Genomic DNA, 61,748 nt, shown 5'->3' on the forward strand with positions numbered 1-61,748 from the left:
TAAACTCTTTGTCTTACCTTAAGCATAAGACGTGTGTCAAATCTATCATACCAAGTCTATTTCACCATAATAGTGGTCCTGTACTAACAGTGTGTATATGTTAAGGTAAGGCCTAAATTAAAGCTGCTATATGATTTGGGGTTAGGGTTTATGTTAGACGCTGTATTAGATTTAAAGAGATGTGAAAGATGAAGCATGTTATTGTTGAGTTATGGTTAGCATTTGCTAAGATTTTAAGAAAAATGGATATTGATCTGGTTCTCCTTTTTGCCAAAGGTAATGACAAAAACATATAAACATGCACACAGATTACACAGGACTTCCAACCCTGGTGTAAAAAGTTGAATATATAAAAATGATATTCTAGGTGCCTTTTAAATTGTTCAACAGATCCACCGGATTTGATGACGGGTTCAAAGTGTTCGGGCCAAAACGCCATCAGTTACCTTTTGTTTTAGTCTGGTACGAAGGATTTCTAGGAGGCAAGCATCCCTTCAGTGCTGTAAGATCTTTAGTGATCAAGAGAATCGTAAAGTCAGATCTATACTTCATGTGAAGCAAGTGGGAGGACTCATGAATATGGACCTTCAGCTAAACGTAAGACCGTGGACAATGCATTCTGAACAGGTCGTTGCCAAAACGTAAAAGCATGAATAATGCGCTCCAAATGTTTGGCTGACCTTCCGTTCAGTACAGAGATGCTCCTGAAAATATGTGGATGAGAGAAAGTGGGCAAATTGCGAAAGTGCGAGAGCCACAAGGAAAGACAACAAGACAAACAGAGACATAAACAGAGAAAAGAGCCTTTGTGCTGGTCTACATCTGTTGACTCATTACTCAGACCTGAGCCAGTGATGAGCACACGCTCTGGCTGCCAGTCGGACAGCGATAAACCCCTGAAGGACCCCTCTCTATAGACCTGAGGAAGAGAGGTGGCTTTCATAGTGCCTGTTTGAATTGACCGTGTGCCCTGAACGCAAACACTTCCCAGACATTATCATTATCTCTCTGCTGCTGCTGGAAGACCTGATAGCCTACAGGGATACTGACAGACACACAGACAGATTAGGGACTGTGTGTGTGTTTACCCTCACCCGTCTATTAGCAGGAATAGCTGTGCACCTTATCCAGGTGTTTGCAGCCGAGTGTTTTATGATGGGGCAGGACTGGAATGTCCCTCTGCAACACACGCCCTTCATCGACATTATCGTCACTTTACAGTCACACACACACAGGGCAGGAATTCACGGGAGTTTCTACGCTCTCTAATCGCTCATCACATGATTGGACGTCACATGTAATAATATGTACTCCTTGCCTTGTACTGGCTTTTTTCCCCCATGCATGATAACACACTGACTTTGGACAGCCTCATTGGTAATACCCTAAATGAATCAAGTGACATAAGGTTGATTCTGCGCCCCATTTCTTTCTTTCGCCCTCAGACTCCCAACGAGTCCTCCAAATTAAACGACAAAATACGTTGTTTGCCCTCCAGAACGACACATAAGCCTTTTCTGATCTGACACCACTATGGTTAAGGTTTGGTTAGGTTTAGGCACAAAAAAGACTTGGTAGGGGTTCAGAAAAAAAATCATGGTTTGGGTTAAAATATCTACTTGGTTGTGGTTAGGGAAAAGGTGTGGTCGTGGTTAAAAGAAACCATCAATGACTGTCGGCAGGAAACAGGAAGCGGAACGTGATGATTCTGTGTCTTCCTAAAGGACATTCAGCAGGAGTTAGCATAAACTCAGGTCCTCTCATGTTGCCGATCATGTTACCACAAATAACCCCTTTTGCATTTCTCTCTGCTTCCCTTCTATCTCAACCGCCACCTCTCCCCCCTCACAGTTTGATCCAGTTCCAGCCGAGTCCAGCTGCGAGTCACCCGTCTGCTAGATCAGTATCATCAGGATGAGACAGCTCAGAGCACTGTGTGGCTTCATTCTGCTGAGCCTGGCCGTCCTCGCCTCCGCCAGGCCAAAAGCAGGTCAGTCTGCAGATACTGGGAGAACAAAGAGACAAAAGATAAAGACAGAAGAAAGACGCTGTTTGTATTACCTTCTTCCCAAATGGGGGACATGTGCTTCCTTTAAATGGACGTCATGAAGTTGACCACACAATATATCTGGCATTCAGGTGGTTTAACTTGTGAGAACACTGTTTCACACAGAGATGGACTTTGCCTCTTTTCCTTCTTTACAAAATGGTGCACAATTTTGTATTTTGTGCATGGCATCATCATTTTTAGGAATAAGAACAAAAAAACAGACACGTAAAAAAAAAGAAAAGAAACTTATTTTGGTGCCGACATTGTTAAAAACTTCAGTATAAAACATCAAATTGTGAACCTTCCACTTACAAGTTCTGAATCACACAGGTGAATCATGAGTTTAGTTAAAGCCACTAATGTTTTGGGACATATCAGACTTATGCATTTGGATGTGGTTTACATTATATCTGCATCTGAAGACTGACTTGAGTTAAATTGCAAGACAGTGCGGTGGACATATTTACAAGATGTTAAAAACCAGCCATTGCTCATGTCTGTTTGAAACTAAAGATGGATTCCACAACAATCCCACATGCCTGCTTTTACTGACACTGAGCCTACTGTGACCTTCAGTTTAAGTCCAGCCTTTGTGAAGAAATCCTGGATGTGCATTAATCAAACAATTCCTTTCCAACTCATAAAGCCACACCGCAAACACAGGCGCTCATACCTCATTCATGACTGCTGTGTTTTTGAACTGAGATGATGTTACAACATGGGAGTGCGTTCACAGTGAAAAATTAAAGACAAAAGCAGGTGCCTTGTGGCAGCTGAAGTCATGGAGAAGTGAGTTCAGGTGGTAAATAATGTGAAAGTTATACCAGAGTACAAAGGCCTCTGCTGCTGCTTTATTCCAGAAAAAAACACCCAGACATGTCTAAATTCACAAAATAAATTACTCTCCCATGTGTAGTATTGTTATGTGTAAGACACTTTGTTCACAAAATGAAGATGTCACATTATTCATACACATCTTCACAGAAATGTGACACACTATACTACTACAACTACTACTTCTTAAAGGCTGCAGCTGCTGTTATTCTGTATTAACATTCTGTATTAACTTATTGTCAATATACTGTATCCCATATATCCACTGTCAATATGAAAAGACCAAATCAGTCCGTCTCTCAATACTTCCCTAGTCTGTCTGTCTCACAGCTCCAGACCAATAGTTGCAACTGAAGATGTAAATCTTCAGTTCACAAATATAAAGTTTAATTTTTTAAAAAGGTTCAGTAATTTCCTAAAACAGCTGATCACTGTACTTTTTAGGAAACGTTACTCAAACAGGAGGAAATAGTGTATTTGTTGGGGACTATCCTTATCCTTTAATATAACAAAACTTTTTAGAAAGAGAATACTGTAATTGATGATATCATATAAAAGCAGATTGGGTCACCACATGTTCAAAGTAGCTTCCCATAGAAAATAACTCATTTGTGTATTTTAGAGACATTTAACTGAGAAAAGGCTGTTAATGTACAAAAACATGAACTTCACAGGGGATCAACTGGCTAAACATCTGTACTGTTTTCTTTGACTTTTATTTTTTTCCACCTTAGTCCTCTCTTCTATCACAAACTCTAATGAAAATACATTTTTTTAGCTCAAGTTTTCTTATTTTATACCTTCCAGGTGAATGTTTTTATTCCTTCTCCCAGGTCCTGACCAGAAATGTAAGTCTGGTCCGGTGGATCTGGTCTTCCTCATCGACAGCTCCCGCAGCGTTAGGCCACATGAGTTTGAGACCATGAGGAAGTTCATGATTGACATCCTTGACACCCTGGACATTGGACTCAATGCCACCAGAGTGGGAGTGGTTCAGTACTCCAGCCAGGTACTGCAGGAGCACAGCATCCAGATCTTCAACCATGTTGTATTCTTTATTTATTCTTCAACAATGTTGTTTGTAGCCTTGTTAGCAGTCAGTCGGTCCACCACTTTCTTCCAGACTGAAATATCTCAACAGCTATTGGATGGATTGGCATGAAATTTGGTTCAGACACTCATGTTTCCCTCCAGTTGAATTGTAATAAGTTTGGTGATCCTCTGACTTTTCATCTAGCGCCATCATCAGGTCAAAATTTTAATTTCTCTAATACTTTGGTTTCTGATTAAATACCTGCAGAACTAATCACATTCCCATCAGCCTCCGCTGTACTTTGTGTTGAGCGTTAATTAGCAAATCTTAGCATGCTAACACGCTAACTAAGATTATACCTGCTTAACATCACCATGTTAGCACTGACATTGTGAGCATGCCATTGTTAGCATTTAGCACAAAGCACCTCTGTGCTTTGAGTACATCCTCAGAGCTGCTAACACTAGCTGTAGACTCTTAGTCTTGTTTAAACGATCTTTAGCATTTGTCATCTTCATCATTCTGTCCCTCCTCTTCTTTCCATCTACTTAAACTCTACTGACTGCTCTCTTTTAGTAGTTTGTTTGGAGTATAGATATAAAATGGTAACATTTAGACAACTGAAACCCATCTTTTCAAACTAGCGTTTACCTTGAAACATTTACTATATTTTAACTTCACAGTATTAATTGTCATGCATTTACTGTTAACTGTTATTGGTCTCTTTTTAAAAATCCTTTCTGCCATGTTTTTAATGTTTTTATTTCTTGCATGTGTCTTTTTATGTGTATTTTTCATCTTTTGTGCAGCACATAGTGTTCTTTATGTATGAAATATGCTATAACAGTAAATCAAGTTGTTTATTATTATTATTATTATTATTATTAAGATTAACCTTTTACATCAAAATGTTCAGCTACCCCTGCTTTTACTCAAAGTATAAATATCTTCCAGATCAGAGAGAGTATTTCACATCGTTTCATTTTTACACAGCTTCTTTGTGGTTTAAGTAATTCGCTATTCTCACTGCTTTCTCTTCCTGCTGCTAATACAGTGACGTTTAATGATGAAGGTGAGGATGTGGACTTGGATACTATCTGCTGTCTCTCAGTGTTGCCTCTCTCTCCTCTTTTGTCTTCAGGTCCGCACTGAGTTCTCTCTGAAGACCCACGCCAAGCTGGACACCATGGTGAAAGGCATCAATCAGATCATTCCCCTCGCTCAGGGTACCATGACCGGACTCGCCATCAAATATGTGATGAATGTAGCCTTTACCGCTGAGGCGGGAGACAGGCCAAAGGTAATGCAAGACAAGTTACCTGTTTTGGTCCAAAGTTTTAGTACATTTTCTCTGACTCATTTGTGGTTAACACTAATAAGGTTAATACGAGTTTAAAATGTATTTAGTTCCTACTTTGCATTTGACTGCATACTCACTGCCAGCAATTCAATTCATCAAATTAGTTTAATTCATTAAACAGATTTGATTGAATGACTTCCCAGCAAACTTTGACATAGAATGGATGCTGATCTGACATCCTTCAGCGACACCTGAATACATATAGATCACAAAATACAGCTTTGTTTTATTTGTCTCAGTTTTATAGTATTAGTCTTAGTTTTGTGAGCTGGGACCTAAACATCTTAGAAATATCATATCGTACATTATGATATCATGTAGAAACAGTTCATATCATTTAAGACATTTTTTTTCTTTATGCACACATGATTGACAACTATGGCAGTTGAGCCTGTGATGTTACGACCACCGTCCTCCCTGCCTTACCTTAGCCGTGACCCTGAGTTTTTCTCTCCCTCAGGTCCCCAACGTGGCTGTGATCGTGACAGATGGACGTCCTCAGGACCGCGTGGCGGAGGTGGCAGCTGAGGCCAGAGAGAAAGGCATCGAGATCTACGCTGTGGGGGTGGCCAGAGCCGACATGACATCACTGAGGGCCATGGCGTCCCCACCCTTCGAAGACCACGTCTTCCTGGTGGAGTCCTTCGATCTCATTCACCAGTTTGGACTGCAGTTCCAGGACAAGCTCTGTGGTAAGACTGCTGGACAGGAAATAACCTCACTGTCTGTAAGATTTCCAAAGTATACATTTGGTATTTACATTGTTATTTGCCAAAACCATTTTTCAATCATAACAGGATCTTTAAAAGATGGTCGGTTTCCTAGAAAAGTGGCTGTTAAGACAAACATGTCATCCACAACCAAGATCAAATAACATTTGGCTTGTGGTTTATTTTGACTTGGTTTGGATGAGTTGTATAATTTCATGTTTTATTACATTATTTCTTGTCAGAACATGTCAGAGTTTCATGCGAGTACAAAGAATTGTACAAAATTAAATCATTTTACTGGAATGTGAAAACTTAAATCCTCACTCTCCCAAGACTTTCATATTAAATACAGATAAAGTACCTGACCTATGAGAGGATTCATTCTTTATGGATTTGACATCATATTTTTGTAAAATCTCCATCTGAAACTAGTAAAGAACGTCACATTTTATGCCACTGAGGGCTACTTTTATTTGAACCTTAACATAAGACAAGTAAAAACCTGCAGCCAAGTCTCTGGAATTGAAGTTTCATGCTGTTGGCTTCATCTGGGGCAACACCAGATTCTTTGTGTAATTAAAAACACTATGAATGTCTAGCCTGAATAGAAAAAAATCCCCATGCCCATCTAACCCCACAGAACCTAATACTTTTTCATAACAGCCTCCTCAAATCCCATAAGTGCAAGATATTTCCCTGTGCTGCTATTATTCTAGACTGGACTTCTCTGGCTTCCCTTAGCGGGAGATGGAAAAGGAGAGTAAAGGCAGACAAATAAATTTCAAGACAGTGAATGAATACGAAAGTAAAAAATAAATAAATTAAGAAATAAAATTTAAAAATATAACACTTGATGTTTGTAGCTAAGAGGTTCACCAGGTTCGACCCCCCCGACGGTGCTCCAACGAACACAGCTTGGAGCTGGTGAGATTGCGTCCTTGTCTGTGCACCAGGGACTTCCACTGGTTGGTCGATGTGCCGACACAGAGGGCAGCGTGATCCGGTGCTGATAGAGTTATCCCAGCACTGCACCTTCAGAGAAAATGAATTTTTTTAAAGTTAGCATAAAAGCAACTTCAGATATATCATCTTGACACTGCTGTTTTGCTGCTAAGTGGCCTTTCAAGTGGACTTGAAAATGATGATTATCACAATGACTAAGTTGATGTTGCTGAAGCCCCTCAAAACTTCAAATCAAATCAAAGTGTTTCTTCATAACTTCACAGGGGAACTCTGTTTAAAGGTGTTGGATAGCACAACTGCATATGTGAAAAAGTTCTCCAGAGGGAGACGTGTGAAGTCTGATAAATGTCCTCAAGTGATGTCACCTGAGTCAGCATCAATGGGGGTGAAGACTACAAGTTTGAAAATGAAAACGATCTGTTGGTGTGGAGTTAGAAAGAAGTGAGCTCACCAGACCTCTCTGCTGCAGGCTAGACTTGGCAACACGAACAAACAACCCGACAACTGTCATCAGACTTTGATTCAAATCTCGCTAAATGCTGATTGGTGCACAGAAGTACAACACATCGCCATTTTCCAACCGAGACCCGCCTACTTCAAACCAGTGAAAAGAACACAGAAAAAAACACAAATACAGAAATCTCTAATGTGAAATAACCAAAACGGTTCTAACTCTGGCAGAAAATTGTGTGTTCGTGTAGGACGCCATCACTCATAGTAAGAAGCTGATAGCGACCCCGCAGCTACGTATACAGGAGCTGATACGTATTATGGACGCTGAAGTCGATATCATCTGTGCTGTAGGTGTGGATCTGTGTCTGGAGTCGGACCACGGCTGTGAGCACATCTGTGAGAGCTCCCCGGGCTCCTACCAGTGCCTCTGCCTGCCTGGATACACTCTGAATGCCGATGGGAAAACATGTGCAGGTAACAAAAGATGACAAAGGTCACACACAGGAAATAAAGAACATTACAGACAACTGGGTTCACACATTCATGGGCAACAGTATGTTTTTTCTACTTTAGTAGCGTAATTTGCTCTAAACAAGGGGTTTTCGAAGTCTGACACTGTGGAGCCCCACACACACAAACTGTCACAACTTGAGCCCCGTTTTCTTTAGCCTATATTTGTTTACATTTTGGTAAATTGACACCATTAAAAGTATGCCGAATTAGCTATTAGCAGTTCCTGTTTGCAGTGTACCCATGGATGTACATACAGCTATCACAGGATTATACTGAAGAAAACCTCAAAATGTTATGATTCTCAGGCAGGTTCTGGAGTTATAAGGAGAATCTAAAAACATGTGTATCATGACTGTGTGTTCATATTTGACTGAGGTATGACTCCGAGAAGAAGTAGGATGTTTGATGCAAATTGTGGCAATTGGGTGGTAAGGGTTAATCACCTTAACTGCCTCCATGAGCTGTGCCTCACGTCTCTTTTACCTCTCACAGTTTGAGAACCTCTGATCTAAACAACAAAATGGCAGAACACAATATTAATTTGGTTAAGGATGTAAATCAAGCAGCACCAGGAAACATTAAACCCAGTTGTCTTGATGACAGACAGCACTGACACATAAATGTCACTTGACACAGGGACGATGAAAGAAGAAACAAGGGCTTATAAACTGTCTCAGGACGTGAGATGCTTGCATGCATAAGGTGAAAGGATTTATTAATCCACAATTAATGATAATGAACACAGTTACTCAATAAATTGCGTGTGTGTGTGTGTGTGTGTGTGTGTGTGTGTGTGTGTGTTTCAGCCATAGATCTGTGTGCTGAGGGGAAGCACGACTGCGAACAAATCTGCGTCAGCTCTCCCGGTTCCTTCACCTGCGACTGCAACAAAGGATACAAACTGAATGACAACAAAAAGACCTGCTCGAGTTAGTCTCACACACACACACACACACACACACACACACACACACACACACGCACACACACACGCGCGCTGAACACATAAATGCACACAAACACATGTAGAAATTGTAATATAACACATACATTATATGATTTTGCACAACACAAAGGCACACATCCAATAATAACTACTGATAGCTCCTGGCTTTATATTAATGAGTGCGTTCGGCTTTAATTGAAGCTGAACTGGATCCCGACCTTCACAAGCTGCTGATTCTTGATTTCTCTGCTGCTTCATGAAGCTGAGTGCGGGTTTGCACTATGTTCCTCCTGCTGCACTTTACTGTACGTCCTTTATATTTCTGTACATCCTGGCTTGAGATCCCTCGACTGGACACAATCAGGACAAGAAGATTTTACGAGAAGAGCGTTATTTAAAAACACTAAAATATATGTCCAATAAGAAAACATAGCCGCCTTCTAATTCTTTAACCTTCAAGACTTGAATTACATACAACCATAACTTTAGTGGCAATTTTGGGCTGTCAATCACTTTAAAAGAGAACGTGTCATGCTGCTTTAATATGATATATCAATTTAAGGAACAAAACCCTTTAAGTATTGTTTCAGTGGGGATCTTGGCTTGTTTCAAGGAAAGATTTAGTGTGAGACAGCGGGAACATACATGCAATACCACACATTTTGCTGCTGTTTGCTCTGCTGCTTATGGCCTTGCTGCTTTCCTCCCCTCAGTGATCGACTACTGTTCGTTTGGGAACCACAGTTGCGATCATGAGTGTGTGAGTGTGCTCAATGGCTATCACTGCCGCTGTAACGAGGGATACAGGCTGCTGGACGACGGCAAGACCTGCCAGGGTAAGTAGCACATATATAAAACAAAACTCACTGTCATTGCTAAAAACACAACCACGTTGTCCGCTGCTGAAGGTGAGGATCAGATTTTATTACAATGTTTAATTACAGTGAAGCCTGCCTAACGTTGCCTGGCAGGGTCATTTAACCTTCCCCAAACTGGAATATATGTAGAGGCACTGGAGGGAGAATCAACCTGCTAAATGACAAACGTTTGTGGTCACTTCTAGTCTATACTATCTCCTGCCACAAGATGGTTGCGGCACTTTACTGAACCTTTTCACAAATGTGTCATAAGACTTTTAAAACTCTATGATTCAACTGTTATATTCCCCAAACAACCTCACAAAGGGATAGCGAACATTCCCTATCTCCGTATCCAAACACCAGCTAGCAGGTAATTGATTCTGAATTGGGAATAAATTGTAAGTATTTCCATCTCTGGCTGGAACTTTCTTTATGCAAAGCTTTGTCGCGATTAGCGACTCCCCAAAATGAAGCCACAACTACAAAGAATGCTGCGCAGTCGCATTCTTTGTCGAGACCAACTCATGTGCGCTTTCCTTTTCCCTTTCCAATCTGAGGAGTCGTCACAGGATGGCAATTAACATGACACTGTTGCTATTCTCAAATGCGCCATAACTTTTTACTATATTACCACTCAACCCAAGAAATAAGAAGGGGTCTTAGTATGAAAAAATAAGCACAGGTAGGGAGCAGGCAAAGGCTGAGAATAACAAATCACTTAATGGCATGTCATTATTTTGTTTGGAGTGCTTACACTGTGGCCTCTCTCCAGATATAACAAGAACAACTGAAAACTGTTTTACTTCTTTTACTAACACGGCAGTCTTCAGTTCGTACGTTTAACCAATGATGTAGTGAAGCATCAGTATTTTTACTGTAGCTTGCCACGAGCAGTGACATCTGTTGACAGAAAACACAGCTTATGTTTTTAAATACTGATATTAATGCCTTTTAACACACATCTGCCCGCCACGCAGAAGCAAGTATGATGTGTGGGTGTAATAATGATTGTTAGAGTCTCGCAATCATTATCAGCTAAGTACTAAACCTTCAGCCCTCCTCCAGCACAAATCCGTATCAGCTGGGACATCGTTTAAATGCAGCAACAAGAGAACGTGACTACAGTCGCACTCACACACACACACACACTTATACCCAATCCATACTGTATCACAAGCATGTGGTATGCATGCATGCAAGTGTCCAACATGTTTGTACATATTCATGCATGCAGCCAGGTGCGTACGCTCTGAGGCAGTTACACAGCAACACCTGCAGTACGAGATGTTGTTGACAGAAAACTGTGAAATGAAGAATGTCCAACCTTCGGATAAGCACAGACTTCCTATTCCCTTAAAGCCACACAAACCTTCAAAGCACGGCAACACATCGTGTAGTTGTGTCGTCCATTTAACTCAAATGCCACAGCAGCGATATGTAAAGAGACGTGAAATAATACGTTGTCACATGCCTGCTGGCTCAGCTGTTCTTGGCTTTTTGAAAACAGCTGGTTTATAACTAACGCAAGGTCATTTAGAGGTTAAAAACATGATGATGTATGTGTGAGTCACTGAATTATAATTTTGACCTTGTTCCTCTGAGATTTATACTTATTATTGTAAAGGAATCCAACTGAATGAAAGGGAATATCACTGATTTTTCAATAATCCCCATCCTCAGAGTTTTGTCAGAGGATATTGCCTTTCATTTGTAGAAATTAATATTTGGCATTTACTCTATTTTATCCTCTCTTGAGCACTTATTGGGGAAGTCTTCCCAAAATCCAACACAGATCTAACAAATAAAAAATGGCTCAGATATTGATATATGTTGTCATTTAAATATTTTTACTGGAGCCATGTCTTCAACACACACACACACACACACACACACACACACACACACACACTTTAACTCAATGTGTGTGTGTGTGTGTGTGTGTGTGTTATTTAGCCATTGACCTGTGCGCTGAGGGGAAACATGACTGTGAACAAATCTGCATCAGCGCGCCCGGCGTCTTCACCTGCGACTGCTACAAAGGATACACACTCAACGAAGACAGGAAGACCTGCACACGTTAGTCAGGCCCTCGCACAAATACACACACACACAGGTGCACACACACCAACAAACACACGTTTACAGTGAAAGGATATCGCTCCTGGTGCATCCATCCTGCTGCCTGTTCTTCCTCCGTCCACATGAAGTGGCAATCAATCAATTAATTTCAGCAAAAAATGCTGAAATGAATTGATTAAATGATTCGATGATCATTTTGATAATCAATTAGTAATGTTACTCTCTTTAGTAAAAATACGAAATAGCTGCAGCTTCTGTTTCATGTCATTGTAAATTAAATGCTTTTGGGTCTTTGGACTGTTGCTCAGAGTAAATAAGCAGTTTGAAGACATTACTTTGGAACTGCTTCATTTAATCTAAAAAATAATGAACAGATTAATTTGAAAAATATATAGTTACTGTAGCTGAAGCCACTGTCTCTCAAATAGGTGGTCAGAAGCATATTTGTTCTTCTTTTGCTTTCTGATGAATTCAAGTGGAAAATATGAATTTTACACGATCCTCTGGCTTCACTTGCACTTATGCTTGAAGACACGTAGAACCACATACACACAGACAAAACATCAAACAATCACACACAATGTTCCACTGTACCATTAATTAACTTTTTGTGTGTGTGTGTGTGTGTGTGTTATTTAGCCATTGACCTGTGTGCCGAGGGAAAGCATGACTGTGAACAGATCTGCATCAGTGCTCCTGGCGTCTTCACGTGCGACTGCAACAAAGGATTCAAACTCAACAAAGACAAGAAGACCTGCACAAGTCAGTGAACTTCACGCAAAAAAACATTTTCCTCATCGCGTGCTCCTCCTCAGCTCATCTTCTGTGTGTTCTCACTGTTTTAACTCTGATTTTAAATGTACTTCAGGTTCATTTTGTTGTCAAAGAATGTTTTCAGATCTAGGAAATACATGCAAGAGCCAGGTGTTTGACTCACCATGTGTGCCTGTAGCTGCATCTGTAGCTCTGTAGGTTGAAAAGTCTCTCAAACGGTTTTGACAGTTTGACAAAAAAAAGTCATTCAGCTGTCAGACAAGATTGTTTTATACACCAGCCGTATTTTCTGAGCTTATCATGTTTAAAGTAAAGACTTAATAAACAACAGTAATGGTCAAGCACCAAACCCTCAGAAGTAGTGCAGTGCTTGCATAAATGCACGTAGTTTGTTTTCACCGCTGGTTTGCATTAATATGCAGGTGTGATTTATATGTAATATGTGTTTATTGACTGTGTATTTGCAGACATGGACCTGTGTAACACAGTGGAGCATGGCTGTGAGCACCAGTGTGTGAGCACTCCAGGATCTTACTACTGTATCTGTCCTGAGGGAGAACTGCTGCAGGAGGACGGCAAGACCTGCGGCAGTAAGTCGACTCTGATGATTTTTATCATATAAAATCATCTGAACAGTCACTGAGGTACACACTCAAGACAATTTACCGGTGTGGGCATTACAGGACAGGTTCACGGCTCTTCAACACAGACCTTATTATAATACTGTCTCATCACTCAGGGTTTTACAAACAACTCTGTTATGAGAACTCACCACTCTGCTGCAGTCAGAGGGCTGCAGGGGGATTCAGATCCAGTGGGTCCTGCAGGACCCAACAGAAATGCTGCAGGTGCAGGATACAGGTGCAAGGGCTGGAGCAGGGCAGCGTCGTAATCACCTTTGTTTTAGATAAATCTAAGCCAGAAAGAAACGAGAGATACAGAAAACAATCTGACAGTTAAAACTAAAATTAGATATGAATCCAGACCTGTGGTGTCACTCTGAATAACCTGTAAACGTAACAAATGTGTAATGAATCGGGAATCAGGCCATGTCATGATCAGATTAGCTTTACAGAAGGGAAAAAACATCAAGAGCTGAGATTAGGATTAGAGTAAGAAGAGAGGAGGGTTCTTTCTCAGGAGAGGAAATAAAGATGTGTGTGAAAAGAAACCAAATCTCATGCTGATGTTAAAAGCAGCTCAGTTATGTCTGGGAGAAACTTCTTTTGAATTTTCCTTTCCTCCGGGGAGGCTGAGAGAAACCCAAAGTACCTGCCGGTAACCTTCATACAGCACCTCCATATGGACATTTGTGGCAGTACAGACAGTCTAGTTTATCATCTATTCGAGACTTACAGACTACGGCTCCGAGACATCCTTTGTTACTATGACAACACACAGTAACCAGAGAACCCTGTGAAAAAAATATCTAGCTTTCTTTCAAATTTCACTATGTCTGAATACTTGAGGAAAACCGATATATATCAGCCTGCTGATACTTTATAATGAGGCCATTTCGGGCATTTTTCATATACATGGATAATAGCAGTTACAGAAATGCCTCCATAAATACAACAACAAAGTTTTTTTTTGTCAAATTTTCTCAAATTTATGTACGTTACCAACACAGTTTTAGGCCGAAGGATTGATTTGCTCAAATGTACAAATTAAAGCCTGAGTCCAATCCTGACATCAGTATTTGACAGTTTAATATGTGCACCACTATACATTTTTTAACATAAACACATACAGAAACAGAAACATTTTTAAAGAGAATCTCATACATTTCGTTGTTAAAGTACTGTGACAAAGATATGTACACAGAAGGACATTTTACAGAAAAATAAAACATGTAATGGCGTCACTGTTTCTAAATGACTGTACCTCAAATGTATCTTCATTATATCGTCATTTCTGTGCTCACATTTCTTGTTACTTATTTGCCAACATATACTCCAACACCATGTATGTGATAAGCTAACGTGTCGATTTAACGGTCCGGCTCTATACAAAAAAACATGGAGCTGCACAACAGAAATAATACCTGTGATTCTAAAGAGCAAACATTAGGACTCTCTTTCGTGTCTCTCTCTCCTTCAGCCTGCAAGTCTGCCAACATCGACCTGGTGCTTCTGATTGACGGCTCCAAGAGTGTCCGCCCTCAAAACTTTGAGCTGGTCAAAAAGTTTGTTAACCAGGTGGGGCATGTTTTCATATGAACAACTACAGTATTTTAATGTCATTATGTATTACACTATACTTAAAATAACAACAACAACAACTAAAAAACTAAAGCAAAATACAATTTCTACAAATTCAAATCTAAAATTATATAGAATTATATACAGAATAACCAATCCCTACACAGAGCAGATGTTTGGATGCATCCGTCACCAGCAAAACAGCTAACAGCTGATCAGTAGTGCTAGCAAGTGGTTCCCAGCATAAGGACCAATGTTGGCCCCAAAACAAGGTGATCCAACTGTGTGACATGTATTTAGTCAACACATCCAGCACAAAATCCAAAAATTATAGGTCAAAATCACAAATATTCAACGACAAACGACGAAGCGTTTGTTTGTTTTGGCCACAGGAAGTGATGTAGGAATTTTCTATTTAAAAAAACAATAATAAACACAAACATAAAAATGGAGGCACACTAATAGAGTACATGTGCCTTGTGTCACCTGCAACTGTGTCAGATGAATATCCCTCTCCTCCTCCTGTGGTCCAGGTTGTGGACTCTCTGGACGTGTCTGCTCATGGCACCAGAGTGGGTCTGGTTCAGTACTCCAGCCGGGTCAGGACAGAGTTCCCTCTCAACATGTACCACACTGCTGACGAGATCAAAGCCGCAGTCATGAAGGTAAAGTTGTTGGTTTTCTGTCTGTTTCCACCAACAAATTATCTTCAGTGTTATGTTTTGATACCAGGTGCATCACCAGCTACCAGTGTAACAGATCCTTAGCCCGTTTGAGTGCGAGCACATAGTGAAAGAAATGCCGGCTGCCACATTATGGGCCGCTCATCTACCGTGGACCATGCAACAGTTCACGTTACAGCACTTGAACTGTTGTTACTGTCCTTGTTTAGGTTGACTACATGGAGAAAGGTACTATGACAGGTCTGGCCCTAAAACACATGGTGGAGAACAGCTTCTCAGAGGCAGAGGGCGCTCGTCCTTCCAGCCGCAACATCCCCCGAATTGGACTGGTCTTCACAGACGGACGCTCCCAGGACGACATCACAGAGTACGCCAAGAAGGCCAAAGAAGCCGGTGAGCCTCCTTCTTGTGAGACTGAACTAGTGTGAGGGTCAAACCACATCTACAGTAATCATCTGAGTCCTGTCCCTGTAGACTAATGTTGACATTAAATGTACATTTGTGCTGTATGTTTCTGTGCATGTATGCAGGTATCACCATGTACGCTGTGGGTGTTGGAAAAGCTGTGGAAGATGAGCTTCGTGAGATTGCATCTGAGCCTGTGGAGAAGCATTTCTATTACACCACCGACTTCACTGCCATCAGCACCATCGCTGAGAACCTCAAACTCAATGTCTGCCCAGGTACAAACACTCTGCACCTCTCATTTATGAGCTATATTAACAACTTACAGGAGCCAAAGACAAAACATACAATACTACTAAACATTTCACTACAGTCCTGGAAGTCTTTATGACTGCAGGCCACAGCAGCAAGTAATCCCCACAGTTCATCACCAATTCTTCATTAATGTTTTACCAGCTGACCCTAGTTTTGTTTTTTAAATAGAAAAAAAGCACCCAAATGGTAGCTGTTCATCCTCGTAGTATCTGTATAGTGGATTGGAACATTTTGTGCAACTTCAAAGCTCTACACATCTCCGATGAACATATTGCATATTTTACTCAAATATATTTACTGTATGTGATGGCTGAAGATCCTTCTTAGTGTGCAGATAAAGATTTTGCATTAAAAATATGATTGATATGGATTAATTGAATGTTGATCTTAATGCACCGCACTGTGCATGACTACGACCTACAGGGGGTTGTTTACTTGCAACTCTTTTGTTTCATTGCTTAACTTTTTACAGAATTTTACAGAAATTCAATTAATTGTGTCAAACAAAATGAAACAAATGATCGATAGATAGATCGATAGATAGATAGATCAATAGACTCACGTGTGATACAAGTCCCAGTGTATGTGTGTGCTGGCAAGTCACTGTAATGATGTCTTGTTCTTTGGCTCCATCTGCTGACTAAAAGACATGACAGTTATTGAAAAAGCACTAAAACATAAAGCAATGATAAAATATAATACCAGAAATATAATAATCCTTTATCAAACGATAGATTTGAAACAAGTAGTAATTTAGAGGTTTAACTTGTTGTTTTAATGCGTGAACAAGTTTTTAGGTGGTCCAAGGGGACACTGAAGCTTTCGCCCATAAGTAACTAATAACTGCATCTTAAAGACAAATGTGGTAAAGTGAAAGTATAAACTGTCACACAATATAAATCGATTTAGTGAAGGTGGTTGTTTACTGATGTTCTCCCGTCTGTAACCTTATCTCCTTTCCCTCGCCCGTCTCTCTGTGCCTTTGCAGAGGAGAGTCAGGGGGAGATTGAGGTGAAGGACCCATGTGCCTGTGAGAGACTGGTGGAGTTCCAGCAGGCCACCATGAGCAGCCTGGAGCAGCTCACACAGAAACATATCCTTTCAAAAACCAAATGTTCTTTAGAAGCCTCTGTGACAGGCTAACACTCAGTTTCTAATTTGGATCTGTGGTAAGAACCTGGTGGCAGTTCAAACAGGAACAAGCACCTAACTTGGGTGACTGTGGGTTCATCCCTGTGAGGAACCTGCCGAATTACACGTAGCCATTGTCATAAGTGGTCATATTAAAAAAAGTGTGATTAATTTCATTTTAAGGCCAAGATAATGTATGTTACAGATGTGGAACTATGGTCTGCTGGCAAACCCATTCCTTATGTCAGTCCCAAATTCTTCACAACTGTTCCTCCATGTAACAAACAAATAATGGACAACTTAAAGGATAAGGCTGCCAATATTCTACATTTGTCTAACTGTCAACAAAACCCATGAAAACACCAAACAAACACTGAATGTATCTACTAACAGGTGTTGTTTGTGAATCACAGCTGATGGATCTCCTTCCTCTGAGCCACAGAGCGCCATCGTTGTCCAGAAACTATTAAAAACACATCAGCGGGCCGCACTGTTGCTCTGGGCGACATGTTCCTTCGTCACCATGAACACACACACTGTAGTTTATTCTGACTCAGTCCCACACACACCGTCCTGCTGCCCCAAACACTCACTACAGCACCAAATGTGGATTCATCCGCCGCTGAAAATAGTCCCCAACAAATGCGCCTTAATGAGCCTTTTTAACTATATATCTGTGAGGTGTTTTTAAAGATTTACATCTTCAGTAGGAGCCAATGGGCTCGGAGCTGAGAGCCACAGACAGAGGAGGGAAGTCCGAAAGTATTGAGAGACGGACTAACACGTTGTTGGTTTTGGTCTTTTCATGGGATTTGTGCACAACAAGGAAAATGTAGAATATCACCGGCCTTATCCTTTAATAAATGTTTTGTTGGTCAAGATATTACTTGAAAAAAAAATAGATGTCTTAATTTGTAAAACAAAAATCTGATGGATATTCATGCATGTATATATGACCTGTATTTATTACCTGTATATCATGATTAGTCCTTAATCAACTGTCTACTGTCTGGAATGACTGCTCGCCTGGAGCAGCTGGAGAACCAGCTCCTCTCCAGGAAGTGATCTGGTCATCACAGTGAGCGAGCAGGACGCCACAGAGAAAAGAAGAACAGAATGAGGAGGAGGAGGAGGAGGGCACATCGGAAACCCTTCCAATCAATGGACTAAACCAAAGTGTCTTTTCACAAAGCCTTTGTAGCCTTCACTAGGTCTGTTGTTCTTCACGTTTATGGGGATGACATTTATCTGAAAGCTTGTGATATAGAAGCATATTTCTGGTATAGATGTAAATGACCTTATTTGTACACTTTTTTGTCTTAAAAAAAAAAAAAAAACACATCCACTTTCCCACAAATCACTGTGCAAAGCAGCTGTTACAAGACAGAAAGCAAATGCTTTCGTAAGACAGAAGGATATTGCATTTCCAAGATTCACCATTACATCTGATAATGTCTGGGATTTTGAGTGCATATTTTTTGCGTGTACATGTGCCAACAAACAAACAGAACAAAGGATAATTTCAAGATTGTATCACATGTTATTGACCTCCATGTAACATGTTATAGCGCTTCATTTGTGCAGCACAAAGGGGACTGGAGGCATGTTGGCAATCTTTGTAAACTAGATGTAATCAACGTACTGTAGATATTAGATATAAGCACAAAATAGTATTGCGTGAGAACATGAGTTGCAGTTTTCATCACACACTCAGTGTTCCTTCATAGTCACACACCATTCATCTGTTTCTCTTAGTGCCCTGTTTATACTTGATCTGTTTTGTACGGTTTGTTAAATATGATGTATTTATAGGAGATGGGGTTTTTTTTGTTTTGTTTTTTTAAGCACCACAGTAGAATAGCAAATAAAAAAAGGAGTTTAAAAAATGAAGTGTTATTACCACTCCCAATATTAAACTGGCTTGGGTCATTTTCATACAAAATCATTACTTGCTTGCTTGTAGAAACTAGTTTTGATCACAGGCCTAACTGGCTTTGCAGTGTTGCATCCTGTTGAAAAGTAAAGTGGTTTAGATTTTTTTTTTTTTTTAAATAAAAGGGAAGAAGTTTTAAGTATCACTGTGGTCTGTGTCAGCTGTGGTCTGTTGTTGATAGAGAAAATGTGATGAATTGGCCTTACCTTCATAAATCTCATTTCTTCTTCACTCTGCACTTCCTAGATTTTTTTCTTACAGCGGCCTTAACGAGTGTACGTGTACATACAAGTCAAAAACCCTCCTCAAGTGGTTCACATGACATTTTTGGCAGGAAATCCCTCCGTCTATCTTCACCCGAACGCGGTCAGCTATATCATCAGCCTTGCCTGACCACTGTCATAATCTGGTCCCATTAGACTAATGCAGAATGAGAGGCCCCACGGGCTACTGTATGGAAAGGAATGACCAACTATGGTAACTATGGTAGATTGTCACACTCTTGTATTAAAAAAAAAGACCACCAGAAATGTATACCCTTTATATTTAAATGCCTGTATGTTTTTGTATATTTTCTAATAGCTTTACCTTTTTGTATTTGTCTGATGAATCCCTGTATTACAGCACAGAAGGCAATAAAAGAGTGAACTTTTCTTCTGAGTGATGTGTTGTTTTACATTTCGAGGTTTTTTTACACTTCAGAACTCCATATTTTTAAGGCCTTGCGTTATTAGCTACTCTTCTGCCCCCACTATGTGTGTCAGTGCACAGCTATGTAGCGAGCTAAACACACTTGAATGATGATATTGTGAAAATATCTTGCAGTAACAAGGAAACTGGATTCACAGCTCTAAACTAGCTGTCAATTAGTCACATGGTGCTTCATGTCAGGAAGTAACCACCAGCGAAAGATTAACATTAAGTACCCGTAGGAAGTACAACACAGTAATTAATCTAGTAAACTCACACAAGAGTAAAATGCACAACAGTTACTTAGAATATTAGCAACACATTAGCTAGTATAGTGGCTAGCTTGGTTAGCAATAAACTGATCATAGAGAAACTAAATTTCACTAAATCAACAATCACAAATAAAAGCAGTAATAAAAGGTATCACAGATAACGGTCCAACACGAGCGTTTGAGGAGCAGATAAAAGATGCCCGTCAATATTTGTTTGGTCACAGATTTAACCAAACAGTCACACACTGTAGGGGTTACTATAGCAACAGACGAGAGTAGCTAGGCATAAAAAAAAACGTGTTTATAGTTTATTGGATTCATTCATAAGAGGAAGCAAGGTCACTTCTCTGAACTTCAGTTGGGTTTCCCCAAAACGGAGTTTGGAAAAAAGTCGGCATTTAATAAATGGTTTAGAACACACCACAATTTGGTTATATGTATATGTGTTTATTTAATGTATATGTCAAGAACTATAACTCCTCCCATAAGTGTATAAACAGATAATGAATGACAAAATAATAAAACAAAGTTGTAATAATATGAAATGTCTTCATAGGAGAGGTTATAATTGTTGAAAAATACTGTACATTAATAAACACTTAAAATGTCCTTATATCTGCTTACAACTACATTATAGTGTGTTATTAACCATTTATTAAATGTTTATATATTGGACTTAAAGTAAAGTAATACAGAATTTCTGTACATTTTCACTTTTTGGGGGGCATTTTTATGCCTTTATTAGATGTTTCGACAGTAGAGAGCGGTGACAGGAAACGAGAGGAGAGAGAGAGATGGGGAGTGACATCCAACCAACGTCCCTGGCTCGACTTGGGCATTGCGGATCATGTTTGGCGCCTCAACCGCTAGGCCACTGGGGGCCCCATTTTCAAAATTTTGAGCAGGGATGCAGCAATCCAATCTGCTGGATCGGTATCGGGCCAATACTGATCTGATTAGGCGGCTAAGGTATTGGCCAGACATGACAGATCCACAATTAAAACTGTTTTGTCATCAATGTTATGTTTCATTCAAGTCATGGCGGCCGCTGTGCTCATGTTTACTTGAAAAATGATTCCAGTGAGTTCCACACAGTGAGGTACACAGATTATAAATGTGGGGAAAAGAGAGCCCTGGTATCGTATCGGGAATCCATATCGGGAGAGAAAAACTCATTCTGGTGCATTCTTAATTTTGATTGATTCACAATAGTGTGATAGATCTATCGATGATTGATTGATCCCATGTCAGAAAGAGAGCGATTCTGTCAGAGAATCTGCTGCTACAGTATGGAAAGGAAGAAAGAGGCAACTGATGGCAAGAAGAGAGAAAAACTCTCAGCTTGGCCGGTCTACCATCATGGGTCACTGACACACAGAGTTCTACTTCATCAACACAGGAGAGTCAGAGAAATATCATCAATGAAGTCCCTACAAACATGGATGGATTCTGAGACGGTAAAAGATATTATAATAGATACGACAGCAGACTTTACAAAATATTATAGGAAATCGAGAAGAAAGCCTGAGATGCAGGTTCTGTTTTCTTAAAGCAGAGTTGTTCTGCTGTCCAATCGATTAAAATAGCTTTAACACTTTATTTTGCGGGTCTGTAACGGTTTAATCATTTTCAAGAAGTTAAGAACTATGTAACTTGGTACAAATTACATGTAAAAAGGAATGTCCTTAAATGAAAAGATTTATTTAATCTCATGTAAATATTAATTACTTATTCATGAATGGGAACATTTCCTATGTATGTTGAATTGTATGTTTGCCGGTAGACAAATTTCACATTTTTGTCCACCAACTAAATAACTCTCAAGCTTACTCTAGCATTGAATTAATTAACTGGAAATGTACCAGTTAAACACTATCTCTAAATTCCCTATAATTAGTACCAAATTACATAGTCCATTTGAGGAAATGTCTTTGAAATTATTAGAAATGTATTTGTAAATTATGTTAATTAGTTATATGTGGTGAAAAAATATTGGATTGGATTTGTTTGGCAGATACTGAATATAAAAGACTGATCAGGAGCAAAATAAACCAAACAAAAACATGATCAGCACATCCCTTTTACTGAGCTGTGTGACTTTCCAACAAGAAATGTAAACTTCAAGCCCTGGTTCAGGGGCCCCCAGACCCCGTGGGCCTTCAAACCGGAAGTCCACAGAGTCTCTAATACAGGAGGATAAAACTAAATAATCTACTTACAGCATGCTATGTCACTAACGAGGTCTGCCTCTGAGAGGAGTGTTCAAGCTTTAACATTTCTGTTGAAAAAGGGGGTGAAAACAGGAGTCACTGGGTGATCAACTGTAAGGAACTCAAAACATTTTCACTAAACTTTTCTTTGCTAGGTTTATAATGTTGAGACTCTCGTCACAACTCCAGTTTACATTTGAATAACAATGAGTACCCTGATGACAAAAGTTTGCTCTCAGTGGGTCGACGGTTAAGTTTTGTTTTTGAAAGGGTAAGCAGACATACAAGTGAGTGAAACGCTTAAAGGAACAAAGCTAATTCCTTGTGGATTTCCTTTCGCTGTGATTAAAGAGCAGCTCCGTGGGGATCAGTTACTGTCTTCAAACAAAGAGCGTCATTACTGACAATGACCTTATGCACATGTTCTCAGTGGACTGTGATGCAAGACATGTTTGTTCCAGTGGTTTCTTTCTTTCTTTTGAACAAACACGACCAAGTATCACAATATTTTTTATTCAAATTGATAAGATTTGTTAATTGGGCTGCAATTAAAAATTATCTTCATTATGACTAATCTGCACATTCATGTTTGGGATGCACTGATCAGATAAACCAGATGGGTTGATCAGCGCCGATACTGACTTTATTACTATTTTATGTCACAAAATAGTAAAAAATGCCCACCCAATTTCCCAGAGTCCAGGTTGATATATTTAAATGCTTTGTTTTGTCAGACCAGTAGCCCGAAAGCTAAAGATATTCAGTTTACAATCATAGAAGACAGAGAAAACCTGAAAATATTCACATGTGAGAAACTGGAACAAGGGAATTATTGGCAATTTTGCTTACTAACTACAACTAATTGTATCAGCTCTAAATAATAGATGAGTTTACAGGATATACAAACTGATTCTTTTGTAGGTTTGATCAATTTAAGTTGAAAGCAGAGAACTGAAGTTGCTAGGAATGTTTGAAACACAAATCTTTCCTCTTGACTTTAAGTGATGCAACAACTTCACGGTAAAGTTGTCAACATCACAAACAAACTTTAAATTGTTCTAAAGGCAAGTTTCTGTTAGTAAAAGTTTATAAAAGAGCAAACAGACGTGAGGAACGAAGCTTTTCTCCTCGTGGATTACCAGTTGATCTGTCCACAGAGAATATTGTTTTGTTTTTAAAACAACCTTGTTAATGTCAGTGAACTTAATCCCTCCACTGAGTATTGGTCATTTAAAGTAAATGATCTTAAATATCACAGCTAATAGACTCTAGCGCCTTCTAATTGCAGATTATTTTAATGACGATGATGAGAAACTCTCTCAGAAGACATATCTAATAAATCCCTTTGACGCTGTGTGTGTGTGCATTGCAAGCTGGAAGCTGCATAACAAGCTACCCCAGTGTGTGTGACCTTTACTGATAGGGCCTAATGAGGGTTGATAAGATGGTTGCTCGTTCTGTGTCCTGCAGCATGACTCACTCCCTGAATACACTGAGGATTATTGAAAATGTCAGGAGGTCCCAAAAGTCCTTCCTGTGGAAAGTGCAACGATGCCTTGCTTACAGTAAGTTTACTCAAGCAAGTGCAATATTGTAGGAAGCGTGGGGTTGGGCTACTAAACAGAAGAAGTCACAATTTTAGTTTCTTAACAGAAAAAAGTTCCAGGAAGCAGTGCACCGAGTGATATCATAACAAAATATTTAACAGACAGAGTCCAGAGGCATAATCTCCCTTTCCCTCTAATAAAAGCCTGGTCATTATCATCTGGGGGAGGTATTAAATTGCAAAATGTAAGCTGTTAAACATTTAACCACAGAAAAAGAAATGATCATATAGCAGAGCAAAAGTAAGTCACAAAATCACACATTTAAAAAAATCTAATTAGATTTTGTTTGGACGTGAGTGGAGCTCTGTTTAAGCCCAGCCAATGTTAGATTTTTGAGGCCTATTATGATATCTGTATTTTTAACATATATACAGAACGTAAACAAAAACATTTTATGAGGATCCATTAACTTTAGCGATTAAAGAACAATGACTAAGACACGTATTGAACGGGACATTTCACAGTTGAAAAATAAACTTGTCACTTGCTCTCTGGCTGACAAACTGTTTATAAATGACCTCATTTATGACTATGCCATTTCTGTACTGCAATGTTACTTATAGCCGAACATACAGTATATGCCAAAACAATGTATCTGTGATAAGCTAATATAAGCTCATAATATTGGCCTGGACGTTTTAACAGTTTCATCCGTTAGTCTGGACATTAATGGAGGAAATCCTTCTACACCATTGGTGCACACATAATATTACACAACACCAAATGAGGTCACAACGATCATGATACAAAACAATACAACATAATAGTGACGGACGTTCCACAAATCAGATGATAAGAAGTGTGTTTCTTTAAAGGCCTGCAAGGCAAGGCCTCTGACACCATGTTGAACCTCAGATGTCTTCTAAATATAGTACAATAATACAATACTAGATTTAGTATTTAGTGATGCCCTCACAAAGGTGGAGGTTTGAGGTTTGATTGGCAGATGAGGTCACACCAGCACTTTTTTCACACAGAATTCCATTGATTTGAATGGAAACATCACGAGGATTAATTTACAGCTGCAAAGTCGATCAGGATTGTGCAGAGTGTGGAGTTCAACTTTGGTCAACTCGACAAATGAATGTCATCTACCATACCCATCTTGACAGTATGAAGCTCTGGTGGTCACAATGTGGAGTTAATTTGATTCTTTTTTATACTTTTCTTTAAAAATAAAATAGGAATGCCAAAGCCCTGATGGATAGAATAACGTGATGAATGTCAGTACAAAATTTCATGGCAATCCATCCAGTGGTTGTTGTTTCAGTCTGGACCAAAGTGTGAACTGACCTACAGAACAACCAAACAGCAAACCAACATTGCCATCCCTGGAGCCACGCCGCCATTGTTGCTGAAAATACCTGCAGGCTACTTTATTTAGCTAAACTGGGCCAAATATTGGAATTTATGTTTTTGCCTAGAACAAAGATTGTGGATGTTGTCCCTCATTTATATAATTTATATAGTTTTTTGTACATTGAGATCCATACTTGCAAGTTTGTACATTTACTCATTTATATTCATACTTCTTAAAGCGTGCGCAAACACACACACACACACACACACCCTTGTACTTTTATCTTTGTGAGGACCGTCATTGACATAATGCATTCCCTAGCCCCTTACCCTAACCTCAACCATCACAACTAAATGCCTAACTTTAACCCTTACCCTAACCATAGCCTAACTCTAACCTAACCCTTAAAACCAAGTCTTAACCTTCAAACAGCCCGTTGAAGTTGTGAGGGCCAGCCAAAATGTCCTCACTTTCCAAAAATGTCCTCACTTTCCAAAAATGTCCTCACTCTGTAGGTAAAACTGTATTTCAGTCTTCACTATGTAGCAAGAACAAGTACACACACACACACACACACACACACACACACACACGTGCGCAATATCTAAATATGCATATGCACAACCCTGAGTCCTTAAATGATTGCAAACCAAACCACATATAAACTCTTAGCTCTCTCTGGTCCAAATGCATTAACTGGGGTAAGTACTGTGCAGTCATGGCTCAAAATGTGTCACAGGAGAAATGAATGAAGTATTGAAACATTGATGATGTTACCTTTATATCAGTTCACTCATGTTGCTTTGATAGCTTGGAAATGTACTGTACTTATTACTGTATTCTGACAACTGATACATACATTACATATACATATATACATGTATATACTGTATATTACCATGTTGGTTGGTTGTGTATTTTCAGCGTCTACTGAATGCAATGACAACAATATTTCACTGGTGTATTTTCTTGGAAGATGTTTCATGTTTTTCTTTTTTTCTGTTGCATTTTGTACTTTAAATTCTCTCATCCAGATTCCCAGAACACAATTTTGAGTCTTGCTGGATGAAGCGATAAAAAGATACAAGTTTGGTTAAACTCAAATACTCAAATATAAACAATTTGACAAAACATGACACTAAGGCTAATTCTACAAAAATGATTGATAGCAAAACAGTTATGCTAATGCATATGCTGTTTAAAGGACCTGAAATGTCACAACTATGATTAAATTTACTGATCATCTAATTAAATGATCAACTTCTACCAAATGTAGATATACAGTATATGATATACTTTTTAATTCTTAATCAGCTTGTTTTTTATGACAGTTTGGAAAGGACGCAGACATAGTGAAAATGCATGATGTGTACACTTCATGTTCTTCTTGATCTGACTTGTTATCTGTTGGATTTTAAATGCATTCACTTCAATTTCAAACAACAATATGTTGATTTTTATCTTTCAAGTTGATGCCCTGATCCCGAGCCTGAGATGAGTGCTTCTATTTCTTACTGTTGGAAAGAAATGAATGTTCACAACTTTTAGCTCACGAAAACAATGTCCAACAGTTGCTTCATATGTTTTGGTAGTAAAAATGTAGAGGGTGAATTTGAATATATATGATTAATACAGATAAAAATACTGTAGATGAGAAGAAAAAGAACTGTGGAAATTGTCATGATGCAGTTTAAATAGTGTTTATCTCACACTCACTGTTGGGGTCCTCTGCCACACATCATAATGTACAGTAATGTAAAGTGATGCTGTAATGGAATATAATAATGACTGTGTTTGTTGTGAGACTTGCATTACAACATTTTAACAATTGACTTTTTGAAAAAAGTACAATGCTTCCCTTCAACAGCAAGACATTCAATTAAAACTTTTTCTCAGTTTAACAAATGGTATGTGTTGTTTTTATCATAACAGTGTTTATAATAAAAAATGAATAAAACATTTATAATAATAGTTTTAAGAATAATAATAATAATAATAACAACTGTATCTAATAATACTTTTTTTCTGGTAATTTCTGGTCTTATAAATTTGAGGACTGCACGTGTTGCATAACAGGAGATTGTCTTATATGTGGGTCAATAATGCAGCTCCTTGTACTCCATAATTATTGTCAATATTTACTATCATGTTTTCTCCTTTGTTAGATCTTCAGCCTTCAAGAGATGAACGTGTCATCTGCCAATGTGACCGTGGTTATAGAGTATCGAGACTCCTTCACTAAAGCTGTGACCAAGAATGTGATTGTTGTGGTTCTCGGGATCTCCATCAACTACATCAATGCAGGCCTCATTCACACCTTTCGCAAACACCAGGTATGACACCCCTTTAATTACAAGCAAACACTAATAGGGCTGAAACGATTCCTCGAGTTACTCGATTACTAAAAATCATCGATTCAAATTATTTACATCGAAGCTTAGTTTAATCCATATAACTATATACAGCAAACTGTTTTTGTTAGCGCACTGTGCGACAGTAATCATCCTTGCAAAACACAGAGCGCTGTATAGAGGTATATGGATTAAACAAAGCTTCATTGCAAATAATTTGAATCGATGATTTTTAGTAATCGAGTTACTCAAGGAATCGTTTCAGTCCTACATTCAACAGAGCTAGCAACAGCCTTTCAGTATTTAAAGTATATGTTCAATCCTTGTTATGTTTAGAGCCCGACTGATAAAAAGCTTATCACAGATAAGCTGGTATCATCATATGTGTACAAAACAGTTATAGGCCATTACAGAGGAAGGGGAAGTTTAACTTTAAAATACATATCTTGGTCATAAATCTTTAATCTCTAAAATATTGATATTGTATGTTCTTCTTGCTCTACTTATAGTTGGGCAAAATTGGGAATTTATTTATATTATATATAGAATTTTACAATGCAACCGCAAGGGGGCACAAGCCAGTGTCTTCTTGTGCTAGTCCCAAGTCTGGATAAATGCAGAGGGTTGTGTCAGGAAGGGCATCCGACGTAAAACACATGCCAAATTAAAAATGCGAATCGTGAAAATTACTTCCATAACGGATCGGTCGGGGCCCGGGTTAACAACGACCGCCACCAGTGCTGTTGACCTGCAGGTTACCGGTGGAAATTGGACTACTGTTGGTCAAAGACAAAGAAGGAGAGGAGGAAGGTATGTTCGTAGGCAGAGAGAGAAGAGGAAAGTTAAGAATGTAGGACTGACAGTAGGGACTTTGAATGTTGGGACTATGACAGGGAAGGCTAGAGAGTTGATTGACATGAAGCAGAGAAGGAAGGTGGACATACTGTGTGTCCAGGAGACCAGGTGGAAAGGTAGCAAGGCTAGAAGCTTAGGAGCAGGGATCAAGTTGTTCTCCCATGGGTCAGATAGGAAGAGAAACGGAGTTGGAGTTATCCTGAAAGAGGAGTTTGTGAGGAATGTTCTAGAGGTGAAAAGAGTATCAGACAGGTTGATGAGTCTGAAGCTGGAAGGGGTGATGTTCAATGTTGTGAGTGGTTATGCCCCACAGGTAGGATGTGAGTTAGAAGAGAAGGAGAAATTCTGGAGTGAGTTAGATGAAGTGATGCAGAGCATCCCCAGAGGTGAGAGAGTGGTGATTGGTGCAGATTTCAATGGGCATGTAGGTGAAGGGAACAGAGGTGATGAGAATGTGATGGGCAGGTTTGGTCTTCAGGACAGGAACGCAGAAGGACAGATGGTGGTAGACTTTGCTAAGAGGATGGAAATGGCTGTAGTGAACACTTTCTTCCAGAAGAGGCAGGAACATAGGGTGACATATAAGAGCGGAGGTAGAAGCACTCAGGTGGACTACGTTTTGTGTAGACGTTGTAATCTGAAAGAGACCAGTGACTGTAAAGTAGTTGTAGGGGAGAGTGTAGCCAGACAACACAGGATGGTAGTGTGTAAAATGACTCTGGTGGTGAGGAAGATGAAGAGGACAAAGGCAGAGCAGAGGACAAAGTGGTGGAAGTTGAAAAAGGAAGAATGTCGTGTAGTTTTCAGGGAGGAGCTGAGACAGACTCTGGGTGGTCAGGAAGTGCTCCCAGATGACTGGACCACTACAGCTAATGTGATCAGGGAGACAGGTAGCAGGGTACTCGGTGTGTCATCTGGAAAGAGGAAAGCGGACAAGGAGACTTGGTGGTGGAACGAGGAAGTGCAGGAGTGTATACAGAGAAAGAGGTTAGCTAAGAAGAAGTGGGACACTGAGAGGACTGAAGAGAGTAGACAGGAGTACAGGGAGATGCAGCGTAAGGTGAAGGTAGAGGTGGCAAAGGCCAAACAAAAAGCATATGAGGACTTGTATGCTAGGTTGGACACTAAAGAGGGAGAGGTGGATTTGTACAAGTTGGCCAGACAAAGAGATAGAGATGGGAATGATGTGCAGCAGGTTAGGGTGATTAAAGATAAACATGGAAATATATTGACAGGTGCCAGGAGTGTGATGGGAAGATGGAATGAGTACTTTGAAGAGTTGATGAATGAGGAAAACGAAAGGGAACGAAGAGTAGAAGAGGTGACTGGTGTGGAGCAGGAAGTAGCAAAGATTAGCAAGAGTGAAGTGAGGAAGACGTTGAAGAGGATGAAGAGTGGAAAGGCAGTTGGTCCTGATGACATACCTGTGGAAGTATGGAAGTGTCTAGGAGAGAGCTGTGGCAACTACAGAGGAATAAAGCTGATGAGCCATACAATGAAGTTGTGGGAAAGGGTAGTGGAAGCTAGGCTAAGGGCACATGTGAGCATTTGTGAGCAGCAATATGGTTTCATGCCTAGAAAGAGTACAACAGATGCAGTATTTGTCCTGCACGACTCTAACATACTTCTCTGCCACTCCAGACGTCCTCATACAATACCACAGCTCCTCTCTCGGCACCCTGTCATACGCTTTCTCTAAATCTACGAAGACACAATGCAACTCCCTATGACCTTCTCTGTACTTCTCCATCAGCATCCTCAAAGCAAATACTGCATCTGTTAGAGTCGTGCAGGACATGTATGAGAGCTTTAAGACCGTGGTGAGGTGTGCTGTAGATGTGACAGAGGAGTTCAAGGTGGAGGTGGGTCTGCATCAAGGATCGGCTCTGAGCCCCTTCTTGTTTGCTCTGGTGATGGACAGGCTGACAGATGAGGTTAGACAGGAATCTCCATGGACTATGATGTTTGCGGATGACATTATGATTTGTAGTGAGAGCAGGGAGCAGGTGGAGGAAAATCTAGAGAGATGGAGGTCTGCTCTAGAAAACAGAGGAATGAAGCTTAGCCGCAGTAAGACAGAATACATGTGTGTCAATGAGAAGGACCCAGGTGGAACGGTGAGGTTACAGGGAGCAGAGGTGAAGAAGGTGCAGGACTTTAAGTACTTAGGGTCAACGGTTCAGAGCAATGGAGACTGTGGAAAAGAGGCGAGTGCAAGCAGGTTGGAACGGGTGGAGAAAAGTGTCAGGTGTGATAAAAGAGTATCAGCAAGAATGAAAGGAAAGGTGTTCAAGACGGTGGTGAGACCAGCGATGTTGTACAGCTTAGAGATAGTGGCACTGAAGAAAAGACGAGAGGCAGAGCTGGAGGTAGCAGAGCTTAAGATGCTGAGGTTCTCTTTGGGAGTGACGAGGATGGACAGGATCAGGAATGAGTACATCAGAGGGACAGCTCATGTTAGACGTTTCGGAGATAAAGTCAGAGAGGCCAGATTGAGGTGGTTTAGACATGTTCAGAGGAGAGACTGTGAATATATTGGTAGAAGGATGCTGAGGTTGGAGCTGCCAGGCAGGAGTTCTAAAGGAAGACCAAAGAGGAGATTTATGGATGTAGTGAGAGAGGACATGAAGTTAATTGGTGTGAGTGAAGAGGATGCAGAGGACAGGGTTAGATGGAGGCACATGATTCGCTGTGGCGACCCCTGAAAGGGAACAGCCGAAAGGAAAAGAAGAAGAAGATAGAATTTTACAACACAATAGCAATATATAGCATGATATAGTAAATTATCTGGAAATGTATAGATTTATACAAAATAATGGGAACATCTGTTTTTGTTAATCCAGTCAATAAAATCCTGCCACAGTAGAAACTATCGTACATACTGTCGCATTGCCCAAAGCTAATCTATGGCGGATTTAAAGGTATCCGTATTTAGATGATTTGACAGCAGATTGTAAGGAATGGCACAAACATTAAGTTAATGTAATCATCAAGCCGATATTTGCTAATGTGAACATCTGCAGTAGTGATTCAACTATTGCTATTCATCCATAATGCTGTTCTACGCTTACTGCAGAACAAAGCTTCACTTCCCTCCTGTGTGCTTTTTCTTCCCACCCTCCAGATCTTCTACACAAATCCTCGGTATATCCTTTTCATTCACCTGGTGGTCAACGACATGATCCAAGTGACGCTGACCATCATCCTGTTCATCATCAGCTACACCATCTACAAAATAAATGTCTCTGTCTGTTGCGTCTTCATCCTGATTGCTCTTTTCGCCACTGAGAACACCCCTCTGAACCTGGCCTGCATGGCGGTGGAGTGTTACATCGCCATCTGCATCCCCCTTCGCCACGTGCAGATCAGTACCGTCAAGAGAACATTAATGCTGATCGGTTTAATCTGGGTGACTAGCATGTTGTCTGTTCTTCCTGATCTGTTCATCACCTTGGCCACACAGCCACTGGACTTCTTTCATTCACGAGTGTTCTGCCTCAGGGAAACTGCATTTCCAAACCCCCACATTATCAAGAAGAGGAATATTACCTATATTGTGTATCTGGTTCTAGTTTGGTTTGTTATCTTTTACACGTACTTCAAGATCCTGTTCACTGCAAAAACAGCTAGCAAAGATGGTAAAAAAGCCAGAAACACAATCCTTCTCCATGGTTTTCAGGTGCTGCTGTGCATGGCAACATATGCAGAACCCCTGTTAAAACAAGCTCTGCAGCAATGGTTCCCTAAGAATTATCCAGACTCCCTCTTCGCTTGTTACATTATAGTACAGGTCCTGCCACGATCCATTAGCCCAATCATCTATGGCATACGAGACAATACTTTCAGGAGGTACCTGAAAAGGCATCTGTTGTGTAAAGTCAGCCCACAATGAGCATCAGTTCACGGATTATAATACGGACGGCTTTCAAACATGGAGTCAGTTCCATCTGTTGAGTTAGAAACAACATGTTTGGTCAAAATTTTGTTACTGAGACTGAATTTGTTCATTTTTGTTTATGAAATTATGGCAAAGCAGTTGTTTAACTATGGTGTGTTAAATCTCAATACTTCTTTGGTACCAACCAAAATGTGTCTTGCACAGTAGAGTATCAAAAATAGTTAAGTAAAGATACAGTAGGTGGCATTGAATGCTTGTTCATATTCTTAATGAAAGACTTAATGTACTTTAGTTCTCTTGTATATGTATAAATAATACCTTCAGTTGACTTTTTACTGTATCTTTGGTATTTCTGAATTAATTCATTAAACTCAAATTTTTATATATTCTTTTTTTGGGGCTTTTGTTGCCTTTATTTGATAGGAACAGCTGAAGAGACACCAGAATCCAGGGTTCGCGTCCAGACTCCAGTCTGTGGTTAGGTTTAGGCAACAAAAGCACTTTGGCTAAGGTTAAGATCATGATTTCAGTTAAATGTTTAGTAAAAAAATCTTATGTCTCAAGTTTCTGTTGACTTTTTCTGTATTGGTGCCAGTGGCTAAACAAAAGCATAAAAAGTTGAATAATGCTGTAGTCAGAGGGGATAGTGTTTTGCAAGATTGCCTATTTTGGTGGAAAACAAGTGAAATATGTTGTCAGTGAATGAATACTGATGCATGGAACACCTAAGAATGCATTCGCACACGCAAGGGATCCTGGGACATCTGCCACTACAGCACACATAAAGTCTGAGATTTTCTGCAGCCATATTGTTGATGTCCTATTCTAAATGCATTAACTAAGGTAAGTACCACCTGCTGTGAACTACATGACAGATTTGACCTGTGTTCTGACTTGACTGATTTTTTGTCTCTACTGGAGAACAAAGTTCAGTGAGAATCTTTTTTTACCTGTTTACCTGTTGACCTTTTATATTTTCATTTCCGATTCCCAGAGTAGAGTTTAAAATCTGTTTAATGTAACAAGAACTTTGCTACGAACTGAAACATGGACATGACTCTCAGGCTGATCCTACAAATATCTTGATAGCAAAATAATGAATGCTACTGAGGATCCTGTTTAAAGAAATACATCTTATTTTGGAATATGTGCTCAGCTTTAACATGAACATTTAATGAGGGTTCACGAAGTGTACAGGCTGTGTAATTACAAGAAAAATGATCAGATTACACCTCTTGTTGTTCTTTTCATTATCATACTTAGTTGTATGATTTTAAATGTATTCAATATAATTGCAAGAGTTTTTATGTTCTGATCTTGATCTATGATCTGGCTGAAGTGAGGACTTCCATCTCGTGGTGTTGTTGTTGAGTGGCTTTGTGCAGGATTATCCATTCAAATCTGCCTCAGGTGAAAGCTGTAATGAAGCCCATAGTTTTAGCGCAAATATTAGATGTAAGCCTATTTTACAAGCTTTCGATATTAAATTAGGAAACACAAATGATTAATGACTAGAAAGCCAAGTTTTCAGGGGCTTTAAGAACTAGACTCAAATGCCATTATGGATTTATCACTTTTCCTTTCTTTGTTACTGTCTCCCTTTCATTGTTGTAGATGAAAATACAATGACGTGCTGATTAATAAGTTGCTCATGGTTGTTTAAAACACTAATCCACCAGTTAGTGTTGATACTCTTTAAGACTCTAACATTGACTGAGAAATGCGAGTAGGCTACAGGTTATCATGTTTACTGTATGTTGCTAAAATAACATTTTAAAATGTTGTTATTCTCATAGATTTATTTGATGTTTTTTGATTTACTGCAAGGCTGGCCCTAAATATTCACTATCGTGTTTTCTGTTATATTAGTATTCAAATCTCAATAAGGAATTCAAAGCTCTGTGTGTTTTAGTATTACTAATATAATTATCTAAAAAGTAGTTTCCCCTACAAAGGGCCTATACTTTGCAACTCAATACAAAAATTATAATGATAATGAATTACAATGCATAATGATGATGTCATCCTCTCATTTCCGCTCACACAAATGCACCATTCTGAATTAATTTTACTTTTCTTTAAATTTGACAATACATCTAAAAATGTCAGATATGTTATATTGCTTTACCTTCTTTGGGTCAAAGTGTTTCTGATCTTTAGAGAGTTATCCACAAACAGGTGTTATAAAAGCAGGGTCCCCTTAAAATCAGATTTGTCTCATAAGGTTATTTGTTGTAGTCTATAGTATCTGTAAATATGTACTTATAACTGAAGAATATTTATCTTTTCTTGTTCTTTCTTTTCAGCTTTCAAGACATGAACGCGTCATCTGCCAATGTGACCGTGGTTCTACAGGATCGAGAGTCCTTCTCTAAAGCTGTGACCAAGAACGTGATTGTTGTGGTTCTCGGGATCTCCATCAACTACATCAATGTAGGCCTCATTCACACCTTCTGCAAATACCAGGTCTGATATTCCTTTGACACATAGGCACGAATAATGAACTTACTGAAGAAATTCTCAGCAGCTCTATAGGAAGTTGTAGCAAAGTGTGGAAGTACTGTCTTTTAAATCACACATTGGTTTAAAAAGAGACATTCTTAGGTCTAGAGATTGGGTTACTTTTGTTTTGGTTTGTTTCAGTTAGAAATCTGAATCATGAGTAATTCAGACTCACATCGTGTTCATGTTAGCCGATTGTTTGTCTTGTGGGGGGTGTGGAGGGAATAATGCTGTTCTTCCAACCCTCCAGATCTTCTACACGAATCCTCGGTATATCCTTTTCATTCACCTGGTGGTCAACGACATGATCCAAGTGACGCTGACCATCATCCTGTTCATCATCAGCTACACCATCTACAAAGTAAATGTCACTGTCTGTTGCGTCTTCATCCTGATTGCTCTTTTCGCCACTGAGAACACCCCTCTGAACCTGGCCTGCATGGCGGTGGAGTGTTACATCGCCATCTGCATCCCCCTTCGCTACATGCAGATCTGCACCGTCAAGAGAACATTAATGCTGATCGGTTTAATCTGGGTGACTAGCATGTTGTCTGTTCTTCCTGATCTGTTCATCACCTTGGCCACACAGCCACTGGACTTCTTTCATTCACGAGTGTTCTGCATCAGAAAAACTGTCTTCCCAAACCCCCTCATCACCAAGAAGAGAGATATCACATACTCAGTGTTTGTAGTTCTAGTTTGGATCACTATCTTTTACACTTACTTCAAGATCCTGTTCACTGCTAAATCAGCTAGCAAAGATGGTAAAAAAGCCAGAAACACAATCCTCCTCCATGGTTTTCAGCTGCTGCTGTGCATGGCAACATATGTAGCCCCCCAGTTATTAGATGTTGTGCAGAAATGGTTCCCTAAGAATTATATAGACTCCCTCTTTGCTTACTACATTATAGTACAGGTCCTGCCACGATCCATTAGCCCAATCATCTATGGCATACGAGACAATACTTTCAGGAGGTACCTGAAAAGGCATCTGTTGTGTAAAGTCAGCCCACAGTGAGCATCAGTTCACGGATTATAATACGGACGGCTTTCAAACATGGAGTCAGTTCCATCTGTTGAGTTAGAAACTACATGTTTGGTCAAAATGTTGTTACTGAGACTGAATTTGTTCATTTTTGTTTAGTTTATGAAATTATGGCAAAGCAGTTGTTTAACTATGGTGTGTTAAATCTCAATACTTCGTTGGTACCAACCAAAATGTGTCTTGCACAGTAGAGTATCAAAAATAGTTAAGTAAAGATACAGTAGGTGGCATTGAATGCTTGTTCGTATTCTTAATGAAAGACTTAATGTACTTTAGTTCTCTTGTATATGTATAAATAATACCTTCAGTTGACTTTTTACTGTATCTTTGGTATTTCTGAATTAATTCATTAAATTCAATTTTTTATATATTCTTTTTTGGGGCTTTTGTTGCCTTTATTTGATTGGAACAGCTGAAGAGACACCAGAATCCAGGGTTCGCGTCCAGACTCCAGTCTGTGGTTAGGTTTAGGCAACAAAAGCACTTTGGCTAAGGTTAAGATCATAATTTCGGTTAAATGTTTATAAAAAATCTTATGTCTCAAGTTTCTGTTGACTTTTTCTGTATTGGTGCCAGTGCCTAAACATAAGCATAAAAAGTTGAATAATGCTGTAGTCAGAGGGGATAGTGTTTTGCAAGATTGCCTATTTTGGTGGAAAACAAGTGAAATATGTTGTCAGTGAACATTTTACTGACACGTTCAGTATCAACATTTTTGCGACTTGCCAGGTACGTTAATTAACAACATTTCCTCATTATGTTAATAATGAAAACGAAAATCAGTCGGCATTACAATTCCCTCAAAACGTATATGCTGTTGCAAATGGGTTGCATATAAACGTAATTTCTAGGAGACAGGGCTGCCAAGGCAGATTTACCTTTTAAAAAATTCACATTTGTGCTCGCAAAAAGCAAAAAATGACTAACATTCATACAATACTAAATCCGTGCACGCACACACACACACACACTACTCTTACTGATGCATGGAACACCTAAGAATGCATTCGCACACGCAAGGGATCCTGGGACATCTGCCACTACAGCACACATAAAGTCTGAGATTTTCTGCAGCCATATTGTTGATGTCCTGGTCTAAATGCATTAACTAAGGTAAGTACCACCTGCTGTGAACTACATGACAGATTTGACCTGTGTTCTGACTTGACTGATTTTTTGTCACTACTGGAGAACAAAGTTCAGTGAGAATCTTTTTTACCTGTTTACCTGTTGACCTTTTATATTTTCATTTCCAGTTCCCAGAGTAGAGTTTAAAATCTGTTTAATGTAACAAGAACTTTGCTACGAACTGAAACATGGACATGACTCTCAGGCTGATCCTACAAATATCTTGATAGCAAAATAATGAATGCTACTGAGGATCCTGTTTAAAGAAATACATCTTATTTTGGAATATGTGCTCAGCTTTAACATGAACATTTAATGAGGGTTCACGAAGTGTACAGGCTGTGTAATTACAAGAAAAATGATCAGATTACACCTCTTGTTGTTCTTTTCATTATCATACTTAGTTAGTATACTTAGTTGTATGATTTTAAAAGCATTCAATATAATTACAAGAGTTTTTATGTTCTGATCTTGATCTATGATCTGGCTGAAGTGAGGACTTCCATCTCGTGGTGTTGTTGTTGAGTGGCTTTGTGCAGGATTATGCATTCAAATCTGCCTCAGGTGAAAGCTGTAATGAAGCCCATAGTTTTAGCGCCAATATCAGATGTAAGCCTATTTTATAAGCTTTCGATATTAAATTAGGAAACACAAATGATTAATGACTAGAAAGCCAAGTTTTCAGGGGCTTTAAGAACTAGACTCAAATGCCATTATGGATTTATCACTCTTCCTTTCTTTGTTACTGTCTCCCTTTCATTGTTGTAGATGAAAATACAATGACGTGCTGATTAATAAGTTGCTCATGGTTGTTTAAAACACTAATCCACCAGTTAGTGTTGATACTCTTTAAGACTCTAACATTGACTGAGAAATGCGAGTAGGCTACAGGTTATCATGTTTACTGTATGTTGCTAAAATAACATTTTAATATGTTGTTATTCTCATAGATTTATTTGATGTTTTTTGATTTACTGCAAGGCTGGCCCTAAATATTCACTATCGTGTTTTCTGTTACATTAGTATTCAAATCTCAATAAGGAATTCAAAGCTCTGTGTGTTTTAGTATTACTAATATAATTATCTAAAAAGTAGTTTCCCCTACAAAGGGCCTATACTTTGCAACTCAATACAAAAATTATAATGATAATGAATTACAATGCATAATGATGATGTCATCCTCTCATTTCCGCTCACACAAATGCACCATTCTGAATTAATTTTACTTTTCTTTAAATTTGACAATACATCTAAAAATGTCAGATATGTTATATTGCTTTACCTTCTTTTGGTCAAAGTGTTTCTGATCTTTAGAGAGTTATCCACAAACAGGTGTTATAAAAGCAGGGTCCCCTTAAAATCAGATTTGTCTCATAAGGTTATTTGTTGTAGTCTATAGTATCTGTAAATATGTACTTATAACTGAAGAATATTTATCTTTTCTTGTTCTTTCTTTTCAGCTTTCAAGACATGAACGCGTCATCTGCCAATGTGACCGTGGTTCTACAGGATCGAGACTCCTTCTCTAAAGCTGTGACCAAGAATGTGATTGTTGTGGTTCTCGGGATCTCCATCAACTACATCAATGCAGGCCTCATTCACACCTTCTGCAAATACCAGGTCTGATATTCCTTTGACACATAGGCACGAATAATGAACTTACTGAAGAAATTCTCAGCAGCTCTATAGGAAGTTGTAGCAAAGTGTGGAAGTACTGTCTTTTAAATCACACATTGGTTTAAAAAGAGACATTCTTAGGTCTAGAGTTTGGGTTACTTTTGTTTTGGTTTGTTTCAGTTAGAAATCTGAATCATGAGTAATTCAGACTCACATCGTGTTCATGTTAGCTAATTTCTTGTCATGTGGGGGGTGTGGAGGGAATAATGCTGTTCTTCCAACCCTCCAGATCTTCTACACGAATCCTCGGTATATCCTTTTCATTCACCTGGTGGTCAACGACATGATCCAAGTGACGCTGACCATCATCCTGTTCATCATCAGCTACACCATCTACAAAATAAATGTCACTTTCTGTTGCGTCTTCATCCTGATTGCTCTTTTCGCCACTGAGAACACCCCTCTGAACCTGGCCTGCATGGCGGTGGAGTGTTACATCGCCATCTGCATCCCCTTTCGCCACATGCAGATCTGCACCGTCAAGAGAACATTAATGCTGATCGGTTTAATCTGGGTGACTAGCATGTTGTCTGTTCTTCCTGATCTGTTCATCACCTTGGCCACACAGCCACTGGACTTCTTTCATTCACGAGTGTTCTGCCTCAGGGAAACTGTCTTCCCAAACCCCCTCGTTATCAAGAAGAGGGATTTTACCTATATTGTGTATCTGGTTCTAGTTTGGATCGTTATCTTTTACACTTACTTCAAGATCGTGTTCACTGCTAAATCAGCTAGCAAAGATGGTAAAAAAGCCAGAAACACAATCCTCCTCCATGGTTTTCAGCTGCTGCTGTGCATGGCAACATATGTAGCCCCCCAGTTATTAGATGTTGTGCAGAAATGGTTCCCTAAGAATTATATAGACTCCCTCTTTGCTTACTACATTATAGTACAGGTCCTGCCACGATCCATTAGCCCAATCATCTATGGCATACGAGACAATACTTTCAGGAGGTACCTGAAAAGGCATCTGTTGTGTAAAGTCAGCCCACAGTGAGCATCAGTTCACGGATTATAATACGGACGGCTTTCAAACATGGAGTCAGTTCCATCTGTTGAGTTAGAAACTACATGTTTGGTCAAAATGTTGTTACTGAGACTGAATTTGTTCATTTTTGTTTAGTTTATGAAATTATGGCAAAGCAGTTGTTTAACTATGGTGTGTTAAATCTCAATACTTCGTTGGTACCAACCGAAATGTGTCTTGCACAGTAGAGTATCAAAAATAGTTAAGTAAAGATACAGTAGGTGGCATTGAATGCTTGGTCGTATTCTTAATGAAAGACTTAATGTACTTTAGTTCTCTTGTATATGTATAAATAATACCTTCAGTTGACTTTTTACTGTATCTTTGGTATTTCTGAATTAATTCATTAAATTCAATTTTTTATATATTCTTTTTTGGGGCTTTTGTTGCCTTTATTTGATTGGAACAGCTGAAGAGACACCAGAATCCAGGGTTCGCGTCCAGACTCCAGTCTGTGGTTAGGTTTAGGCAACAAAAGCACTTTGGCTAAGGTTAAGATCATGATTTCGGTTAAATGTTTATAAAAATCTTATGTCTCAAGTTTCTGTTGACTTTTTCTGTATTGGTGCCAGTGCCTAAACATAAGCATAAAAAGTTGAATAATGCTGTAGTCAGAGGGGATAGTGTTTTGCAAGATTGCCTATTTTGGTGGAAAACAAGTGAAATATGTTGTCAGTGAACATTTTACTGACACGTTCAGTATCAACATTTTTGCGACTTGCCAGGTACGTTAATTAACAACATTTCCTCATTATGTTAATAATGAAAACGAAAATCAGTCGGCATTACAATTCCCTCAAAACGTATATGCTGTTGCAAATGGGTTGCATATAAACGTAATTTCTAGGAGACAGGGCTGCCAAGGCAGATTTACCTTTTAAAAAAATTCACATTTGTGCTCGCAAAAAGCAAAAAATGACTAACATTCATACAATACTAAATCCGTGCACGCACACACACACACACACACACTACTCTTACTGATGCATGGAACACCTAAGAATGCATTCGCACACGCAAGGGATCCTGGGACATCTGCCACTACAGCACACATAAAGTCTGAGATTTTCTGCAGCCATATTGTTGATGTCCTGGTCTAAATGCATTAACTAAGGTAAGTACCACCTGCTGTGACATGACAGATTTGACCTGTGTTCTGACTTGACTGATTTTTTGTCACTACTGGAGAACAAAGTTCAGTGAGAATCTTTTTTACCTGTTTACCTGTTGACCTTTTATATTTTCATTTCCGGTTCCCAGAGTAGAGTTTAAAATCTGTTTAATGTAACAAGAACTTTGCTACGAACTGAAACATGGACATGACTCTCAGGCTGATCCTACAAATATCTTGATAGCAAAATAATGAATGCTACTGAGGATCCTGTTTAAAGAAATACATCTTATTTTGGAATATGTGCTCAGCTTTAACATGAACATTTAATGAGGGTTCCCGAAGTGTACAGGCTGTGTAATTACAAGAAAAATGATCAGATTACACCTCTTGTTGTTCTTTTCATTATCATACTTAGTTAGTATACTTAGTTGTATGATTTTAAAAGCATTCAATATAATTACAAGAGTTTTTATGTTCTGATCTTGATCTATGATCTGGCTGAAGTGAGGACTTCCATCTCGTGGTGTTGTTGTTGAGTGGCTTTGTGCAGGATTATCCATTCAAATCTGCCTCAGGTGAAAGCTGTAATGAAGCCCATAGTTTTAGCGCCAATATCAGATGTAAGCCTATTTTACAAGGTTTTGATATTAAATTAGGAAACACAAATGATTAATGACTAGAAAGCCAAGTTTTCAGGGGCTTTAAGAACTAGACTCAAATGCCATTATGGATTTATCACTCTTCCTTTCTTTGTTACTGTCTCCCTTTCATTGTTGTAGATGAAAATACAATGACGTGCTGATTAATAAGTTGCTCATGGTTGTTTAAAACACTAATCCACCAGTTAGTGTTGATACTTTTTAAGACTCTAACATTGACTGAGAAATGCGAGTAGGCTACAGGTTATCATGTTTACTGTATGTTGCTAAAATAACATTTTAAAATGTTGTTATTCTCATAGATTTATTTGATGTTTTTTGATTTACTGCAAGGCTGGCCCTAAATATTCACTATCATGTTTTCTGTTACATTAGTATTCAAATCTCAATAAGGAATTCAAAGCTCTGTGTGTTTTAGTATTACTAATATAATTAACCTAAAAGTAGTTTCCCCTACAAAGGGCCTATACTTTGCAACTCAATACAAAAATTATAATGGTATTGAATTACAATGCATAATGATGATGTCATCCTCTCATTTCCACTCACACAAATGCACCATTCTGAATTAATTTTACTTTTCTTTAAATTTGACAATACATCTAAAAATGTCAGATATGTTAAATTGCTTTACCTTCTTTTGGTCAAAGTGTTTCTGATCTTTAGAGAGTTATCCACAAACAGGTGTTATAAAAGCTGGGTCCCCTTAAAATCAGATTTGTCTGAAAGGGCATTTGTTGTAGTCTATAGTATCTGTAAATATGTACTTATAACTGCAGAATATTTATCTTTTCTTGTTCTTTCTTTTCAGCTTTCAAGACATGAACGCGTCATCTGCCAATGTGACCGTGGTTCTACAGGATCGAGAGTCCTTCTCTAAAGCTGTGACCAAGAATGTGATTGTTGTGGTTCTCGGGATCTCCATCAACTACATCAATGTAGGCCTCATTCACACCTTCTGCAAATACCAGGTCTGATATTCCTTTGACACATAGGCACGAATAATGAACTTACTGAAGAAATTCTCAGCAGCTCTATAGGAAGTTGTAGCAAAGTGTGGAAGTACTGTCTTTTAAATCACACATTGGTTTAAAAAGAGACATTCTTAGGTCTAGAGATTGGGTTACTTTTGTTTTGGTTTGTTTCAATTAGAAATCTGAATCATGAGTAATTCAGCCTCACATCGTGTTCATGTTAGCCGATTGTTTGTCTTGTGGGGGGGGGGAGGGAATAATGCTGTTCTTCCAACCCTCCAGATCTTCTACACGAATCCTCGGTATATCCTTTTCATTCACCTGGTGGTCAACGACATGATCCAAGTGACGTTGACCATCATCCTGTTCATCATCAGCTACACCATCTACAAAATAAATGTCTCTGTCTGTTGCGTCTTCATCCTGATTGCTCTTTTCACCACTGAGAACACCCCTCTGAACCTGGCCTGCATGGCGGTGGAGTGTTACATCGCCATCTGCATCCCCCTTCGCCACATGCAGATCTGCACCGTCAAGAGAACATTAATGCTGATCGGTTTAATCTGGGTGACTAGTATGTTGTCTGTTCTTCCTGATCTGTTCATCACCTTGGCCACACAGCCACTGGACTTCTTTCATTCACGAGTGGTGTGCCTCAGACAAACTGTCTTCCCAAACCCCCACATTATCAAGAAGAGGGATATTACCTATATTGTGTATCTGGTTATAGTTTGGATCGTTATCTTTTACACTTACTTCAAGATCCTGTTCACTGCAAAATCAGCTAGCAAAGATGGTAAAAAAGCCAGAAACACAATCCTCCTCCATGGTTTTCAGCTGCTGCTGTGTATGGCAACATATGTAGCCCCCCAGTTATTAGATGTTGTGCAGAAATGGTTCCCTAAGAATTATTTAGACTCCTTCTTTGCTTACTACATTATAGTACAGGTCCTGCCACGATCCATTAGCCCAATCATCTATGGCATACGAGACAATACTTTCAGGAGGTACCTGAAAAGGCATCTGTTGTGTAAAGTCAGCACACAGTAACCAACCAACCATAGCCTATAATTAGGTCTTTAATGCTAAAACTGCAGGTTTCCTGTTAAACATTTGTGTAAATCCAAACTCGTAAATGTAATGTGCCTAATGCATTCACATTCAGAAGCTGTATGTAAAATGATTCAGTGTTTCCAGAACTGTTGTAGGAGACACAAATTATAGTAACTACAGGTTTGGTCAAATAACAACTCAACTCAAACAACCAACAACCAATGTAAATGACATGTTAAAATAAATTAAATATCCCAATAGCTGGTGTTCTAAATAACATAATATTGGCTGTGGCTTGATGCATATGAATCTCACTTGTGAAATGAGGTGTGTGATAACTTTAGTATCACTGCTGCACCTGTGACACACTCAGCTCAACACATCAGAGAAATCTTCAAGTTACGTAGCCATTTTTGCAACTACAGTTCAATTGAGGCAACTGTTCTGTGGGATTCATTCTTTTTTAAGAACAGTAGTTCTTAAATTTTAAAAACTCTGTGGACAGCAGGGGGAATAAAACAGATTTTGTTCTGATGTATGTTTTGTAATATACTGTCCCAAAAAATAAGAATAATTAAAAAAAAAAAACAATAGATGTTTCATGTTACAGTGTTTTTGCATGCATGCAAGAGAGACTGTCTATTAAAATCACAAATCCTCCCCAAGCTCAGAAAAAAAGAGATTTTTTTTGTTGGGTTTGTTGTTTTGTGTGGCCAGGTGGTCCAAACCACCCTAAATAAAGTTTAAATTTCCTTGGTTGCTTATTTTGGTCCACGATTTTATAACAGGGAAATATATTTACAAGGAGGTGGAATGTATGTACAAACCTGATGTAAGTAGAAAGACGTTTTCTTCATTATATTTGTTGTGACTGACAGGCCATGGTCCAATAACCTAAAGAAAACTGATGCCTCACTCATACACAGCTGGATATCACAGTGTCATCATCTCTGACATGCTGCAGGACTCTGCAACATCCTGCTTAGTAGAAGAGTCTCATTAGACTCATTTCAATGCAGGTGAACGTGGAGACTGAAGTGTACTGTCTGAGGTAGGGAAAGTCTTTGACGCTATCACACTGTATTTGTGGTAGTTTAGGTGTTGCCACTTCCTGGTTTATTTTGGAAGTATTCTTCTTCCCTTGTGTGTCTTGTGTTTTTACTTCCTGTCTGTGTTTTCCCTCCAGTTTTGAATGTTGGTCCTCCCTTGATTGTTTGCACCTGTGTCTCGTTGTCTCACCTCCCCTAGGGTATTTAGTCTGGGTCTTTTCTTTGTTCAGTGTTGGATCATCGTTGTACACATGGTGTTGGTCCTGCCAAGCGCATCCACCGTGAGTTTGTATTGGATTTTTTGTTCTTCCCGTGGACCTTGTTTGGATTTTTGGATTTTGCCTGCCAGTACTTATTTGCTTTTTGTCTGCTCATTACCTGTCTGCTTACTGTTCGGCCCGTACTTGCCTGCATACCACCCCACAATAAACACGGTAGTCATCCGGCTACTTTTCCCTGAGACTGCTTCCTCGTCATCTGCTTTTGGGTCCACATACCTCTACACAACACCCCTTACGACAGAATAATCCAACCAAACATGGACCCAGCAGGTAATAACCCGGAAGTAGCACCGTACTACTTAACGCTGGCTAACCGAGAGATTCTGCTAGGCCAGCATGAACAATTACTCCGGACTCAGACAGCAAACAGGCCATGGTTTCCCAAATCGCACAGCTAACCCAGCAGGTCTCCCAACTCACCACCCAGCTCTCAACAGCCGGCACCACCTCGCCTACAGATCCCGGTCACTCTCCACTACCCACACGGATCACTTCAGCTACTAGCCCTGATCAACTCGGGAGTGGAGGACTCTTTCCTGGACTCTTTACTGGATGGCAGCAGCCATCACTCCCTGTCGCCGCTGGATCGCAGCAGCCATCACTCCCTGTCGCCGCTGGATCGCAGCAGCCATCACTCCCTGTCGCCGCTGGATCGCAGCCGCACCCTGTCCTCGCCTCCACCGCTGGATCGCAGCAGCCTGCGCTCACCGCCTTTGCCAGACTGCTGCAGCCTCAGGCACCACCATCACGCCCTACTGGAACACAGCAGACAGCAACCCCGGCCTGGTGGCAACTGCTCCCCGCTCCCGTACTCCCTGCTGGATCGCAGTCTAATCTCTTGCCAGCAGGACGTCAGCAGCTCCCTGGACCCCTGCTGGATCGCCGTCGACTCCTTTCCCGGCTGGATTGCAGCAGCTCCTTACTCCCAGCCCTGAGGTTCCGAAGATGGCGCCATGTCCGGAGGTCCAGTCGCCAGTGCCATGTCCTGCTGCCACGCCGGTTCCAGTCCCTGCTGAGTCACAGCAGCTCCTTGGTCCGGAGCCGGCTTCCCATCTTGCTGCTCAGACGCCAGTTACATGCCCAGTCGCCGGTTCCAGGACCAGTCGCCTCGTCGCCAGCTCCCGGCCCTGCCGCCTCGTCCCCCTGCCTTGATGTTCCGCCGTTGCTGGCTCCACGCCCTGGTGTCCAGTCGCCGGCTCCCCGTCCTGACGTCTCATTGCCAGTCCCTGGCCCCGCTGTACCACCATTGGTCCCTGAGTGGTTGGGCAGGCCTCCAGAAAGGGTCAGTCCTCGCCATTGGCCTCCCGGAGGGTTGTGTCTTCGCCGCCGGCCTCCAGAAGGGCTCAGTGTTTGCCATCAGCCTCCTGTAACTCTGTGTTCACCGCCAGTCTTCTGTCTGGCCTTCGGATGGTGTCAGTCTCCATCACGGACCTCGGGAGATCAGCCCGAGGCCCCCGGCTCCGCACCTGTCCAGCCCCCGGGCCGTCCGCCCCAAGTCTCCCACCTGCACCCTGGTTTTGCCTGCTCCCCTGTGAACTGTGTTCCCACCTTGGACTCACTCCCCTGCTTTCACCTATGCTAGCCGGTACTTATTTGCCTTTTGTCTGCTCATTACCTGTCTGCTTACTGTTCTGCCCGTACTTGCCTGCATACCACCCCACAATAAACACGGTAGTCATCCGGCTACTTTTCCCTGAGACTGCTTCCTGGTCATCTGCTTTTGGGTCCACATACCTCTATACAGCACCCCTTATGACAGTATTAGTGCAGTATTTTATTATGTTACAGTATTCAGTATTGCAATCATGTTTAACTAAATGTGCATAGAGTGCTTAAGCACAACACTTCTTCTGTAACAATGATCACGTTTGTCACTCCTAAATTGAGCATATCTATTATAGAATTCAACAACTAGATGGTAAACACTGTGTGTTTTTAAAAAGTGGAACTCTTTTCATCTGAAAAGAGTCTGAACATGATGGATTTTTTTTTTTTTTGAATGATCATTCACCATAACATCACATTCACATCTATTCATCTAGCATTTGAACTTATTTTGAACTTGTTAAAAAAATGGTGTATTTAGAAAAGCAAATAAGATTATTCTTTTCGCTTTCATGTAACTGATCTGTTTGTTGATGGGAAAGTCTGACAGTTTCATTCTGAAATAAGATATCTACTATTTGGGGGAAAATCCAAACCCTAAACTTAATGTGACTCCTGGTATTAAAGCAAAGAAAGTTAAGATTATTGGTTGTAGATCTATATTATCCTCTGTGCAAAATTCCTTAAATCATTACACATTCCTCCAATGGTGGTAGAAAAATTAAAATAAGAATATTTTGATACAAAGAACATTCTAAAAGTTTAAATTAGCAGTACAAATTTAAACAAACATTAAAATATATTTAAATGTTCCTCTTCAACAAAGGCTTGCCGGATCCTCAAATCAACTCCATGAATTTCTCATCTTATGACTTATGGAAATACATGTCTGCAGATGATATCACCCAAGGGAAGCATGTATAAGGAGAACAGTATTGGTCCCAGAATTGAACCTTGAGGCACACCGTACTTGATATGGGAAAAGGATGACATGAAATTATTAATGCTGACACAGAATATCCTATTGGACAGATAAGATGAGAACAAATCTAGTGCAGTGCCAGATATGCCCACCCAGTGCCTCAGTCTATCTAAAAGATGATGATGATCAATTGTGTCAAAGGCAGCTCTTAAGTCCAGCAGCACAAGAATTGAACACATACCTGCGTCTGCATTCATTAAAAGGTCATTATCGACGTTGAGAAGAGCTGTCTCAGTGCTGTGGTGTTGATGAAAGCCAGATTGCAACGTTTCAAAGGTATTATTGTTTTCCACAGCAGCAAGAAGCTGCTTAGATACAAGTTTTTCGAGAATCTTTGAAATAAAAGGCAGTTTGGAGATTGGACGATAGTTATCCAGGAGGGTGGGATCAAGCCCAGGTTTTTTTAGGACTGGCTGGATACAAACAGTTTTAAAGTAATCTGCGACGCAGCCAGTAGACAGCGAGCTGTTAAAAATAATTAGCAAAAGGGGCGCAATACAATCCATAACTTTCAATAAAAACCTAGCTGGGATTTTGTTAAGAGGGCTGGAGGACACTCTCATAAGAGACATGATGTTTGCGAGTTCAGGCAGAGTAACAGCAGAAAAATTGCTCAAAGAATCCCTGAGTGGGTGATCCACATCTAAAAAGGCAGGGTTGGGGGAATACCAGATCTTATTAACTCCACCTTTCCAGCAAAGTGCAAAAGAAACTTTTCACAATCAGCATCACAATCAGCAGGGGCACAAGGAGAGACTTGCTTAACTAACTGATCCACAGTCTTAAATAGGAATCTGGGGTTGTGCTGATGGGCAAAAATAAGTGCAGAGAAATGACATGTTCTTGCATCTTTCACCATCCTATTATAAAGGAGTAATAACTCTTTCATAGCCACAAAGTGGACCTGGAGACCTGATTTCTTCCATCTGCTCTTCTGCATTTCCTTTTACAGCTTCGAATACTGTCATTTAACCATGGCTGTTTTCTAGTCTTTGAGTCTATTTTTCAGAGGAGCTATGAGATCTAAGGTACAGGTAGTTAAAAGAATCAACCAAAACATTGGTGTTGGAGGAATCGGGAAACACACTGCCAGGAGAATTTAACAGTGTACAGAATTTAGAGGCACTATGCTCATTAAGGACGCGTGTGTACTCAGAGCAGGATAATTCAGTACTAGCGGCCTGTAATTCACAGTTAATAACAATGCATAGGTGATCAGATACAAACATGTCCCTGATTTCCACAGATGGTATTCTCAGACCCAGACTAAAGACTAGGTCTAAGGTGTGGCCACGGAAATGAGTTTGGCCAGACGCATGTTGTTGAAAGTTAAAAGAGTTAGTGATATTTAAAAAATCAGCAGCAAGACCATTAGAAGAGTCATCAACATGAATATTAAAATCACCACAAAGAAGAAGAACAATTCTATCATCATTTAACACATGAGTGTGTAAAAACTCAGGGAGTTCCAACAAGAAGGAGCCAGCTGGTTTAGGGGGGCGATAAATAATAGCAAATATGACCAGGAAGGGGCCACCAAGTTAAAACATGAGCACTTCAAAAGAGGAAAAATCATTGCAAGATATGAGGTTACACTTAAAATGCTTCCTACAGACAGTAACAAGGACCCCACCTCGACCACAAACCCTAGGGCGGCTAAAGCACTCATAATCTGGAGGGCAAAAATCAGCCAGCTGACTGTGATCACTAGGACGTAACCAGGATTCAGTTAAAAACATAAAATCAAAATCAGTCGAAGAGATAAAATCATTTAAAATAAACGTATTGTTAGAGAGGGATCTTACATTGAGAAGAGCCTTATTAAAAAGTCTGTGCTGCTTCAGATTTGAGGTTGAGAGTGGAGGTAGGGTTCTGGCCCGGAGCTTTATTAAGTTATTATTATTGCTGTGTCGGCTGTGTCTGTCTGAATTAAGGACCTATCCGAAATTACCACAGGAATTTTAAAAGTAACACTAGAGGGATCCGGGCTCCAAATAGCAGCACTATGATCAGTCCTCAAGGGGGAGGTAGTGACAGCAGAGAGTACGTGGCTGTTTATGGTGGGCAGAGAAGAGAAAGAAGAAGAGCGAGGGGAAACGCGCGGATATTCCTTACTATGGAATCTCCAACTATCAGCGTAGTTGGGGGGATGAGTCGATGATCGTGGAGGCCGATGATCGTGGAGACCGCCGAGTTCCATCAGCTGTCCCTGGGATAGTTGTGGCCGGGGACTGCTGCGGCGAAGGGGATGCGTCCTTCTTAGCAGAGGTCTCCTCTGCTGTCTCAGGATGAATGAGACCTCCAGAGCTTCTCCTGATCACGGCCTCTTTCAGTAACATGCGGCGAGAGGAGGAGGAAGACTTGACCGCTGAAAAAAAGGGAGCATCCCTCCACTGTAGGAAAGTCTTGCGTACCCAGAATGTCAAACCTGTTGGTCAGCGGGAGGTCCCGATGTGAAGGTAGAGGAGGCAGGCACTTTGCACTATGTCTGTCCTTACAGGCTACAGTCCAAGTTGACGTTGAGTTGAACTCACCAGAGCCTTCTCACCATCTCCACCAACGAGTGACCGGGCATCCACTGGGGATCGGCAAGGAGTAGAAATGGCAATTGCTTTGGGATTTGCATGAGGAGCCACAGATCTTCAGGCTTAGCTGAAACGGCTTCATGCTCTGGGGTGCCAGTGATGATGGAGCTGAGCCACAGAAGAGTGGAATCATTGTACAGTTCTGGAGTGGGGCAGTCAGGGGAGCGAGATAGGATGCTCGCATTCCGGTTGCCGCAGCCAGAGGAGCTGAGGACTGCAAGGTGTTTTGCCTGGGCCGAGGCGACAGTGGAGAACTCCAGGATGAGCTTGTTTGTTTCTCTGAGCTCGGCTTCCAGACAGGCGATACTTTTCTTCAGCGTTGAGACGGTAAGTTGACAAAATCCACACTCAGCCATCAGGCTTGCAGTAGAGGGGCAAAGTACATAACCCCTTGACTGCCTACCCTAACCACCTAAGTTATGGTTGTAAGGATGTCCAGGATTGAGGTGCAGAGGGAGGTGTTTTGTCCTGGTTCCAACATCCTAGCAGCCATTCTGGAGGGGATTATCACATAGAAACCAGAAGTCTATAAAAAGCAATATCCCATAGTTCTCCCCCACTGTAGTGGGTTGAGAGTGCTAGGTAGAGAGTAGCAGATGTGGCCCTTAATTAGCCTCTCAAAGCACTTCATCACCACTGAGGTGAGGCCTGCAGAGCGGTACTCGTGTGGGCAGGCTGGTGAAGTGTTCTTGGGTAGAGGGACAATTGTGGACTTGGTCTTGAGGCAAGTGGGGACCATGGACTGCTCCAAGGAGGGGTTGAGTATATTGCTGAACATAGGAGTTAGGTTAGCAAAGGTCTTAAAAACATGCCCAGCAATTGTGTCTGGGCAAGCAGACTTCCTGCTGTTAACTGAAGAGAGAACTCATTCCAATCGCACCAGCAGACAAACTAATGCTAATGTTAGCAGTGTTAACAGTGTGCATAGAATGAGTCCAGATCGTCTGCCAGAGATACAGCCACACTCACTGTAGTGGGGGGTCTGCCTTTGTAGTCCAAGGCGGCTATTAATACTTGCCACATCCCTCTGGAGTTACATTGTAAGTCCACTCTGTCCTTATACCTGCTTAGCGTCTTTGACCACACATCTCAGCTAGAAGGACGCCACCTTGTATTCCTCCATTTTCCAGTTTGTAAAGGACTGTACAGTCAGCATAGGAGTGAAATCATTGGCAAGCATTGTTATGAATCTCGTCATTACTTCCATAAACTCACTGATTTGCCAGAGCGGCATTGGAACATATCTCAGTCAACGTCATTCAGACGTCATTCACGCAGCATAGCTTCTGATAGGGCAGGCCAAAGCCTGACCACTCCGTCACACAGTTTCCTGGACCATCCTTTAAACGGAAAGGTGTGCAGTTTTCTCTAATCAGCCACGACGGCGTCTGAACAAGGCAGCGTCATCGGTTTCTGTTGTTGTTCTAACGTAACTTTATTACTCAACCACTGGCACATATTTTAAAATATTTAGATTTGAATAAAGTTATCAGGCAGATGTTGTGTCTACACACATGAATTAGTGAGCAGACTTTCAGTTTCGGGCCTCCTTACTCACACAGCTGGATATCACAATGACATCATCTATGACAATCTGCAGGGCTCATGCAACATGTTACCTGTTAAATATAAAAGTCATTACTGATTTTAGACTCATTGCATGACAGGTGAATGAGGAGACTGAAGTGTACTGTCTGAGGTAGGAAAGTCTTTGATGCTATCACACTGTATTAGTGCAGTATTTTATTATGTTACAGTATTGCAATCATGTTGAACTATATGTGCATATAATGGTCAAGAACAACACTTCTTCTGCAACAATGATTCAATGTCTTTTTTAACTCTGAAATTGAGCATCTCTCTAATACAATTCAACAACTAGCTGATAAGCAAGGAAATGTAAAGGAAAGATAAGTTGATTGGTTGTAGATTGACTTTATTTTCTGTGCATAATTCCTTGAATCGTTGACCAGGGTATTCCTGCACTTGGGAAAAATATGAAAATAAGAATATTTCACACATTCAAAGTTTAAATTTGCGGTATGAATCTAAACATAACTTTAAAATTCAACTTATTACACACTATGTAGTCTGTATAAATGTACTTATGTTGTATGTAAACTTATCTATGTTCTGGAGGCACACATAACACACACTCTGTGTTAACACATTTTCTCTTGGGGGACAATAAAATCTATCCAAAATATTTTTAAATGTTCCTCTTCAACAGAGGCTTGCAGGATCCTCAAATCAACTCCATGAATTCCTCATCTTATGGCTTTAACGTGTCGAGTGGTCCGAGTTATCGAGACTCTTTCAGCACAGCTGTGGCCAAAAATGTGATTATTCTGGCTCTTGGTCTTATCATCAACTATATCAATGGCACCCTGATTCACACATTCAGAAAACACCAGGTCAGAATGCTTTATCATTGTTTTCATTATTACTATCACAATCATTACTGTTGATATTATCAATATCATTATTATTATTCAATTATCAGTTGTTATTATTATTAGTGGAAGACTACGACAACTGGGTACTACAATTTCATTTATCGAGAGGGCAGAGGTCCTTATGTGGTCAGTTAAGAGCAGGTATCCCACCGCTGGCAACTGAGGCAGACAGATATAAAAGGTATTCCTGAAGAGCAGCGTTTGTGGTCTTGATGTTGTTCAGGATGAATTTAATTTTGTGTTCCATTGCCCCATGTACTGGGATCTGAGGAGTCACCTATTTGAAAAAAGTCTGCTGAAGAATCCTAATTTGTTTTAGTTGCCTGAAGGTGATATGTTTAGCTGGCTCTTTAATTAATTAGGATATTTTAGTCTTAAAAAGATTTATAGACATGGCAACTAGTAGGACATTTCTGTCGAGGAAACTGAATGTTTTGAAATGTCCTTTTTGAATTTGTGGAACTGTTTATTATGATTTGTCATGTGGCCATCCTGTTTGTCATTGCTGTCTTCTAAAACAATATGGTCTGGGCATCATATGGTGCAGGACACTCAAATAAACAAATCAATCAAGTAGAAAACAGAAATGGATGAATTAAAGTAATAAAGAATGATGAGATGTTTTAACTGACTGCTTCCTTTCTTTTCCTCTCCTCTCCTTCAGATATTTTATGTGAATCCCCGTTACATCCTATTCATCCACCTGGTGGTGAACGATATGATCCAGCTTACTACAACAATCTGCCTGTTTGTCTTCAGTTATATTTTCTACAAAATTAATGTTTCCCTTTGTTGCCTCATTATTACCTGTGCTGTCTTCACCACCCTCAACACTCCATTAAATTTAGCTGTCATGGCAGTGGAGTGCTACATTGCTATTTGTTTACCACTGCGACACACTGACTTGTGTACAATCAAAAGAACATATATTCTGATTGGATGGATTTGGGCCATGAGTGTGGTCTCAACCCTGCCAGATGTGTTTATTATTCTGGCAACAGAGCCTGTAGAGTTTTATTATTCCACAATTTTTTGTGACAAGGATAACCTGTTCCGACATCCTATACACCTGAAAAAGAGGGATGTTTCCTACATAATTTACCTAATTGGTGTTTGGCTCACGCTCTTCTACACTTACTTCAAGATCTTCTTTGCTGCTATAAAAGCTAAAGCAGCTAAAGCAGCTGATGGAGATGCAAAGAAGGCCAGGAATACAATCCTGCTCCATGGTTTTCAGCTACTGTTGTGTATGCTAACATATATAGCCCATATCTTAAAAAGTGCTGTGGTGTACTGGTTTCCTAACCATTATGTACATTTAATCTTTGTTAGCTATATCATCATCCAGATCCTTCCCAGGTTTGTCAGTCCTATTGTGTACGGGCTACGAGACAAGACATTTAGACAGCATTTGAAAAAGTATCTACTGTGTACAGTGAGAGTAAGCATCAAACCATGGACTGAAGCGAAACAAACTAGTTAGATTGATAAATCTTTTAGTATTTTCATTTGCCGTAACATACTTATCAAACTGTAAATCCACTTTCTACTTACACTTAGCTTTTATAATTATATCCACTTTGTACTTAATTTATCTTAGCTGTATTATAGTGTATTGTATTTTAATTTGCTTAGTACTTCTATTCCTGTGTGCACTGATGTGATAGTGAGCAGCTGTAACGAAAGAGTTTCCCCTCTGGGATCAATAAAGTATTTCTGATTCTGATTGTGAATGCCACTGCGGACAAAGAGGTTATGACTTTTCAGTATGAAAGTACACTAGTACAAATTGAGTACACAAATCTGTGCTTTGCTGGAGTTTGATGAATTTAGATTGTGCCCTCCTACTATATTATGCATCACAAGCAATGAAATGATAAAAAAGTGACTGCCTACCCTAACCACCTAAGTTATGGTTGTCAGGACGTCCAGGATTGAGGTGCAGAGGGAGGTGTTTTGTCCTGGTTCCATCATCTTAGCAGCCATCCTGGAGGGGATTATCACATAGAAACCAGAAGTCTATAAAAAGCAATATCCCATAGTCCCCCCTCCTGTTGTCCAAGTGGGTGAGGGTGGTGTGTAATACCTGGGAGACAGCATTGTCTGTAGATATATTTGGTTTGTAAGCAAACTTTAAGAGTTAAGGGTGCTAGGTAGAGAGTCACCACTTCATCGCCACTGAGGTGAGGGCTGCAGAGCGGTACTCGTGTGGGCAGGCTGGTGAAGTGTTCTTGGGTAGAGGGACAATGGTGGACTTGGTCTTGAGGCAAGTGGGAACCATGGACTGCTCCAAGGAGGGGTTGAATATATTGCTGAACATAGGAGTTAGGTTAGCAAAGGTCTTAAAAACATGCCCAGCAATTGTGTCTGGGCAAGCAGACTTCCTGCTGTTAACTGAAGAGAGAACTCATTCCAATCGCACCAGCAGACAAACTAATGCTAATGTTAGCAGTGTTAACAGTGTGCATAGAATGAGTCCAGATCGTCTGCCAGAGATACAGCCACACTCACCGTAGTGGGGGGTCTGCCTTTGTAGTCTAAGGCGGCTTTTAATCCTTGCCGCATCCCTCTGGAGTTACATTGTTGTAAGTCCACTCTGTCCTTATACCTCTGCTTAGCGTCTTTGACCACACATCTCAGCTGGAAGGACGCCACCTTGTATTCCTCCATTTTCCAGTTCGTAAAGGGCTGTACAGTCAGCATAGGAGTGAAATCATTGGCAAGCATTGTTATGTATCTCGTCATTACTTCCATAAACTCACTGATTTGCCAGAGCTGCATTGGAACATATCTCAGTCAACGTCAGTCAGACGTCATTCACGCAGCATAGCTTCTGATAGGGTAGGCCAAAGCCTGACCACTCTGTCACACAGTTTCCTGTACCATCCTTTAAACATATTCCGGTATGAGGAAGATGGCAGTGTGGTCTGACTTGCTGAATGATGTGAGAGAATTAGCCTTGTAGCCCTCCTTCATTGGAGAATAACAACAGACCAGAGTTGTATCTCCTCTGGTGGTAAAGGGTAATGTGGTGATGGAAGTTCAGCAGAACTTTCTTAGGGCTGGCTGGCCTTGTTAAAATCCCCAGTCATGATGAGGGCAGTGTACAGATACTTGGCCTGGTGCTGGTATACCATATCATGTAATTCTGTTTATTCTCTGTCCGTATCTACATGTAGTGGAATGTTCACAGTGGAGATTACAACAAAAGTGAATTCCCGCTGAAAGTAGAATGGACGACATGAGATTGTCAAGTTAAGCCAGCAGGAGCAAGAGAGAGCTTTACACCTTGTCTGTATATACTGTATCTAACACCTGGTAAAAAATGGTGGGGACAGTAGCACAGCGAACCACACTAAACGAAAAGGAACGCAGTTTTCTCTGAGCAGCCACAACGGCGTCTTAACAAAGCAGCGACATCTGTTTCTGTTGTTGTTCTAACGTAACTTTATTGCTCAACCACTGGCACATATTTTAAAATATTTAGATTTGAATAAAGTTATCAGGCAGATGTTGTGTCTAATCAGAATCAGAATCAGAAATACTTTATTGATCCCCGAGGGGAAACTCTTTAGTTACAACAGCTCACTATCACGTCAGTGCACACAGGAATAGAAGTACTAAGCAAAAAATATAATTCACTACAATACAGGTCAGAAAAAAAATTAAGTACCAAGTGGGTATAAGTATAGAATAAAATAAGTGTGAAGTACACACATGAATTAGTGAGCAGACATTCAGTTTCGGGCCTCCTTACTCACACAGCTGGATATCACGATGACATCATCTATGACATTCTGCAGGGCTCATGCAACATCCTGCTCAATATAAAAGTCATTACTGATTTTAGACTCATTGCATGACAGGTGAATGAGGAGACTGAAGTGTACTGTCTGAGGTAGGAAAGACTTTGATGCTATCACACTGTATTAGTGCAGTATTTTATTATGTTACAGTATTGCAATCATGTTGAACTATATGTGCATATAATGCTCAAGAACAACACTTCTTCTGCAACAATGATTTAATGTCTTTTTTAACTCTGAAATTGAGCATCTCTCTAATACAATTCAACAACTAGCTGATAAGCAAGGAAATGTAAAGGAAAGATAAGTTGATTGGTTGTAGATTGACTTTATTTTCTGTGCATAATTCCTTGAATCGTTGACCAGGGTATTCCTGCACTTGGGAAAAATATGAAAATAAGAATATTTCACGCATTCAAAGTTTAAATTTGCAGTATGAATCTAAATGTAGCTTTAAAATTCAACTTATTACACACTATGTAGTCTGTATAAATGTACTTATGTTGTATGTTAATGTATCTATGTTCTGGAGGCACACATAACGCACACTCTGTGTTAACACATTTTCTCTTGGGGGACAATAAAATACAGTGGCTTACAGGATCCTTAAATCAACTCCATGAATTCCTCATCTTATGGCTTTAACGTGTCGAGTGGTCCGAGTTATCGAGACTCTTTCAGCACAGCTGTGGCCAAAAATGTGATTATTCTGGCTCTTGGTCTTATCATCAGCTATATCAATGGCACCCTGATTCACACCTTCAGAAAACACCAGGTCAGAATGCTTTATCATTGTTTTCATTATTACTATCACAATCATTACTGTTGATATTATCAAGATTATTATTATTCAATTATCAGTTACTATTATTAGTGGAAGACTACGACAACTGGGTACTACAATTTCATTTATCGAGAGGGCAGAGGTCCTTTTGTGGTCAGTTAAGAGCAGGTATCCCACTGCTGGCAAATGAGGCAGACAGATATAAAAGGTATTCCTGAAGAGCAGCGTTTGTGGTCTTGATGTTGTTCAGGATGAATTTAATTTTGTGTTACATTGCACCATGTACTGGGATCTGAGGAGTCACCTATTTGAAAAAAGTCTGCTGAAGAATCCTAATTTGTTTTGGTTGCCTGAAGGTGATATGTTTAGCTGGCTCTTTAATTAATTAGGATATTTTAGTCTTCGCAAGATTTATAGACATGGCAACTAATAGGACATTTCTGTCGAGGAAACTGAATGTTTTGAAATGTCCTTTTTGAATTTGTGGAACTGTTTATTATGATTTGTCATGTGGCCATCCTGTTTGTCATTGCTGTCCTCTAAAACAATATGGTCTGGGCATCATATGGTGCAGGACACTCAGATAAACAAATCAATCAATCAATCAATCAAGTAGAAAACAGAAATGGATGAATTAAAGTAATAAAGAATGATGAGATGTTTTAACTGACTGCTTCCTTTCTTTTCCTCTCCTCTCCTTCAGATATTTTATGTGAATCCCCGTTACATCCTATTCATCCACCTGGTGGTGAACGATATGATCCAGCTTACTACAGCAATCAGCATGTTTGTCTTAAGTTATATTTTCTACAAAATTAATGTTTCCCTTTGTTGCCTCATTATTACCTGTGCTGTCTTCACCACCCTCAACACTCCATTAAATTTAGCTGTCATGGCAGTGGAGTGCTACATTGCTATTTGTTTACCACTGCGACACACTGACTTGTGTACAATCAAAAGAACATATATTCTGATTGGATGGATTTGGGCAATGAGTGTGGTCTCAACCCTGCCAGATGTGTTTATTATTCTGGCAACAGAGCCTGTAGAGTTTTATTATTCCACAATTTTTTGTGACTTGAATAACTTGTTCCGACACCCTATACACTTGAAAAAGAGGGATGTTTCCTACATAATTTACCTAATTGGTGTTTGGCTCACACTCTTCTACACTTACTTCAAGATCTTCTTTGCTGCTATAAAAGCTAAAGCAGCTAAATCAGCTGATGGACATGCAAAGAAGGCCAGGAATACAATCCTGCTCCATGGTTTTCAGCTACTGTTGTGTATGCTAACATATGTAGCCCATATCTTAGAAAGGGCTCTGGTGTACTGGTTTCCTAAACATTATGTACATTTAATCTTTGTTAGCTATATCATCATCCAGATCCTTCCCAGGTTTGTCAGTCCTATTGTGTACGGGCTACGAGACAAGACATTTAGACAGCATTTGAAAAAGTATCTGCTGTGTAGTGAGAATAAGCATCAAACCATGGACTGAAGCAAAACAAACTAGTTAGATTGAAAAATCTTTTAGTATTTCCATTTGTGAATGCCACTGAGAACAAAGAGATTATGACTTTTCAGTAAGAAAGCACACTAGTACAAATTGAGTACACAACACTGTGCTTTGCTGGAGTTTGATGAATTTAGATTATGCCCTCCTACTATATTAAGCACCACAAGCATTGCAGTTTGCAAATTCATTGCCTTAAAAATTTCCGGCTGTCTGAAAGCACCTTAACTCTTTACCAACTCCAATAGATCATGTTGGAAAAGTCTGGGGCTCACCAAAGTCATCAGGTTTTATCCTCTGGGCATAAGGGATATATGTACCAAATTATATGAATCCATCCAACAGTTGTTGAGACATTTCACAAAAAATACAGTGAACCTCAATGTGGCACTACAGGAAAAGTCAGGGGATCACCAAAAGCAGTAGGATTCATCCTCTGGGGATCATGAATGTGTACAAAATTTCAAGGCAATCCATCATATAGGTGTAGAGATATTTTAGTCTGAGGAAAACATTTTGGACCAGCCGACAGACCGGCCCACATTTCCATCATTTGAGCCATGCAGCTAGCATGAATGATCTTTGGCTACAGACACCGTCTTGAAAAGAGCACTTTAACAGGACAACAGCTAATTTCATTAACAACATTTAAGAATAAACGGCAATTATTTATAACCAGTATGTCTCCCATTAAGGATTAAAGAAGAATATAGAGGAAAAACTGTTATTACACTCATTGTCCAATTCCTGGCCACTGTGTTTTCATTGCAATGAAATTGTTGTAAGAATATTGTATTGTCACAATGTCAAAGACATATATCTGTTTTAGTTACTGTGTATTAATTGAAATTATGTTTGAAATAAACAGATATGTATTGTTTAATTAAAACAGAGTGATTTTATGTTTCATCTGTTTTCCATTTGGTGAGTTTATAAAACCTCATTTCAGCAACGTCTTCGGTTTGGATTATTACATGAAACATTTTCCAAGCACTTAAAATAAGCTTTACATGCCTAAACGGTAAAAGCAAGACACACAACTTCATTCGTATACTCTTATTATTATTGATGTTGTTTGCTCCAACATCCTGAACCTATCTTCTTGAATCTTCACTGAAACTTGAACATGTTGGGAGTAATAACGTTTCAAATTTTTAGTACCACAATTTCTACTTTTCATACAAAATGTATGCATCAAAATGTTGACAAACTCCTCTCTCTCTCATATATCACATTTTAAGATAGGACTGACTGTTTTTGTCCCTCAAAGGAAAAGGAGAGCCATTCAAGTATCTCTTTAACTTACACGAGTGCTTTCATCACTTACACTTTCACCGACACTTCAGCTGTTTTCAGTTACATGTCAACTGACACGTGTAAATCGATTTTTTTTCAACTGACAGTTCAACTCCTTTGAGATCTTACACCTTAACTGCCTTTTAACTGCAGTAAGTGCTTACATACCAGCTGATATTTCAACTGCACACTTTCTGAAGCGCACAACTCTAGGGCTATACAGTTCTGAGCAGAGCAGGTGACGCCTGCTATAGGTATGCTTTCCACAGCATAGAAAGCAGAGTGGAAGGTCTGAATCACCAGAGACTCTGAATTTCTTGAAGGAAAATTCTGATATATTTCAACCTGGTGTATTCCCCATAAATGTGGCCATTGGGAAAACGAGGTCACAAGCAAAACAACCTATGTCGGGACAAGCTGATTGCTGCTTCCTCCCATAATCGACAACAAGCTCCCTGGTTTTGCTGACATTCACTAAGAGGTTGTTGGCCTTGCACCAGAGCGAAAGCTCCCTCACCTCTTCCAGGTAGGCCGTCGCATCACTGTAGCTGATCCGGCCCATCATGATTGTGTCAACAGTAAAACTGACCACAAATTACCAGTGCCAGATATGCCCACCCAGTGCCTCAGTCTATCTAAAAGATGATGATTATCAATTGTGTCAAAGGCAGCATTTAAGTCCAGCAGCACAAGAATTGAACACATGCCTGCGTCTGCATTCATTAAAAGGTCATTAGTGCCAAAACTTCAAAGGTATTATTGTTTTCCACAGCAGCAAGAAGCTGCTTAGATACAAGTTTTTCGAGAATCTTTGAAATAAAAGGCAGTTTGGAGATTGGGCGATAGTTATCCAGGAGGGTGGGATCAAGCCCAGGTTTTTTTAGGACAGGCTGGACACAAGCAGTATTAAAGTAGTCTGGGACGCAGCCAGTAGACAGCGAACTGTTAAAAATAATTAGCAAAAGGGGCGCAATACAATCCATAACTTCCAATAAGAACTTAGTTGGGATTTTGTCCAGAGGGCTGGAGGATACTCTCATAAGAGACATGATGTCTGCGAGTTCAGGTAACAGCAGAAAAATTGCTCAAAGAATCCCTGAGTGGGTGATCCACATCTAAAAAGGCATGGTTGGCGGGAATACCAGATCTTATTAACTCCACCTGTCCAGCAAAGTGCAAAAGAAACTTTTCACAATCAGCATCACAATCAGCAGGGGCACAAGGAGAGGCTGGGTTAACTAACTGATCCACAGTCTTAAACAGGAATCTGGGGTTGTGCAGATGGGCAGAAATAAGTGCAGAGAAATGACATGTTCTTGCATCCTTCACTGTCCTATTATAAAGGAGTAATAACTCTTTCATAGCCACAAAGTGGACCTGGAGACCTGATTTCTTCCATCTGCTCTTCTATTCTTCTGCATTTCCTTTTACAGCTTTGAATACTGTCATTTAACCATGGCTGTTTTCTAGTCTTTGGGTTTGGTCTATTTTTCAGAGGACCTATGAGATCTAAGGTACAGGTAATTAAAATAATCAACCAAAAGAGCGGGATAATTCAGTACTAGCAGCCTCTAATTCACAGTTCAAAACAATGCATAGGTGATCGGATACAAACATGTCCCTGATTTCCACAGATGGTATTCTCAGACCCAGACTAAAGGCTAGGTCTGAGGTGTGGCCACGGGAATGAGTTTGGCCAGACGCATGTTGTTGAAAGTTAAAAGAGTTAGTGATATTTAAAAAATCAGCAGCAAGAGCATTAGAAGAGTCATCAACATGAATA

General features: G+C 40.0%; 7 protein-coding genes and 1 long non-coding RNA gene across 15 annotated transcripts; 7 read left to right on the forward strand and 1 right to left on the reverse strand.

The window, feature by feature from the left end:
* The first annotated feature begins 1,854 nt into the window (after window positions 1–1,854).
* Window positions 1,855–19,896, forward strand: matn4 (matrilin 4). Of its 3 annotated transcripts, XM_044183536.1 has the most exons (16): window positions 1,855–1,990; window positions 3,718–3,893; window positions 5,059–5,217; window positions 5,738–5,969; window positions 7,755–7,877; window positions 8,723–8,845; window positions 9,576–9,698; window positions 11,676–11,798; window positions 12,441–12,563; window positions 13,043–13,165; window positions 14,676–14,773; window positions 15,310–15,441; window positions 15,669–15,852; window positions 15,990–16,142; window positions 17,168–17,272; window positions 18,317–19,896. In XM_044183536.1, exons 1-16 carry the CDS (start codon window positions 1,915–1,917, stop codon window positions 18,373–18,375), a joined length of 2,112 nt encoding a protein of 703 aa, XP_044039471.1. In that variant the 5' UTR covers window positions 1,855–1,914; the 3' UTR covers window positions 18,376–19,896. The 3 variants fall into 3 exon arrangements, with proteins under 3 accessions (XP_044039471.1, XP_044039481.1, XP_044039491.1); XM_044183546.1 differs by lacking the exon at window positions 11,676–11,798; XM_044183556.1 differs by lacking the exon at window positions 9,576–9,698.
* On the reverse strand, window positions 5,980–9,564 carry LOC122870293. The gene is made up of 3 exons (XR_006376521.1): window positions 9,081–9,564; window positions 8,360–8,424; window positions 5,980–7,019 (listed from the first exon to the last, which is right to left on the reverse strand). It is a non-coding gene; the product is annotated as an uncharacterized LOC122870293 (long non-coding RNA).
* A 6,157-nt stretch (window positions 19,897–26,053) lies between the features above and the next one.
* LOC122870188 (odorant receptor 131-2-like) lies at window positions 26,054–32,817 on the forward strand. The gene is made up of 3 exons (XM_044184150.1): window positions 26,054–27,229; window positions 27,488–27,655; window positions 31,653–32,817. The coding sequence occupies exons 1-3, from the start codon at window positions 27,227–27,229 to the stop codon at window positions 32,418–32,420; spliced, it is 939 nt and encodes a 312-aa protein (XP_044040085.1). The 5' UTR covers window positions 26,054–27,226; the 3' UTR covers window positions 32,421–32,817.
* Window positions 32,818–33,710: 893 nt separating this feature from the next.
* On the forward strand, window positions 33,711–36,348 carry LOC122870211 (odorant receptor 131-2-like). 2 transcript variants are annotated; one of them, XM_044184220.1, is made up of 3 exons: window positions 33,711–33,836; window positions 34,733–34,892; window positions 35,179–36,348. In XM_044184220.1, the coding sequence occupies exons 2-3, from the start codon at window positions 34,743–34,745 to the stop codon at window positions 35,944–35,946; spliced, it is 918 nt and encodes a 305-aa protein (XP_044040155.1). In that variant the 5' UTR covers window positions 33,711–33,836; window positions 34,733–34,742; the 3' UTR covers window positions 35,947–36,348. The 2 variants fall into 2 exon arrangements, with proteins under 2 accessions (XP_044040155.1, XP_044040164.1); XM_044184229.1 differs by having other exon boundaries at window positions 33,711–34,859.
* A 1,275-nt stretch (window positions 36,349–37,623) lies between these two features.
* LOC122870195 (odorant receptor 131-2-like) lies at window positions 37,624–40,177 on the forward strand. Its single transcript, XM_044184163.1, has 2 exons — window positions 37,624–38,721; window positions 39,008–40,177. The coding sequence occupies exons 1-2, from the start codon at window positions 38,572–38,574 to the stop codon at window positions 39,773–39,775; spliced, it is 918 nt and encodes a 305-aa protein (XP_044040098.1). The 5' UTR covers window positions 37,624–38,571; the 3' UTR covers window positions 39,776–40,177.
* A 778-nt stretch (window positions 40,178–40,955) lies between these two features.
* LOC122870198 (odorant receptor 131-2-like) lies at window positions 40,956–44,157 on the forward strand. Of its 4 annotated transcripts, none has more exons than XM_044184179.1 (3): window positions 40,956–41,539; window positions 42,390–42,549; window positions 42,835–44,157. In XM_044184179.1, exons 2-3 carry the CDS (start codon window positions 42,400–42,402, stop codon window positions 43,600–43,602), a joined length of 918 nt encoding a protein of 305 aa, XP_044040114.1. In that variant the 5' UTR covers window positions 40,956–41,539; window positions 42,390–42,399; the 3' UTR covers window positions 43,603–44,157. The 4 variants fall into 4 exon arrangements, with proteins under 4 accessions (XP_044040114.1, XP_044040141.1, XP_044040124.1 ...); XM_044184206.1 differs by having other exon boundaries at window positions 42,390–42,516; XM_044184189.1 differs by having other exon boundaries at window positions 40,956–41,494.
* Window positions 44,158–51,748: 7,591 nt separating this feature from the next.
* On the forward strand, window positions 51,749–54,206 carry LOC122870132 (odorant receptor 131-2-like). 2 transcript variants are annotated; one of them, XM_044183965.1, is made up of 3 exons: window positions 51,749–51,806; window positions 52,338–52,521; window positions 53,228–54,206. In XM_044183965.1, the coding sequence occupies exons 2-3, from the start codon at window positions 52,366–52,368 to the stop codon at window positions 54,044–54,046; spliced, it is 975 nt and encodes a 324-aa protein (XP_044039900.1). In that variant the 5' UTR covers window positions 51,749–51,806; window positions 52,338–52,365; the 3' UTR covers window positions 54,047–54,206. The 2 variants fall into 2 exon arrangements, with proteins under 2 accessions (XP_044039900.1, XP_044039890.1); XM_044183955.1 differs by lacking the exon at window positions 51,749–51,806 and having other exon boundaries at window positions 51,944–52,521.
* Window positions 54,207–56,210: 2,004 nt separating this feature from the next.
* On the forward strand, window positions 56,211–59,052 carry LOC122870182 (odorant receptor 131-2-like). The gene is made up of 2 exons (XM_044184137.1): window positions 56,211–57,144; window positions 57,857–59,052. The coding sequence occupies exons 1-2, from the start codon at window positions 56,989–56,991 to the stop codon at window positions 58,652–58,654; spliced, it is 954 nt and encodes a 317-aa protein (XP_044040072.1). The 5' UTR covers window positions 56,211–56,988; the 3' UTR covers window positions 58,655–59,052.
* The last annotated feature ends 2,696 nt before the right edge of the window (window positions 59,053–61,748 follow it).

The sequence above is a fragment of the Siniperca chuatsi genome, linkage group LG2, assembly GCF_020085105.1.
Source record: "Siniperca chuatsi isolate FFG_IHB_CAS linkage group LG2, ASM2008510v1, whole genome shotgun sequence".
In the NCBI taxonomy this organism is placed as follows: domain Eukaryota; kingdom Metazoa; phylum Chordata; class Actinopteri; order Centrarchiformes; family Sinipercidae; genus Siniperca; species Siniperca chuatsi.

Coding starts and splice junctions, on each gene's coding strand:
- LOC122870188 (XM_044184150.1), top strand. Junction 27,656..31,652: donor ACACCTTTCGCAAACACCAG/GTATGACACCCC, acceptor CCCACCCTCCAG/ATCTTCTACACAAATCCTCG.
- matn4 (XM_044183536.1), top strand. CDS start 1,915: ATGAGACAGCTCAGAGCACTGTGTGGCTTCATTCTGCTGAGCCTGGCC. Junction 12,564..13,042: donor AGACAAGAAGACCTGCACAA/GTCAGTGAACTT, acceptor GTGTATTTGCAG/ACATGGACCTGTGTAACACA. Junction 14,774..15,309: donor TCAAAAAGTTTGTTAACCAG/GTGGGGCATGTT, acceptor CCTGTGGTCCAG/GTTGTGGACTCTCTGGACGT.
- LOC122870211 (XM_044184220.1), top strand. CDS start 34,743: ATGAACGCGTCATCTGCCAATGTGACCGTGGTTCTACAGGATCGAGAG. Junction 34,893..35,178: donor ACACCTTCTGCAAATACCAG/GTCTGATATTCC, acceptor CCAACCCTCCAG/ATCTTCTACACGAATCCTCG.
- LOC122870198 (XM_044184179.1), top strand. CDS start 42,400: ATGAACGCGTCATCTGCCAATGTGACCGTGGTTCTACAGGATCGAGAG. Junction 42,550..42,834: donor ACACCTTCTGCAAATACCAG/GTCTGATATTCC, acceptor CCAACCCTCCAG/ATCTTCTACACGAATCCTCG.
- LOC122870195 (XM_044184163.1), top strand. CDS start 38,572: ATGAACGCGTCATCTGCCAATGTGACCGTGGTTCTACAGGATCGAGAC. Junction 38,722..39,007: donor ACACCTTCTGCAAATACCAG/GTCTGATATTCC, acceptor CCAACCCTCCAG/ATCTTCTACACGAATCCTCG.
- LOC122870182 (XM_044184137.1), top strand. CDS start 56,989: ATGAATTCCTCATCTTATGGCTTTAACGTGTCGAGTGGTCCGAGTTAT. Junction 57,145..57,856: donor ACACCTTCAGAAAACACCAG/GTCAGAATGCTT, acceptor CCTCTCCTTCAG/ATATTTTATGTGAATCCCCG.
- LOC122870132 (XM_044183955.1), top strand. CDS start 52,321: ATGTTCCTCTTCAACAGAGGCTTGCAGGATCCTCAAATCAACTCCATG. Junction 52,522..53,227: donor ACACATTCAGAAAACACCAG/GTCAGAATGCTT, acceptor CCTCTCCTTCAG/ATATTTTATGTGAATCCCCG.